Below are 72,089 nucleotides of genomic sequence, written 5' to 3' on the forward strand. Positions count from 1 at the left end.
TGTTGCTGGTTCCGGGATTTAGATGTTTCACTAAGAACAGAGAAGATGGTAAAAGAGGGAGGGATGTGGCATTGTTAATCAAGGAAAGTATTACAGCGGCAGAAAGGTCGTTTGAGGACTCGTCCACTGAGGTAGTCTGGTCCGAGGGTAGAAACAGGAGAGGAGAGGTCACCCTGTTGGGAGTTTTCTATAGACCTCCAAATAGTTCCAGAGATGTAGAGGAAAGGATAGCAAAGATGATTCTTGACAGGAGCGAGAGTAACAGGGTAGTGGTTAGGGGGCACTTTAACGTTCCAAATATTGACTGGAAATACTATAGTTCGAGTACTTTAGATGGGTCTGTTTTTGTCCAGTGTGTGCAGGAGGGTTTTCTGACACAGTATGTAGACAGGCCAACCAGGGGCGATGCCACATTGGATTTGGAACTGGATAATGAACCCGGCCAGGAGTTAGATTTAGAAGTTGGTGAGCACTTTGGTGGTAGTGATCACAATTCGGTTAGGTTTACCTTAGCGATGGGCAGGGACAGGCATATACCGCAGGGCAAGAATTATTGCTGGGGGAAAGGAAATTATGATGAGATTAGGCAAGATTTCGGATGCATAGTATGGGGACGGAAACTGCAGGGGATGGGCACAATCGAAATGTGGAGCTTATTCAAGGAGCAGCTACTGCGTGTCCTTGATAAGTATGTACCTGTCAGGCAGGGAGGAAGTTGTCGAGCGAGGAAGTCGTGGTTTACTAAAGAAGTTGAAGAGCTTGTCAAGAGGAAGAAGAAGGCTTATGTTAGGATGAGACGTGAAGGCTCAGTTAGGGCGCTTGAGAGTTACAAGCTAGCCAGGAAGGATCTAAAGGGAGAGATAAGAAGAGCAAGGAGAGGACACGAGAAGTCATTGGCGGATAGGATCAAAGAAAACCCTAAGGCTTTCTGTAGGTATATCAGGAATAAAAGAATGACGAGAGATAGGTTAGGGCCAATCAAGGATAGTAGTGGGAAGTTGTGTGTGGTATCGGAGGAGATAGGGGAAGTGTTAAATGAATATTTTTCGTCAGTATTTACAGTGGAGAAAGAAAATGTTGTCGCGGAGAATACTGAGATACAGACTACTAGGCTAGATGGGATTGAGGTTCACAAGGAGGAGGTGTTAGCAATTTTGGAAAGAGTGAAAATAGATAAGTCCCCTGGGCCAGATGGGATTTATCCTAGGATTCTCTGGGAAGCCAGGGAGCAGATTGCAGAGCCTTTGTCCTTGATTTTTATGTCGTCATTGTCGACAGGAATAGTGCCGGAAGACTGGAGGATAGCAAATGTTGTCGCCTTGTTCAAGAAGGGGAGTCGAGACAGCCCTGGTAATTATAGACCTGTGAGCCTTACTTCGGTTGTGGGTAAAATGTTGGAAAAGGTTAGACGAGATAGGATTTATAATCATCTTGAAAAGAATAAGTTCATTAGCGATAGTCAGCACGGTTTTGTGAAGGGTAGGTCGTGCCTCACAAACCTTATTGAGTTTTTTGACAAGGTGACCAAACAGGTGGATGAGGGTAAAGCCGTGGATGTGGTCTATATGGATTTCAGTAAGGCGTTTGATAAAGTTCCCCACGGTAGGCTATTGCAGAAAATACAGAAGTATGGGATTGAAGGTGAATTAGTGCTTTGGATCAGAAATTGGCTAGCTGAAAGAAGGCAGAGGGTGCTGGTTGATGGTAAATGTTCATCCTGGAGTATAGTTTCTAGTGGTGTACCGCAATGATCTGTTTTGGGGCCACTGCTGTTTGTCATTTTTATAAATGACCTGGATGAGGGTGTAGAAGGGTGGGTTAGTAAATTTGCGGATGACACGAAGGTCGGTGGAGTTGTGGATCGTGCCGAAGGATGTTGTAGGTTACAGAGGGACATAGGTGGGCTGCAGAGCTGGGCTGAGAGATGGCAAATGGAGTTTAATGCGGAAAAGTGTGAGGTGATTCACTTCAAAAGGAGTAACAGGATTGCAGAATACTGGGCTAATGGGAATATTCTTGGTAGTGTAGATGAGCAGAGAGATCTTGGTGTCCAGGTACATAAATCCCTGAAGGTTGCCACCCAGGTTAATAGAGCTGTTAAGAAGGCATATGGTGTGTTAGCTTTTATTAGTAGGGGGGTCGAGTTTAGGAGCCACGAGGTCATGCTGCAGCTGTGCAGAACTCTGGTGCGGCCGCACCTGGAGTATTGCGTGCAGTTCTGGTCACCGCATTATAGGAAGGATGTGGAAGCTTTGTAACAGGTGCAGAGGAGATTTACGAGGATGTTGCCTGGTATGAAGGGAAGGTCTTACGACGAAAGGCTGAGGGACTTGAGGTTGTTTTCGTTAGAGAGAAGGAGGAGGAGAGGTGACTTAATAGAGTCATATAAGATAATCAGAGGGTTGGACAGGGTGGATAGTGAGAGCCTTTTTCCTCGGATGGTGATGGCAAACACGAGGGGACATAGCTTTAAGTTGAGGGGTGATAGATATAGGACAGATGTCAGAGGTAGTTTATTTACTCAGAGAGTAGTAGGGGCGTGGAACGCCCTGCCTGCAACAGTAGTAGACTCGCCAACTTTAAGGGCATTTAGGTGGTCATTGGATAGACATATGGATGAAAATGGAATAGTGTAGGTCAGATGGTTTCACAGGTCGGCGCAACATCGAGGGCTGAAGGGCCTGTACTGCGCTGTAATGTTCTATGTTCTATATACCTATAATTTACAACAGGTTCCTGCGCAGGGGTCAGAATCACAAAACGGGGTTGGCTTTAATTCCCAGGCCAGAGTCACTGCCAAAGAGTGGAATTCCAGTGGAAATGGTGAGAGAATGACACAAAACCAATCAGGAAATTAGGTGGGAATCAGACTCATTTTGCTGGAACCTTTTCTCCTCCCGAAGTCGTGTTTTGTAGTGCAAGCTTGGAGAATCAAGGCAGAATCATTTCCCACAGGACCTGACACCAGGATTGCAGGTTCTGATTCTCCTGGGAGCTGGATAGGCCAAATGATACCTTCACACCCAGAGGCCAACTGAGGCCCTGGAGTGGCATATTAATGGGGCTACAGCTTCACAGGACGGGAACTAATATCCTCATAGGGAGATTGGACAGTGCTGCTGGGGAGGGTTTGAACAATCCTGTCAGTGGGATGGGAACCGGAGGTGTGGCTCAAATTGGAAGGATGTAGAGCTTAAAACAGGAGGTATAAAAGTAGACAGCAGAATTAGAAGGTTGGCGAAATAAAGGCAAGCCTCAACTCGGTTTAGAATGCAGAATAATATTAAGAAGACAAGGTTCAGAGCACTCTACCTGAATGCACACAACATTCGAAACAAGGTAGGTTATTTAAAGGCACAGATAGAGGTAAATGGGTATGATCTCATTGTCATTACGGAAACGTGACAGTAGGGTGACAAAGACCGGGAACTGAAGATTCAAAGAGATTCAACATTTAGAAAGGAAAGGAAGGCAGGAAAGGAAGGTGGTTTAGCGCTTATAATAAGGGATGGGATTAAAGCAAAAGTACGGGATGATCTCAGATTGTATGAAAAACATGTGTTGTTTGGGTGGAGCTACGAAACAGCAAGGGAAAGCAAACATTGGCAGGAGTTGCTTATCGGCAAACAAGCAGTAGTGACAGTTGGGGCAAGGTATTAATCAGGAGATTAGAAACATGTAGCATGTGTAATAGAGTGATTATGGGTGTTTTCAATCAGCAGATAGACAGGGTAAATCTAATGAACACTAATGCTGTGGAGGACGAGACGTTGGAGTGTTCGGAATGGTTTTCTCGAGCAATATGTTGAGGAACAGACTAGAGAACAGGTTATTATAGATCAGTATTAGGTAACGAGAAAGGGCTAATTAATCATCTTGTTGGTAAAGATGCTTTCGGGATGCGTGACCAAATGTGATAGAATTTTACGTTATGTTTGAAAGTGAGGTAGTTCAACCTGCAGCCAGGGTGTTAATTTTGAACAAAGGAAATTATGAAGGTATGAGGGGCAAATTGGCTGCGGTGGATTGGGAAAATGCATTAAAAGGTCTGACAGTACAGATGCAATGGATACTCTTCAAAGAAATATTGCATAGTTTACAGCAACTGTACATTCCCTCAAGGTACAAAAAACCCAACAGTAAAGGCAGTCAACCGTGGCTAACAAAAGAAGTTAAGGGTTGTATTAGCTAAAAATAAAATGCCAATAAAGTTACCAGAAACAGTCGTAACCAGTTGAATGGGAAGATTTGAAAATACATTAAAGCAAGACCAAAAACTGATAAAGAAACAGGGAACAGAAGATGAATGTAATAATCAAAAAACAAACAAAATAATGCACTGCAAAAGCTTCTATATGTCCATAAAAAGGAAACGTTTGGCTCAGTTAAATGTGGGTCCATTACAGGCAGTGTCAGCAAAATTTATAACTAGAACAAAGAAATTGCAGAGAAGCTAAATTATTTCTTTGTGCATTTCTTCACGAAGGAAGATACAAGAATTCTCCCAAACTTAGAAATCCAAGGGACTCGGGAGAAAGAGGAGATGACGGAAATTAGTGTGAGGATGAAGACTGTATTGGAGAAATGAATGGGGCTGAAGGTTCCTGCAGGTTTGATGGTAGCAAATGTCACACCACTATTTTCGAAGGGAGGGAGAGAGAAAACCGGGAACTACAGAAATGTTAGCCTTACATCAGCAGTAGGGAAAATATAAAAATCTATTGTACAGGATGTGATAAATGGACACTTGAATAATGATGATCTGATTGGGCATAGTAAACATGGCTTCATGAATGGGAATTCATGTTTGACGAACCTTTTGGAGCTTTTTGAGCATTATTACCAATAGAATTGAGAAAGGGGAGTTGGTGGACCTGCTAGACCTTGATTTTCCGAAGGTTTTTGAAATCGTCACCCACATCAGATTGATAGCAAAATTAAAGCACGTGGGATAGGAGGCAATATACTGGCATGGATTACGGATGGTTAACAGGCTGAAGACAGAGAGTAGGAGTAAACGCATCATGGCATTGGCAGGTTCCCATTGGCAGGCTGCAAATAGTGAGGTACCACAGGGATCAGTACAAGGGCCCCAGCTGTTCACAATAAATATTAATGTTTTGAATGTGGTGGCCATATGTAATATTTTCAAGTTGTCGGATGACACAAAACCAGGTGTGAATGTGTGTTGTGCGGAATATGCAAATTGGCTTCAAGGGGATTTGATCAGACCTACTGAGTGGGCAAGAAAGTGGCAGATAGAATATAATGTGGAAAATTGTGAGGTTATCCACTTTGGCAGGCGCAGAAGATATGCAGAGTATATCTGAAATGGCAAGAGATTAGAAAGTGTAGACGTACAAAGGGACCTCCATATCTTTGTCAATAAGTCACTGAAAGCTAACATGCAGGTGCAGCACGCAATTAAGAAGGCTAATGGCATGTTAGCCTTTGTCACAAGAGGATTTGAGTGCAGGAATAGTGATGTCTTGCTTCAATTGGCTGGACCGCACCAAGATTATTGTGTGCAGTTTGGTCCCCTTACCCTCGGAAGGATCTTATTGCCATCGAGGGAGTACAACGAAGGTTCACCAGACTTGCTCCCAGGATGGCGGGACAGTCCTATGAAGAGTAATTGCAGAAACTGGGCGAGTATTCTCTCGAGTTTCGAAGAATGAGAGGTGATCTCATTCAAACCTAAAAAATACATAAAGGGACAGACAGGGTAATTTCAAGTAATGGGTGGGGAGTTCAGAACCAGGAGACACAATTTCAAAATAAGAATGAAATCATTTAGGAGAGAGATGGGGAGAAATTCCTTTACTCAGAGGGTTGTGAATCTTTGGAATTTCCTGCCTTCGAGGGCTGTGGAAGCTTAGTCGTTGAGTATGTTCAAATCAGAAATTGTGAGATTTCAAAATACGACATAAGGAGATATCGGGATCGTGTGCAAAAAAGGCATTGAAGTGGATGATCAGCCATGATCGTACTGAATGGTGGAGAAGGCTCGAAGGGCTGAATGGCCTACTGCTGCTGTTCTGTTCCTAGTACCGGTAGTGGCCACCGCTCCCGGTGCTGCTGCCGTTACCGCTGTGCAGCCGGCCTTTGATTGTGCAACCCACGGCCCTATAAAGCCTTTAATGGGATGGGGATCCTGTCTCGTTAAACTTTACACGAAAAGAAAGGAGGGTCGGTCCTGGGGGCGGCGGCGGGGGAGGGGGAGGGGTGAGGGGTGACATTTCAGGCCGACTCTGGGAATCTTGCCTCCTGCACAGGACCCAGCCCATCACGTCTGTCAGGAATGATCCCATCCACTGAGTTTAAGGACAGCTCGCATTTACTCGGCTTTGGAGCAGCCAGGACAAACTAACATAGACAAACATGTAAATGGATTTCTGGAACACATCTGCTAACTCAGAAGATAGGAAGCCGCATGTCTTTTGGGACAGTCAGGGCAACATAAGCCAGGGAATGAGGCGTCAGAGCCTGAAGAAGGGGAAGAGAGGTCTCTGAGGGGAAGAAATAACTGTCCAATAATAGTGAATAAATTCCAATAAAATACATCTCACAACATTTAAGGTCGGAAGTGGTAAATATTTGAAAAAGTAACTAAGCGTGGGAAAAGTCTATGGTTCGGATTCATTGTGTCTGCACATACTAAAAAGATAGGAAAGAAGCACAAGAGGCATTATTATCGGTTCATTAATAATCATCAGGTAAGGAAACAGTCTCAGACGACTGACGGACAGTTCATGTGGTTGTTGTATTTTACACGTAAGGCAGAACATGTCCAAATAACTATATATCAGTTAGAGTCAGCGGCACAGAAGTTACTTGAATCCCTTTTCAGAGATGCAACGGATAAACACCTGAAAACACAGAATATAATTCAGAATATTCAGCACATATTCCAAAATGAAGCTCAAACTTGACCAATCTTATTGGATTTTTGAATAATGTCAGAAAGCTTAGATACATGTAATATAGTTGAAGTAATGGCCAATAATTTTCCAAAGGTATTCAGGAAGGGACCATGTATCAGACTAATCTCAGAGCAAGTGAATTTAGGGAACAAATAGCAGAATGGACAACAATCTGACTACAAAAACAGAAAACAGGGAATAAGGGTTAAAGGTATTTTGTCAGATTGGCAGACGTTGGGAAGTGGTTTTCCACAAAGGTCAGCGCTGCGAATACTGTCCTTCACCATTTAAATAAACCATCTGGAAGTGGAAAGCAGAAGTACAATTTCACAATTTTCAGCCAAGTCCAAATTCAGAGTACAGTTAATACCGAGTAAGAATGCAACTAAATACCTGAAAACATTATTAATACGAGTTGATAAAGTTGCACAAAGGGCATTTAAATGTCAAATTATTTTGAGAAGTGCTAAGTGTGAGCTGCTTAATTTTGTTCTGAAAAACAAGCATCTCAAATAATGCTTGGACGACAAGAGTCTGAATGGGGTCAAAGGGGAAAAGGGGTACAGGGGATAGATTCTCAAATCATTTAAAGTAGCAACACGTGTTAACAGGCCCGTAAAATACAAAACAATCACAGCAATTCAATTCCAGAGTATTGGAATAGAAAAACAAAAACAAAGAGCTGATCTTATACTGAAATAGAACTATGGTTTTACAAAACTTGGCGTAGTGTGTGTAGTTCCAGTCTCCATGTTACAAAAAGGATACTGATGCACTCGAGATGGTTCAAATATTTTTCAGAGGATGACACCAGAGCTGAGAGAAGTTTATTTCACCATTCATATTTTACTAAGTTATTATTTACATCATTTGGTCTGATCTCTGTATTATGAAAACCAGATACATATGTTCATTAGCTATAGGTATCTCCTCATAGGGACACAATTCACTGAGCCAAGGGCAGAGATTGGAACAGGTTACATCTGGTGAGATTCTGAACGTGAGACATGAACTGATCCGTCAAAGATGAATCTGTTACAGCAGTGCACGATTCAACAAACACAGCCCAATATTTATCCTGTGCCATTAATAGGTAATTGGTTTCAGCACACGTAACCCACAGCTTCGCAGGAATATGTTGGGTGAAGGGGTTAATCAGCAATAAAATAAATAGTGTTTATAGTAACTGTACTCATCTTAAGAATAAGTCATTATTACAGTATTAGAATATTGTATCAGTGCTGTCCTGCGGTTTAATTGTCGGTAAATAGTTAGCATCTGTTTCAGTCGGAACATTTCAAAAGGAAACAGAGAAATATCAATACATTTAAATTTATACATGGATTAGAAGATCTCAGTAAACATCTTCCACTTGGCAATGAATTCTTAAGACCCTAAGGTATCTCAATAGAGAGATCTATCATCTGAAACAAAGATTTCAAAATAGAAACTGATTGGACAATTGCAGTAATTACAGTAAAACATGCTCGCTGGGATCAGGTGTTCTACTCCAGTTCATGACCAACACTGCGCACAATTCCACAATGACAGATACTCCCAATAGTACATGACCACTGGAGTCAGATGTTTCGCTCCAGTTAGTGACCCACACTCAGTACAATTCTACAGTGACAGATAGTCCCAACAATACCTTCTTTTAAAGATTTGGCTGCAGTGGCATCTAAGTTAACATTTTCCACTGAATGCAATGACTTGATAATTCAGAGAGCCTATCAGTTACAATCAGAGGTTTATTATCAGTTCAGGCAATACAATAAAACCGCAGTGATAATGCAGGATATTTGACATAATAAAATGATATTAGTGATCGGTTGTCTGGATATCGCTGCCCACTAGATCCCCAAGTAGCATTCTTTATCAGAGAAGAAATAGAGAACAACTCACACACTGTTTTACACAACTTCAATGGTTATGTTCACTTCCCAGGAACACCAATGCTGGCAAGGATCAGGTAATATATTTTCCTGATACTGATCAGTGTTCCAAGCATTTTCTGCATGAAGTGAGCTGGCCCTTTGTACTGCAGGCAATCTATCTATATTAAACTCTGAGGTGATGCATTCCCACAGCCTATAATTTATACCCTGTGGTAGCTCCAAAGGGAATTTGAAATTGCAACATTTTAAAAATTTGAACAAATAGATTACGACATCGAGTTCAGTCCCTATTGTATTTAAATACATATGTTTCTGAAGTTGAACTGGAAAACTGCCAAGACTGGACTATTCTAATCACATCAATTATCTCATGGAAATTAGAAGCTTTATTCTCCTAGCAATGAGTTTGTACTTTCAAACATCATCCACCACATCTTCCGGCACTGTGGCGCAGTGGTTAGCACCACGGCCTCATAGCTCCAGCGACCCGGTTTCAATTCTGGGTACTGCCTGTGTGGAGTTTGCAAGTTCTCGCTGTGTCTGCGTGGGTTTCCTTCGGGTGCTCCGGTTTCCTCCCACAGCCAAAAGACTTGCAGGTTGATTGGTAAATTGGACATTATAAATTGTCACTAGTATAGGTTGGTGGCAGGGAAATATAGGGACAGATGAGGATGTGATAAGAATATGGGATTAGTGTAGGATTCGTATAAATGTGTGGTCAATGGTCGGCACAGACTCGGTGGGCCGAAGGGTCTGTTTCAGTGCTGTACATCTAAATCTAAATTTTTTCTCTAGTCTCATGCTGTTTCAGTGATGTCCTTCACTCGCCTGTGACCATTCAGCAATTTAACTCCAAATGTGTGGATGTTTCCTTCAGGGCTGCTCTACTTCACTTTGGATTCTGGATGTCCCCTTTACCTTTGATCATTCTGTAATTAAATACCAAGATTTGAATATCTCTCTCAAGGCAGCTCTTCTTCATTGTGGGACATGGCTGCTTCTTTAACTTTGGGCTTTCAATTAAGTGATTAAAACGAGTTATTTGTGACGATGCATTGCAGAATTAAACTGATGCAGCAACTAATTCTTCATTACCAATACTACCCCCCATCCTTTTCCTTTTTCCTATCCTTCTGAAATAGTGAATACCCTTGAAATTTCAGTTCCCGGCTTTGGTCAGCTGAGGCCACGGTTCCGTAAAAGATCGTCCTTGGTAACTAATGTTCCGTCAATTCATCGATTCTACCCTAATGCGAATGCTGCATGCAGTCGATAGAGTGCCTTAAATTTGGCCTTTGTAACTTGTTTCCCCGTATTTTGACCTGATTTGATAGTGGCCTTCGTTTCTGCTGCCTTCCGCTTTCACTTACTTCCTTTGTTACTACCATTACCAGTTTTGTATTTCTCCTGTCTGAAATCTGGGAAGGAAAGTTTCAGTTTCAAGTACGTACCTTTTGTTTCCGCAGCTTCTTTTACATCAGCGATAGTGCGAGCGAGGGGGCATCTGGGAAGGTAAGTTTCAGTTTCAAGTACTTACCTTTTATTTCGGCGGACACGGGGACTGCTGTGTAAGTAAACTTATGTATTCGGGCAGTGGCTAAACCCGAAACACTACAGGTGTCGTGTCTCCCACCCATCCTTCTCCTCTAACCAAAAAAATGGACTCGTGTGGAGGGTTTGGTAAGGTAAGTTTTTCATTTTTCTTTAATCTCTGTTGACAATTTAGTGCCGAGGGGATGGAAGCTAGGGCAGTTGCATGCTCCTCTTGCAGGATGTGGGAGATAAGGGTCTCCAGTTGTGTCCCTGCTGACTTCACCTGTGAGAAGTGCACCCAACTCCAGCTCTTCGCAGACTGCGTTAGGGAACTGGAGCTGGAGCTGGATGAACTTCGGATCATTCAGGATGCTGAGGGGGTGATAGAGAGCAGTTAGAGGGAAGTAGTGACACCAAAGTTACAGGATAAAGGTACCTGGGTGACCGTCAGGGGAGGGAAAGGGAATAGGCGCAGTGCTGGGATCCCCTGTGGCCTTTCCCCTCAATAATAAGTTTTGGATACAGTTGGGGGGAACGACCTACCAGGGGAAAGCCACAGTGGCCAGGTGGCTGGCACTGAGGCTGGTTCAGTGGCTCAGAAGGGAAGGGGGAGATTAGGAGAGCGATAGTGATAGGAGATTCAATGGTCGCGAATGAGACTCCCGGATGATATGTTGCCTCCCGGGTGCCAGGGTCAGGAATGTCTCGGATCGAGTCTACAGGATTCATAAGGGGGAGGGGGAGCAGCCAGAGGTCGTGGTACACACCGGTACCAATGACATCGCTAGGAAAAGGGATGAGGACCTGAAAAGCGAATATAGGGAGTTCGGTTGGAAGCTAAAAGGCAGAACGAGCAGAGTAGTAATCTCAGGATTGATACCAGTGCCAAGTGCTAGTGGGGATAGAATCAGTGAGCGAGTATAGTTGAACACGTGGCTACAGAGCTGGTGTAGGAGGGAGGGCTTCAGATATATGGATCATTGGGATAGCCTCTGGGGAAGGTGGGACCTGTACAAGAGGGACGGGTTGCATCTGAACTGGAGGGGCATCAATATTCTGGGCGAGAGGTTTGCGAGCGCTCTTCGGGAGGGTTTAAACTAGTTTGGCAGGGGGATGGGAACCAGAGCTACGGATCAGTGCATGGGGTAGCTGTTGAACAGGCAGATACCGAGTGCAGAGAGTCTGTGAGGATGGTTGCACAATTGATCCGACAAAGTTGCAGCCAGTATGATGGGTTGAAGTGTGTCTATTCTAACGCAAAAGTGTCAGGAATAAGGGTGAAGAACTTAGAGCATGGATCAGTACTTGGAACGACGATGTTGTGGCCATTACGGAGACGTGGATATCACAGGGGCAGGAATAGATGTTGGATGTTCCGGGGTTTAGATGTTTCAAAAGGAATAGGGAGGGAGGGAAAAGAGGTGGGAGAGTGGCATTGCTAATCAGGGATAGTATCACAGCGGCAGAACGGGAGGTCGTCGAGGACGGTTTGTCTACTGAGTCATTATGGGTGGAAGTCAGCAACAGGAGAGGAGCAGTCACTTTGTTGGTAGTTTTCTATAGACCCCCCAATAGCAACAGAGACACGGAGGAACAGAATGGGAGGCAGATTTTGGAAAGGTGCAGAAGTAACAGGGTTTTTATTATGAGTGACTTCAACTTCCCTAATATTGATTGGAACCTCCTTAGTGCAAATAGTTTGGATGGAGCAGTTTTTGTCAGGTGTGTCCAGGAAGGTTTCTTGACTCAATATGTCGATAGGCCGACTGGAGTGGAGGCTATGTTGGACTTGGTGCATGGCAACGAACCAGACAAATCTCTCGGTGGGAGAACATTTCGGTGATAGTGATCACAACTCCCTGACATTTACTTTCGTCATGGAAAGGGACAGGAGCAGATGGGATGGGAAAATATTTAATTGTGGGAGGGGGAATTACAATGCTATTAGGCAGGAACTGGGGAGGTTAAATTGGAAACAGATGTTCTCAGGGAAATGCACGACAGAAAAGTGGAGGTTGTTTCGGGAGCACTTGCTGAGACTGCTGGATAGATTTGTCCCGATGAGGCAAGGGAGGGATGGTCGGGTGAAGGAACCTTGGATGACAAGAGATGTGGAACAGTTTGTCAAGAGGAAGAAGGAAGCTTACTTAAGGTTGAGGAAGCATGGATCAGACAGGGCTTTAGAGGGTTACAAGGTAGCCAGGAAGGAACTGAAGAATGGACTTTGGAGAGCTAGAAGGGGACATGAAAAAATTCTTGGCGGGTAGGATTAAGGAAAATCGAAAGGCATTATACACTTCTGTGAGGAACAAGAGGATGGCCCGAGTGAGGGTAGGGCCGATCAGGGATAGAGGAGGGAACTTGTGCCTGGAGTAGGAGGAGGTAGGGTAGGTCCTAAATGAATACTTTGCTTCAATATTCACTAGTGAGAGGGACCTGGTCGTTCGTGAGGACAGCGTTGAACAGGCTGATCTGATCGAACAGGTTGAGGTTAAGAGGGAGGATGTGCTGGAAATTTTGAATGATATGAGGACAGATAAGTCCCCGGGGCCAGACGGGATATACCCAAGGATATTATGGGAAGCGAGGGAAGAGATTGCCGCGCATTTGGCGATGATCTTTGATTACGCACTGTCCACTGGAGTAGTACCAGATGATTGGAGGTTGGAAAATGTTATTCCCTTGTTCAAGAAAGGGAATAGGGACGACCCTGGGAATTATAGACCAGTCTGTCTTTCGTCGGTAGTGGGCTAATTGTTGGAGATGATTCTGAGAGACAGGATTTCTGATTATTTGTAAAAGCATAGTTTGATTAGAGACAGTCAGCATGGCTTTGTGAGGGGCAGGTCATGCCTCACAAGCCTTATTGAATTCTTTGACGCTGTGACAAAACACATTGATGAAGGAAGAGCAGTGGATGTGGTGTATATGGAATTTAGCAAGGTGTTTGATAAGGTTCCCCATGGTAGGCACATTCAGAAAGTACGGAGGCATGGGACACAGGGAAGGTTGGCTGTCTGGATACGGATTTGGCTGGCCAATAGAAGACAGAGGGTGGTAGTAGATGGAAAGTATTCAGCCTGGAGCTCGGTGAGCAGTGGTGTTCCACAGGGATCTGTTCTGGGACCTCTGCTCTTTGTGATTATTATAAATGACTTGGATGAGGAAGAGGAAGGCTGGGTTAGCCAGTTTGCTGATGACACGAAGATTGCTGGAGTTGTGGACAGTGTGGAAGGCTCTTGTAGGTTGCAACGGGACATTGACAGGATGCAGAGCTGGGCTGAGAAGTGGCAGATGGAGTTCAACCTGGAAAAGTGTGATTTGATTCATTTTTGAAGGTCGAATTTGAATGCAGAATACAGGCTTAAAAACAGGATTCTTGGTAGTGTGGAGAAACAGAGGGATCTTGGGGTCCATCTCCATAGATCGCTCAAATTTGCCACCCAAGTTGATAGAGTTGATAAGAACGCGTATGGTGTGTTTGCTTTCAGTAACGGGGGATTGAGTTTCAGAGCCGCGAGGTTATGCTGCAGCTCCATAAAGCCCTGGTTAGACCACGCGTGGAATATTATGTTCAGTTCTTGTCGCCTCATTATAGGAAGGATGTGGAAGCTTTAGAGAGCATGCAGAGGAGATTTGCCAGGATGCTGCCTGGACTGCTGGGCATGCCTTACGAAGAAAGATTGAGGGGGCTAGGGCTTTTCTGATTGGAGCGAAGAACGTTGAGAGGTGACTTGATAGAGGGGTACAAGATGATGAGAGGCATAGATACAGTGGATAGCCAGAGACGTTTTCCCAGGGCGGAAACGGCTATCACCAAGGGGCATAATTTTAATTTGATTGGAGGAAGGTTTCGGGGAGATGTCAGAGGTAGGTTCTTTACACAGAGAGTGCTGGTTGCGTGAAATGCGCTGCCAGCGGTGGTAGTAGAACCAGCTACATTAGGGACATTTAGCGACTCTTAGATACGTACATGGATGATAGTAGAATGAAGGGTAGGTCGGTAGTTTGATCTTAGAGTAGGTTAAAGGTTCGGCACAACGTCGTGGGCCGAAGGGCCTGTACTGTTCTATGTTCTCTGTTCAATCATTGTACATTATACATAACTGTGGGATGTGTCAGTACAGGAGGGGGAACTGTGTTTCCATTATTGCATATTATATATAACTGTGGGATGAGAGTGTACGGGTGGGATTGTGTGTCCATTATTACACAATATACATAACTGTGGGATGTGTCAGTACAGGATGTGCGGCCGTGTGTCCATCATTTACATATTATTTATAGCTGTGGGAGGTGTCTGTTCTGGGGATGGGACAGTGAGTCCATTATTTTCTGTTATATATATAATTGGGTTGCGTCGGTGCGGGAGGTGGGACTGTGTGTCCATTACTATACATTATATATACAAGTGGGATGTGGCGGTGCAGGAGGTGATTCTATGTCCTCTGAGTACTTCATAACATAGCCCATTTTTTACCTCGCTGTCCAGTGAGTTGATGCATGAGTTATCATTTCTCCCTGGCCTGGCTGCAGCTCACTCGTGCTCAGTGACTCACCACGTGCAGATTCCGACTATTTACCAGGCTCCAGGATACATGCAATGTAAGAATTTGTTCTGGTGGCTGCGAGTATCAGGCCAAGTGATGGGGCTTGACCATCAGTGCTGTGCCGCTGCTCTCTGTCTCTGTCTCCTGGAAACTGCTGTGACTGGGAAACTGGCCGTTTTGGGTGATCATTGGGAAGTATCAAATCAGAAGGGGAGGGAGGAGTGAAGGATTGGGGGTGGGATGTAAAGAAAGAGGTCACACTGGATCATGGAATCACAGAAGCGCTGCATTTCAGATGGAGTCCATTCGGCCTATCATTTATACACTGGCTCTCCGAATGAACAATTCATCGAGTGCCATTCCCCTGCCTTTTCCCCCTACTGTATCACTTCGCATTTCTGCGGAGTGAACCTCATCTTCCATTTGGTCTCCCATTCCAGCAAATTGTCTATGTCTTTTTGTAGTCCCTTACTATCCTCTTCACAGTTTGTAATTGTTCCAAGAACCATATCATTCACAAACTTTGAACTTGTGCCTTGTGCACCAAGGTCCAGATTATTAATATATATCAGAAAAAGCAAGAGTCCCAACATTGACCTCTGGGGCACTCCTTTGCAAACCTTCCTCCAGCAGAAAAAAAAAACATTCATTAACCACAATTCTCTGCCGTCTACCACTCAGCCAATTTCGTACCCATGTTTCTGCTGTCCCTTTCGTTCCCATGCACATTCTTCCTTTTCAGATGACAGTCTAATTCCAATTTAAATTTCTCAATTGAGCCTTCCTCCACCACGCACTCAGGCAGTGCATTCTAGATCCTAAGTACTCACTGCATGAATGCTTTTCCACATGTTTCTTTCAAATCTTTTACGAATTAATTTAAATCTGTGCCTTCTCGTTCTTGATTCTTTCACGAGTGGGAACAGTTTCTCGCTATCTACTCTTACAAAGACATCATGGTATTGAATGCATATATCAAATCACCTCTCAGCCTTCTCTACAGCAAAAAACAATCCCAACATCGACAATATATCATCATATCTGGAGTTTTACATCATCAGAACTATTTTTGGGAATCTTTCCTGTACTCTTTCCATTGCCCTTCTGTCTTTCCTGTAATGCGGTGCCCACAACTGGAAGCAATACTGCAGCTGATCCTAAATTTGAGTCTTATACAAGTTTAACATAGCTTCCTTGCTCTTGTGCTCCATACCCAAATTAGTTATGCCCAGAGCACTGTATGCTTTATTAACTACTCTTTCAACTTATCCTGCCACCGTCAATGACTTATGCTCATATGCACCCAGGTCCCTCAGCTCCTGCACCCTCTTTGGAGGTGTACCCTTTATTTTATATTGTCTCTCCATGTTCTTCCTACCAAAATGAATCACTTCACATTTCACCGCATTAAACTTCAACTGCAACTTGCCTGCTGATTTTATCAACTTGTCTCTGACCTTTTGACGTTCTAAACTATCCTCCTCACAGTTCACAATTGTTCCAAATGTCGTAACATCTACAAACAACAATGCCTAGATCATTGATATATGGGATCACCAATATGGAACGTAATTCACCAGGACTTACAACCCAGCGATTTGTTTATTCCGATGAGATTGCTACTTTAAAAAACACCATTCTAAAACTGGTTAGCCGTTGTTTCTTTGAATGGATGTGTGTGGGTGTGAGGCGTTAAACCGAATAAGAAGTCTTAACATATCTTAGATAGAGTTCTATCTCAATAATATTTAAGATCTAGTTTCTTCACAAATTGTTATGTTGCTTAACGATACCTGGTTCAGTGTGTTTAATTTTGTGGGGTTAGTACAGTGTTTAATTTGGCGAATTTCTGACAAGTATGAAAACTTTAAGCATATGCTGCGACTTGTGGAGTATTGGCACGGTATTGACAGTGCATTACTCCCGCCACGGTCGTAACATTATACATGGCACATGGAACCAGGTGAACAGTATAATTGAGGCGACTGTTCTGCTCCCTGTATGGTTTCATATACAAGGGACATGTTACCAGTGAGCAGTAGAGGTGAGGCAAGAGTGCTTCCATTATGGTTTAATAGACAGGGGTCCTGTCACCGGGCGAAAAGTATAAATGAGGTGAGTTTACTCTTGTGATGGTTAATACACACGGGACCTATTGCCAGGTGAACTGCATAAGTGAGGTGAGTGGGGTCCCATGATGGTTAATACACACGGGACATGTTCCAAGGTGAAAGCTATAGATGAGGGGAGTTTGCCCCCTTGATGGTTCAAAACACACAAGACGTGTTAGCAGGTGACAGTATACGTGAGGCGAGTGTGTTCTGCTGATGGTTTAATACACACGGGACAGATTCCCATGTGTGCATTAAAAGTGAGGTGAGTTTGTTCCTCTGATGGTTTATTGCACGCGGGAGAAGTAACCAGGTGAACAGTATAAGTGAGACGAGTCATTTCCGCTGATGGTTTAACCGACAGTACATGTTACCAGGTGAAAAATATATGTGAGGTGAGTCTGTTCCCCTGATGGTTTAATACACACGGGACGTGTTATCAGGTGAACACTATTAGTGAGGCGACTGTGTTGCCCTGATAGATTAATACACACGGGTCATGTTGCCAGGTGAACACTATAAGTGAGGCGATTGTGCGCTCCTAATGATCTCATATACACTGGTCAAGGGACCGGGGATACAATGTAACGGAGGTGAGTGTGCTCCTGGATGGTTAATACATATGGGACATGTAACCTGGTGAACGGTATATGTGAGGCGACTGTTCTCCCCTGATGTTTTAAAACACGTGGGGCATGTTGCCAGGTGGGCTGTATAAGTGAGGCTATTGTGCTCCACTGTTTATGTAGTCCAAAGTGGATATACTACGAGGTAGTCATCATTCGTGTGGAGACTTTGTCCCCTTGATGCTTAGATACACATGTAACATTTCACCAGGTGAACAGTAAAAGTGAGGAGAGTGCGTTCCTCTGATTTTTACTACACAGAGGACCTGTGACCAGGTGAAGACTATTCGATAGGCGGGTGTGCTCTGCTGATGGTTTAATGGACAAAGGATTTGTCACCAAGTTTCTAAACCCATACCCTCTCCATCACCCAGACCATCTACTTCCACCTCCATAACAACACAGGCTCTGTTCCTGATTCCAAACCTAGATCCTCCCCATCACCCAGACCACATATTTCTACCTCCATCACATCACTATCCCTGTCTCTGATTACAACCCCAGATCCTCTCCATCAGCCAGATTGTATACTTCGACCTCCATAACATCACCGTCTATAACCCTGATTCCAACCCCAGATCCTCAAATCATGCAGATCACCTACTTCCGCCTCCAATCCATCAGCATCGTTGTTCATGATTCCAACCCTAGATCCTCTCCATCACCCAGATCACCTGCTTCCACCTCCATAACGTCACCGTCTCTGTCTCTGCCTCAGCTCCTCTGCTGTTGATTCCCTCATCTGTGCCTTTCTCAGCTCCACATTCGACTATTGTTATGTTCTCTTCGCTTGCTTCCCACCTTGTCCCTTACATGAACGTCAGCTCATCTAATACTCTGCTGCCTGTATCCTCACTTGCACCAAGACCCGTTCACCCATTCACACTGTGCCCGCTGACCTACCTTGACTCTTGGTTTGGTAATGTCTCAGTTTTACTTCATATCGTCCTGTTCAGCCGTAGCTCATTGCAAATGACATGTGTCTTTGTAATGACAAATCACTCGAAAGTGAACTGTATCCCAAAATGTTAACCGTCATTGTGTTTGCGTTTTGTATTTTACCATGCGTACTTCTCAAGTCCAGGGTTGCAGTAGGATTCTTACAATTAGCATCAAGGGGACAGGAGACACAGGATGGGATATGAATTCTGCAAAGACTCTAACACAAATCGCCATCTCTTTCACATTCCCCTCCTCCAAGCCACACACCATATATGTTTGGACATATGTCAGCGTTGTTTCTTCGACACTGAGCCAAAGGCCTGAAATATTTTCAATAACCGTATTGTGGGAGCATCTTCACCACACAGACTGCAAGGGTTCAAGATGAAGGCCCACAATTTTCTCATGGTAACCGGGGATGGTTAATGCTGGCCCTGTCAGTGTCACCCATATCTTGAGAACAAATAGACATGAAATAATATAGGAATAAAATCAATGAGCATGCAATTGACTGATGGAAACCAGGTTAGGTCTGTGCTCACAGCGGGATGATATTACCCGATAAACAAGTTGTCACGACAACTTGTGATAGGTAAATTGGCCGTTGTAAATCTCCCCTCGTGAAGGGAGGTGATAGAGAATATGGGATTACTGTATGGTTAGTATAAATGGGTGGTTGTTGGTCGGCACAGACTTGGTGAGCCGAAGGGCCTGTTTCAGTGCTGTTTCTCTAAATAAAAAAATAAAATAAAACTTGCCTCACCAGCCCCTTCTGTTCTCCTTTCTTCTGTTGTCTTCATCAGAAAACAAGTTAATCTTAACCTCTGGCTTTAAACATTGCTGAACGTCCAGTGTACAAATGAGATACGTTCTCAATTGCTTCTCTTACCACAGTGTCATGGGCTCACCTCCTTGCTCACTGATGTGAATTGGCTCCCAGTCTGGTCGCACATTAATTTTAATGTTCTCATTCTGGTGTTTGAATTCCTCCATAGTGTCACCTCTCATATTCGACCCATTCCCCTGTCCATTTTCCATGTTCTTGCAAATCTTATGCCTTCAAGTCTTTTTCCAGTTCCCTTTTTAAAGTGAGTTGCTTTCTCTCTCTAATTCTCCCGGCTGCGATTTGCACTGTACGGCAGCACTGGTGCCAGCGTTACAGAAGCCTGCAACGATAAAATGGCATGCAACGCACAGCCGACCACTTCTAGTGTGCCCAGCACAGTGCCCCATGCTGGGCAGGGCTGCAGCCCGAGCACATGGTCTGAAGTGATTCCAATGGGCCATGATGGCAGCTTTGATGTACGTATTTGAAACTTGGTCTGTGCATGACCCCGGACCACCTGTGTTAGTCACTCTCAGCTGAAAATACATTCAGTAGCACGAAAAAACCCCTCGAGCATTATTTAAAGGACTAGGCATCCTCCTTACATGTGAGGGGCTTTTGACTTACTTCTGCGACTGTAAAGTTAGTGTAGCTTTTGTGGACGTTGTTGCCCGATGTTGTGTTGTGAGCTGCTGCAGACATTCAGGGAGGGCAGAGGATTTGGTGACCTAACTTTGGACGAGGTATGGGGACGGTAGTTACAGTGTATCTGGGTCTGCAGCAGGACCAACAAATGGAGCAGAGTCTGCAAACAGGGATGGAAGAGGATGGGCTCTGCCCTTCGTACCCCAGGTTTATTGAGAGCACTTTTCCTTCCTAAACCTAACCCTTGAGCACTTTGTGACGTGACTCTGATTAAATAAGGACGTGGTCACAGAGCTGTGTCACCTCCTGAAACACGACCTGGAACTTCACACCAGAGTGAGGACGGAGGCCGTTAAGGTCACAGTTTCATTCAACTTCAATGGATCCAGATTTCTCCAGGCATGAGGAGTCGACATATCCATTATCTCCCAGTCCATTGATGAATCCATTAGGCGACGAAGGCCTTCTATGCTGGGTAAGGTGAATACATCATTTTCTCCTTCAGCAGCAAGAAGCTGGATGAGACGTCCCGTGGCTTTGTCGGGATAGCGGGATTCCCGATGGTGCTCTGTGGGGTCCCCCATGTCAACAGGGAGAGGTGCAGGAACTGAAAGAACTCTCACCCCATTAAGGTACATTTGGAGAAGTTGGGCACAGGACACGTTACTATTGAACATTATAAGTCAGGTGAGTGGGCTCCCCTGATGGTTTATAAGCACGGGGCATGTTACCACGTGAACAGTATAAGTGAGGCGAGTGTGTTCCCCTGATGGTTAAATACACACGGGACATGTCACCAGATGAGCAGTATAAGGGATGTGAGTGTACACCCCTGATGGTTTCATACACACATGGCATGTTTCCAGTTGAACAGTATAAGTGAGGTAAGTGTGCCCCACCTGATGGATTATACACACGGGATATGTTACCAGTTGAACAGTTAAGTGAGGCGAATGTGCTCCCTTCTTGGTTCGAATGACCATGGTTTTGTTACCAAGTGAACCGTCCAGTAAGTTTCGCCACAGATATTAATTACCTTAATTTTCTATTTTCAGGCTCTAGGTTAACCTTTATTTCAGGTACGCAACTTGTGTCTTCTGTGTTCTCTAGCGTGGTGTAGACTGGCATAAAGCAATTGCTCAATGTCACTGCTATTTCCTCATGTTTGTTTTTTTTTGCCAATCACCTTACATCTGTGCCCTCGGTTTAGAGTCCCTTTGGACACTGTAAACAGATTTTGTTTTTTTTAATTTATCTAAACCTTCATAATGTTAAACACCTCAATTAGATCTCCTCATTAAGATCTCTGCTCTAAGCATAACAACACCAGCTACATAACTACAACTCCTCAAGTCTGGATAACTTCTATTAAAACAGTCTGACATTTAATCTCTCCCCTCTCTGTCCCATCATAGTCCAGCCTTCGTGTTCCCCTTCCCCTCTTTCACCTGCTCAAAGATTGTAACATTTCTAACTTTTGAGATTGCTGATGAAGGGTCACAGAGCAGAAACGTTTGCTTTGTTTCTCTCTACACAGATGCTGCCAGACCCGCTGAGTATTTTCAGCACTTCCTGTTCTCTTCCCGAAACTCTGGAATTCCCTCCCTAAACCCTAAATAGAGTAAGTTTCACACAGTCCCGTTTCTGGGAGTATTGCTTTTACAGAGTATTAAATGCATTAAAGTTAATGAGAGGCTGAACTTTACGAAATTTCAGAGTTTATCTGTTTCCAAAATTTAGTAAATTTTCACATGTATCATTTCACATAATTTTAAGCTGAAGTTGTAGTTTCTTTCTCAGTCTCTTTGTGACAGCTCGGCATTTAGTTGATGCTTATGAACAGGAGGGACAGAGTCAGCTTGGGTAGAGAAAAAAAAAACTGGCTGAATTACAGAGAACAGTGAGATGTGGTAAATAGATGTTTTTCAGACTGGCGGAAAGTACACAGTGGGGTTTCGAAAGTCTCAGTGTTAGGACCACAGTTTTTTTTTTTTTTCTGATATGTATAACGGATTTGGATATTGGAATACAGAGCAACTTTTCACAATTTGCTGATGATACCAAACTTGGAGGCGGGGCAGACAGTGAACTTGATAACAATCGATGCGACAGGACATAGATAGGCAAGCAGAATGGGTAGACAAGAGGCAGATAGAATTTAATACAGACAAGTGTGAGCTGATGCATTTTATCAGAAATTGCAGGGAGCGGCAATATACACGTAATGGTACAGTTCGAAAGAGTGATCAGGGGGAGGGGAACATGGGGTTCATGTACATAGATCCTTGAAGGTTGCAGGACATACTGAGCGAGCCGTTAGTAAAGCATATGGGATCTTGGGCTTCATAAATAGCGGTTCCGAAGAAGGAAATTTATGCTGAACCTTTATAAAGCTCTGGTTAGGCCCCAGCTGGAGTACTGCATCCAGTTCTAATTACCACACTTCAGGAAGGATGTGAGGATCCTTGACCTGGTGCAGAGGAGAATGACCAGAATGGTTCTAGGGATGGAGGGTTTTAGTTACAACGTTAGTCTGCAAAAGCTGGAATTATTTTCCTTGCAGTAAAGGAGATTGAGGGGAGATTTGATAGAGGTGCAAACGAAGACATGTTTGGATAAGGGAGACAGGGAAATATGTTCCCATTAGCTAATGGCACGAGGACTTGAGCTAAAGTCGTGGGCACGAAATACAGGACGATGTGAGGAACAAGGTTTTTACACAGCGAGTGGGAATGACCTGGAAATCACTGTCGTCGAGAGTGGTGAAAGCAGAGATGGTGAATTATTTCAAAAAGGATACTGAATGACCACTGGAGGGAAATAAACTGTCAGGAATATGGAGACAGAGCTGGGGAATAAGACTGAGGGGATTTATCTGCAAATAACTGGGATGGACTCGATGGGCCGAATGGCCTCATTCTGTGCTGAAATGACTATGTTTCTACGACTCTGTGACAGGAAATGCGATGACTTGTGCTTTCCTATACTGATAAGGTTTACCATGGACTGGGCAGTATCACCCTGTTGAACCCCGTGATGTAAGTGAAATGTTTGATGCCGCAGAGCGTGGTTAACAAACGTCCTTCACAAACAGTGTAAATCAGTACAGCCCCACTGACAATTCTGCAGTCATTCACAATGGGGAGTAGTTTCGCCTGCTTTTCCCTGCATAGGACAGCAGTCAGGCTTTTCTCTCTGTCCTTCGCCTTCGTGTGGAAAGCCTTGTCAATGTTAGGTGAGATAAAACACGTTGCCTGGGCAACAGTTTTCTTCAGTTGTGTTACTGCTTCCGTGCTGTCTTCAGTCCAACAGGATTAAGCCTGGTCATCATCACTATTAGGTAGTTCATAAAGAGGAGGCATAGTCTCTGCAAATCGAGGGATGAGGATCCGCTGATACCCCACCAACCTGCGGATAGGACAAAGGGCAGTCTTTGAGGTGGACAGTGGTAGCTACTGGAGGAGCATCCACTGATACACCACCAGCCTGAGGTAGGGACCGGGGCAGGCTTTGAGTTGGACATGGGTGGACACTGGAAGGTCGTGACATGATGCTGGTCTGGCCTGATGCTGTATGTTCCAATATGGACACCTAGAAAAGTGACGCCATCCTCCATGACACCATCTTCCACCAGCTGGGCCTTGCGTGGATGGTCTTGCGGTCAGCTCCAAAAGTAGCTGCAGCAGTTCCTGGAAAAGGGTGAAGTGTGTTGACACGGTCTGTGGTGATGAGGAGGAGTTCATCAACATGTTGCATCAAGCAGGAAAGCTGAGAAAACTCATTCTGGACCCAGTCATACATTGGTGGAAAATAATGGAATTACTGTGGACCTCCTGGTGGCAGACATATCTTGGGATATCTCTGGTCGTCATAAGTGAATGTGAATTTAAATTGTTTCTCTATTATTACTGGTATGCTCCAAAAAACATTAGAGATTTCTAGGGTGGAGAAGACAGTTGGGAATCCGGGAGTGTAGGGTGGTGTCTCTCGACAACCAGTGCACACAGGAGTGACCAAAGTGTGTTTCTTGTGGTCAATAGTCAGTCACCAGCTTCCATCTGGTTTTCTAACAGGGTGGCGAAGTGGTTAGCACCGCAGTCTCACAGCTCCAGCGACCCGGGTTCAATTCTGGGTACTGCCTGTGTGGTGTTTGCAAGTTCTCCCTGTGTCTACATGGGTTTCCTCCGGGTGCTCCGGTATCCTCCCACAGCCAAAATACTTGCAGGTTGATAGGTAAATTGGCCATTATAAATTGCCCCTATTTTAGGTAGGTGGTAGAAGAATATAGGGGCAGGTGAGGATGTGGTACGAATATGGGATTTGTGTAGGATTAGTATAAATGGGTGGTTAATGGTTGGCACAGACTCGGTGGGCCGAAGGTCCTGTTTCAGTGCTGTATCTCTAAAACTAAAAAAATCTAAATCAGGGAGTTAGTAGTGAACGTGTCTTTGTCACTGAAGATCTCGAGCTATTTGTCCGGGTACCTGATGCACTGCGGGAACTGATGAAGCTCCGTTACTAATCTGCATAGGCTCTATTGCTGCCTCCATCCTCTCCAGCCGCTGCTGAACAAGGTCAGGACCCCTCAGTCTCAATGGATAGCGGGAATCACTGTTACTGTCAGCATCTGTCGGCACAGTGTTGCAGTGGTTAGCATCGCAGCCTCACAGCTCCAGCGACCCGGGTACTGCCTGTGCGGAGTTTGCAAGTTCTCCCTGTGACCACGTGGGTTTCAGCCGGGTGCTCCGGTTTCCTCCCACAGCCAAAGACTTGTAGGTTGATAGGTAAATTGGCCATTATAAATTGCCCCTAGTATAGGTAGATGGGAGGGGAATTGATGAAAGGTGGGGATGGGGTAGGAATATGGGATTAATGTAGGATTAGTGTAAATGGGTGGCTGATGGCTGGCACAGACTCGGTGGGCCGAATGGCCTGTTTCAGTGCTGTATCTCTTAATAAATACATAAATAAATCACCATGGTGCCTGTTGCAGCTGTCACAGGCACAGTGGCCCAGCCTGGAGGATAGCAGGAATCACAGTTACTGTCAGCCTTACTAATCCACCTATTGCTTCAGTCAATAGCATCGAGAAGCAGGCAGTAACAATTAAAATAGTGCACTGAGGCATTCTTTCACTGGCACAGGGGTTCCAGACCTGATCTTTGACAGTATCATAAACATCGTGTCAAAACCAATGGAGGCGGACTTGAAAGTAATGTTTCACTTTGATGCAAAGTTCGAAATTTACAGAAGCTTCACTTTCACAAAACACATGCAATCATGGTGTCTAGAAACATGAAGAGATTGGCATGGCTGAGCATAGTTGAAAATAGCAATGCAGCTGCCCTAAGTGGCCCAAATTGTTTTGAAACGCTGCAAGAGATCGACATAAACTGACATCGATTGATGACGTCAGGGTTAACTTTTCTTTGGAACGCAAAGAAACGAGAATTTCTCTAAGCAACATGTGGAAGATGTCAGGAATTTAAGCGACTTGGATAGTTTAATTGTCCTGCAGTTTAAATTTGTTTCTGTGACCAGGAAAGGAAGCCGCTATTGTATGTGCTGATACCGATCCTGAGACATGTGTAACATCCACAAGGGGAGTTGAAATTACTGAAAGAAATGTAAACACATGCTCAATGTCAAAGCAGTCTCTCATATCATAGACTAAACAAAGAATTGGACATCTCATTCGAACATTGTCGCTTTAGGTGCATTTTCGTCGGACAGTGTGATCTTGTCAATGAAACATCCAGAAAAATCATTGCAAATAGTTATTCAGTGTTTCTGTCGGGTAATTGGTCAGCTACTGAACAGAATGATCAGCGGGGAGGCGTCTGCTCACAGCGTGATCATGCATGTATGGCTCCTGGTAACGTATTTGTCACTAATGGGTTTATTGATAATAGATGTACTGTAAATGGCTGTTTTTATATTCCTGTTAACTAGTAGTATTCCTACCGAATCTAGTAAAGTCACTATTGTTTAATTTCAGCTTTGAGTGTTGTCTTTTTATTTCTTGTTATTCTTATCTACAAATCAGCGATTTAATCAGTCGAGTGCAAATGTTTACTGCATCCACCTAACAGTTGTTAGATATGTGGACATGAAGTTCCACATTATCAGGTCCAGGAAAGTCGACACAAGGACCTGTGCCCAGAGTTATGTCCATGACTAAATAACAACCCTTGTGAACAACTTAATCTACATCAAAGCACTGTTCTTTGTCTGTGTTAAGTCTTGAAGGTTGCTGAAGAATTATACATAAAGTGAGATAGAGTCCATTGTTATCAAACAACCACTTTTTATGCAGGTTGTTGGAATTCTATAGCACTATTACAATGATCATTTCTTACAACATTCCCTAAAATGTAGAAGAATGAGTGATGATCGAATTCAAACAAATGCAATTCTTCAGAGGTTAGTCAAGATAGATATTGGGTGAACAAAGAACAAAGAACAGTACAGTACAGGAACAGGCCATTCGACCCTCCAAACCTGCGCCGATCTTGATGCCTGCCGAAACTAAAACCTTCTGCACTTCCGGGGACCGTATCCCTCTATTCCCATCCTGTTCATGTATTTGTCAAAGATGCCTCCTAAACGTCGCTCTCGTACCTGCTTGCACCACCTCCCCCGGCAGTAAGTTCCAGGCACTCACCACCCTCTGCGTAGACAACTTGCATCGCACATCCCCTCTGAACTTTGCCCCTCTCACCTTAAACCTATGCCCCCTAGTAACTGACTCTTCCACCCTGGGAAAAAGCTTCTGACTATCCACTCTGTCCATGCCGCTCATAACTTTGTAAACCTCTATCATGTCGCCCATTCACCTCCATAGTTCCAGTGAAAACAATCTGAGTTTATCCAACCTCTCCTGATAGCTAATGCCCTCCAGACCCGTCAACAACCTAGTAAACCTCTTCTGTACCCTCTCCAAAGCCTCCACGACCAGAATTGCACGCAATATTATAAGTGTGGCCCAACTAAAGTTCTGTGCTGCTGCAGCATGACTTGCCAATTTTTATACTCTATGCCCCGACCGATGAAGGCACGCATGCCGTATGCCTTCTTGACTATCTTATCTACCTGCGTTGCTACTTTCAGTGACCTGTGAACCTGTACGCCCAGATCTCTCTGCCTGTCAATACTCCCGAGGGTTCTGCCATTTACTGCATACTTCCCACCTGCATTATGTCTTCCAAAATGCATTGCCTCACATTTGTCCGGATTAAACTCCATCTGCCATTTCTCCGCCCAAGTCTCCAACAGATCTATATCCTGCTGTATCCTGTGACAATCCTCAACATTATCCGTGACTCCACCAACTTTTGTGCCGTCTGCAAAGGTGGTGGGAAGGGGTGTGCCATTTCCCTTGGCTATTGAGTATAGACAGTGGTCACAGTCTCAGGAAAAGGGGATAGTCATTTAGGACTGAGATGAGGGGAAATGTGAGATCTGTGGATGCTCAGTCGCTGAATATATTCAAAACAGGATTGATATATTTGTGGGTACTGAGGGAATTAAGAAATATGGCAGAGTGTGGGAAGGTTGAGTAGAGGTGCAGGATCTGCCTCGAGTTTATTGAATGGCAGATCAGGTTCGAAGGGCTGAATGGCCTAGTCTTGCTCCCGTTTCTTATCGCCATATCTTCTTAGAGATCAGGAAAGAGGGAGAGAAGGTAGAAAGTGAGAGGGAAAGAGAGCGACTGGGTAGCAGCGAGTGTGAGAGAAAGAAAGGGAGAAGTTTAGAGAGAGGGAGAGAGCGCGAGAGACGACAGGTGAAGAAAAAACCTCATTCATGCCTTCATCACCTCTCGATGTGACTATTCCAACTCACTCCTGGCTGATCTCCCACATGCTACTGTCCGTAAACTTGAGGTCATCCAATGCTCTTCTCCCCATGACTTAGCTCACAAAATGTCCAGTTCATCTATCGCTGACTGACATTGGCTCCCAGTCAAGCAATTGTCTTATTTTAAAATTCTTATCCTTGTTTACTGATCCCTCCATGGCCTCGCCCCTCTCTACTTCTGTAATCTTCTCCAACTCCACTACCCACTGAGATATCTGTGCTCCTCTAATTCTGGCCTCCTGTGCACCCCTGATTTTAATCACTGCAGCACTGGCGGTCGTGCTTTCAACTGGCGGGTCCAAAGCTCTGTAATATCCTCCCTTCACCTCTTCGCCTCTCCACCTCGCTTTCCTCCTTTAAGACACTCCTTAACACCTTCCTCTTTTGACCAAGCTGCTGGTCCTCTGACTTAACATCGCCTGTTGTGTCTCAGTGTCATACTTTGCTTCATAAGACTACTGTGAAACACCTTGGGAAGTTTTATAACGTTAAAGGCACTATATAAATATAAGTTGTTGTTGCTGCTGAAATTTGACAGGCATCATTTGTCATTAGCATATCCTGGTTTCTATCCAGTTACTATCCATTGTTTTTCCAAGCAACAAATATTTTTCTCCTAGGTGGTCACCTCTAGAAATTTCCTCAGTTGTGACGCTAGTCTGACTGCTCAGGAGGAGCAGGCTATATCACATTTCTCCTTTTTATATAAGGTGTAACATCTACAACCCTCCAGTCCTTCGTCATCGCTCCCATATCCAAGGAGTATTGGAAGATTCTGGCTAGTGCCTCTGTTATTCCACCATTCCTCCCCTCAGCAGCCCTCATACATCCATCTAGACTGGGTAAATGTTCTACTTTATTGTGGTACAAAAAGTAATGGATTGAAAGGAATTAACAGAACCTGTTTGTTCAGTGACTGTAATTAATGTCAGTCTCCATGGACCCTTATTGTGTCACTGGAGGGTTTTCATCTTCTATTAATACAGGACTCCATTCAATGTGTATCCCATAGTGTCAGCAGGAGCATGAAACCCGGCACTAACAGGGATCAGCGGCTCCAGAGATAGGGAAAGGATAAATCAGAATCTGAGAGCAATGGATTTGAATGCTTCAACAATGGGCAAGAGCTTATCCTCGGATCTTTACTTTTTTTCTACATATTATGATTGGCTCTCATGAGACAATCGGATCGATCATGCACTTCAGATTATTCAATACATTTACTATCCCATGCTCGCTGTTGTTGGTGTCCCTGGTAAGTCACTCTACAGAGCTATTAATTCAATAAACCATGTTTAACTGCATTAATGCTCCAGTAATTTAATCTGCCCATCTTGCTGCTGTTGTTATTCCTGGTGAATCTTTATCTCCAGCTATTCACTCTATAACCCATTGCTGACTGTATTCTAGCTTGTGTAATTCAATCTCATCTTTGCTGCTGTTGCTGCTGTCTCTATTTCCAGCTAGAAGATCTGCAAACCCTGGTTCACTGAAATATTTTTATGCGATGCTATTTTTGGGAAGAGTGAAGCCAGTGCCATTGGTCTCCATTGCAATTTCCAGCCCCTATCCATGAACCACGTACCCCTCACTGCCCAATGTCTGAGGCTGAACTAGACTGTTTACAACCCCGTGTTCTATTTATACCTGAGATGAGCTCATCTCCATATTCTCTCCATCATCAATCCTGTCTACTACCAAAACTGTAATATCACCCGTCTCCACCTCTGCCTCAGCCCATCTGCTGCATAAACCCTCATCTGTGCCTTTATTGAACCACACTTGACTATTCCAATGCTATCCTCGTCACCCCTCACTTATAAACCTCTATAAACCACCAGAATTCTGCTGCCTGTATCCTAACTCACACTAAATCCCAATCACCCGTCATCTCTTTGCTCACTGATCCACATTAGCTGGAAGCACCTTAATTTTAATATTATCATTCTTGTGTTTGAATCCCTCCATGGCCTCACCCCTCCAATTAGTCCCATTCCTCTGTCCATTTCCATGTTCCTGCAAATCTTTTGCCTTCAATCTTTTTTTTTCAATTTTCCTTCCAAAGTGAATTTCTTTCTCGCTGTATCTGTCCTTAGCCACCATTTGTGACTTGGGCTGACGGCAGAGAAGCTGGGATCCATAAAATGATTTGGCTCACACAGCTGTCCACTTCTACTGTGGCCAGCATAGTGTCCCATGTTGGGCAGGGCTCTAGTGTAGCCAGCAGAGTGCCCCATGCTGAGCAGGGCTCTGGCCCAGACGTACCATGCATGTGCTGCTCATGTGATCTGTACATCCGGCCAATCCTAGTGTGACCTGTGTAGTGCCCCATGCTGGGCAGGGCTCTAGCCTGGGTGTATCACGTATGAGCTGTTAGTGTGATCTGCACAGCTAGCACTTCTAGTCTGGCCAGAAGAGTGTCCGATGCTGGGAAGAGCTCCAGCTCAGTCATACCAGCTATGTGCTGCTCATATGAGGAGGGGTTTGAATGTGATGTCAATGTACCATTCCATCAGCTTTGATGTACGTCTTTGAAACTTGGTCTGTGCATGTTCCCTGCCTGCCTGTGTTAGTCATTCTCAGCAGAACATACATGAAGCAGCACGAGGAACTTCCTCTATGGTTGTTTAAAAGAACAAGCTTACAGGTGGGAATATTTTGACTTACTTCTGCTATTGTAAAGTTAGTGGAGGTATTGTGGATGTTTTTTTGGATGTTGTGTTGTGAGCCGCTGCAGACATTCAGGAAGGACAGAGGATTTGGTGACCGAACTCTGGCCAAGGTATGGGTACTGTAGTTGCAGCGTCTGTGGGTCTGTAACATGACCAACAAATGGAACAGAGGCTGCAAAGAGGGGGAACTCTGTAAAGAGGGAGGAGGAGGAGGCTCTGCCCTACCCACCCCATGTTTTCCAATAGCACTTATCCTCCCTGCAACAAACCAAGGAGTAATATGTGAGGCAACTCTGATTCAATAAGGAAATGGTCACAGAGCTGTGTTGCCTCCTGCAACATGTGTTGCCTCCTGTAGCAATAGCTGCAGTCTCACACCAGGGTGAGGAGGGAGCTGCCAGTGTCTGTTAAGATCACAGCTTCATTGAACTTTTATCTATCTGGATCTTTCCAGGCAGGAGCAGCTGGCTTTTCCAATACAGAGCAGTAGAGATTCATGGAGTCATAGAGTCATTTACGACACAGAAGGAGACCATTCGGTCCATCAAAACCATTCAGGCTCTCTGTGGAACAATCCAATCAGTCCCACTCACGCACTCAATTCCCGTAGCCCTGCAATTTAATTTCCTTCTGGTGCCCATGCAATATCCTTTTGAAATCACTGATTGTCTCGGATTCCAGCACCCTTATGGGCAGTGAGTTTTTGGTCATTACCATCCACTGTGTACAATAAAAGCTTCCTCATTTTCCCCCTGCATCTATTGCCCAATATCTTCCATCTGTGTCCCCTCATCCATGTTTAATCAGTTAATGGGAATAGATTTTGCTTGTCTATCTATCTAAGCCTATCATAATCTTGCAGACCCCTATCAAATCTCTTTCAATCTTCTTTGCTCCAGTGAGAATAATTCCAGTTTGTCCAAACTAACCTTGTAACTAAAACGCCCATCCCTGGAACCATTCTGATAAATCTCCTCTGCACCCTCTCAAACACCCTCACATCCCTCCTAACGTGCGATGACCAGTTCTGGACAAAGTTCTCTAGTTGGGGTGCAAACCAAAGCTTCATTAAGTTTCAGCATAACTGCCCTGCTTTTGTATCTTTGCCTCTGATGATGAAGCCCAAGATATGATACGCTTTGTTAAGCACGTTCCTAATATGTCCTGCCACCTTCAAAGATCAATCCAGATGGAACCATGGGCCCCTCTTTTGCTGAAAACTCTTTAGAATTGTGCCATTAAGTCTATATTGCCTTCCTATTCCTTCTGTCAAAATGCATCACCTCTGAATCCTAAATCATAAATTTCATCTGCCACTTCTCTGTCAGTTCTGCTCACCAATCTATATCCCGTTGCAGGCTGTTTGTAGCATCCTCACTGTGTACCACTCCCCAATATTGGTATCATCAGACAATTTGGTATTTCACTCTCTATTCCAATATCCAGATCATTCATTTTTAGCAAACAAAAAGCACTGACCCTTGGGGAACATCACTGTCCTGCCGTCCTCCACTCGAAAAAACAGCCATTTACAACGACTCGCTCTTTTCTGTCCTTTAGACAATATTTGATCCAATTGGATGCTATTCCATGAGCTTCGATTTTGAGAACCAACCTTTGTGTGCTACTTCATAAATCGTTTTCTTAAAATCCACGTCGACAACATCCACCACATTCCCTTCGTCAACCTTCTGTTACTTCATCAAGGAAAATCAATTAGCTTAGTCAAACATGACTGCGTCTTAAAAATCCCTGCTGACAATCCTCAATTAACTCAGACTTCTCCAAGTGCGTAAATTGCATGTTGATTTTTCTCATGATTATTGTTTTTAAAAACTTACTCAGAACTGATGTTAAACCAAGTGGGCAGTAGTTACTCGGCCTGTGTGTTGTCTATTGATACTTCTGGGAGGTGGGGGTGGCCATCTATGTCATCATTTCCTCCCTCAGCTGGGAGAAGCAGGATGAGAGGTATTTTGGCTTTGTCTGGAGAGCGGGATTCCTGACGGTGTCGGTGGCTCTGCGGGGCCCCAGTGTCAACAGGGAACGGTACAGGAACTGAAAGAACTCTCAATCCATTAATGTACAATTTGTGTGTGAGTATGCCCAGCACATCATGTTGGTGAATGTCCACTATCCTGGCAGCAGCCACGATACATTCATTCGGAAGCAGTCAGCCAGTCCCAACACTTGGGGCTGCCATGTAGAATCAGAATGTGGCTCCAAGGAGACAAAGGAAACCCCTATACATGCAGCTCATGTTCCCACAGACAAACCAGTCTCCCACTGTCAACGAACCTTATGCAATTAACATGTGTTTACCGTGAGCAATGGAGTTACCAGGACCATCATGGAACAGACCATTGGTCTGATGAAGCAATGCATCCGATGTCTGAATCTCCCGGGGGGAGATCTCCAGTACACACGGGAGCAGGTGTCCAAGTTCATGGTGTTCTGCTGCACCCTTCATATCATCACCATCATGCGGACACAGGCATTGACACCAGGAATCCAGAGGGCACCTGAGGAGGAGGTGGAGGAGGCTTCAGACCTTCACTAAAACATCCTAAGTGCACCAAGAAAATCATAGGATGTTTACACCACAGCAAGAGGCCACTTGGCCCAATGTGTCTCTGCCCACCAAAAAAACGAGCCTCCAGCCGAATCCCACCTTCCAGCATTTGGTCCGTAGCCTTGCAGATTACAGCACTTGAGGCGCATCAAGCCACCTTTTGAAGGAGATGAAGGTTTCGGTCTCGACAATCCTTTCAGTCAGTGAGTTCCAGACCCCCACCACACTCTGGGTGTTTTTTTCCCCTCATATGTCTTCCAATCTTTCTCCCAATCACATTAAATCTATGTTCCCTCATGGCTGACTACTCTGCTGAGGGGAATAGACTCTTCACCTCTATTCCATCCAGTTCCCTCTACAGTTTTTACATTACAATCCGATCTCCCCTCAGCTTTCTTTGTTCCAAGAAGAACAATCACAGCCTATTCCAAACTTTCCTCATAGCTGCATTTTTCCAGACCTGGCAACATCCTCTGAAATCTCCTCTGTACTGTCTCCAGTGTAATGACATCATTTTTGTGATGAGTTGACCAGAAATGCACACAGGACTCAAGTTGTGGCCTAACTAATGATTGATATAGCTCTAGCATAGCCTCCCTGCTCTTATGTTCTATATCTCGGCTAGCAAAGGAAATTATTCCATATGCCTTCTTAACCACTGTATCGACGTCTCCTGCAACCTTCAGGGATCTGTGAACATCTGTGAACCTCCCCAAATGCATGACCTCACACTTCTCCAAGTTGATTTCCATTTGGCACTGTTCTGCCAATCTGATCAGACCATCAATATCTTCCTGCAGCCTACAGCTATCGTCCTAGATATCTTTGCATCATCTGCAAACGTATTGATCATGCTTATACATTTAGGTCCAAATCGTTAATACGCACGTGAAAAAGCAGGAGACCCAGTACTGAGCCCTGCGGAACGCCACTGGAAACAGCTGACCAGCCACAAAGTAAAAGGCTCAATTACCTTTGTTTCCTGCTACTGACCCAATTTTGCACCCACCTTGCTAGATTGCCCTGGATCCAATGGTATTTTATTTTGTTAACCAGTCTTCAATGTGGGACCTTGTCAAAAACTTGCTAAAATTCATGTAGGCCACATCAACTGCACGACTCTCATCTACCTTCCTTGCTACTTCTTCAAAGCATGCATGCAAGTTAGTCAGACACGATCTTCCCTTAGCAAATCCATGCTGCCGATTCTTGGTTAACCTGTGCCTTTTGAAGTTACATTTTTCAGACTGTCTTTCAGAATTGATTCCAATATTTTGCCTACTAATGAGGTTAGACTGACTGGCCTGTAATTATTCGGTCTATCCTTCATTCCCTTTTTAAACAGAGATAAAATGTTAGCAATTCTCCAATCCTCCGGCACTACATGTGTATCCATTGAAGACTGGTAATTGATGGTCGGACCCTCTGCTATTTCCTCTCTGGCTTCTTTTAATAGTATGGGGTACATTTCATCCGGATCTGGTGATTTATCAACTTTCAAGGATGCTAATCCTACTAACACTTCCTCGTTCCCTATGTTTATCACATCCGATACTTCACACTCTTCCTCCTTAACTACAATATCTGCATCGTCCCCCTCCTTTGTGAAGGTCGACACGAAGTATTCATTAAGAACAATACCAGTATCTTCCTCGCGTACACATAGGTAATCTTTTTGGTCTATTATGGGCCCTACTTTCCCCTTCGTTATCCTCTTGCTCTCATTGTAATGTAAAAAAATATCCTTGGGTTCACTTCGATTTTGCTTCCCAATATTCTTTCATGATCTCACTTTGCTTTCCTAATTTCCTTTTTGATCTGAGCCATCCCCTTCCTATACTCTCGGTTTTATCCAGTATCGCGTTCTCAGTGTCAGACATAAGCATTCCTTTCCGGCCATATCTTTCCCTGCAGGCTCCTTGACATCCATGGGGCTGTAGATTTGGCCATCTCGCCATTTTTTCTTTGTGGGAACATTTTTACTCTGAACACCTTGAATCTTCCCAAAGATCTGACACTGATTCACCTTCAAGTAGCTGTTTCCAGTCCACTTTCGCTAAATCACTCCGCAGTTTAGTAAAACTGGCCTTGCCCCAATTGAAAACTCTAACTCCTGTCCTATCTCTGTCATTTTCCCTAATTATGGTAAAAATAACTAAATAGTGATCACGACCACCAAAATGCTCTCCCACTGCCAGTCCTTCCACCTGCCCATCTTAATTTCCTAAAACTAAGTCTAAAACTGAGCCCTCTCTTGTTGGATTTGCTGCAGGTTCTCCTGAATACGGGCCAAAAAAGTTCTTCATAACATCTCTGAACTTCACTTCTGTCTCGCAACTCTGTTCACAATCCTCATTCATGTATTCATTTCCTTTAGACTTGACCATTCCAATGCCCTCCTGCTGATCTCCCACATCCCACTGTCTGTAAACTTCAAGTCATCCAAGACTCTGCTACTGATGTGTTAAATCACAGTAACTCCCGTTCACCTATCACTCCTGTGTTTGTTGACACAGATTGGCTGTCGATTAAAACAATGACTTGATTTTAAAATTCTCATCCTTGTTTTCAAATTCATCCATGGTCTCACCACATCCTGGGCTGGATTTTATGGGCCCCCGTAAAATGAGTTCGGAGGCGGGTGGCCCAGGGAATCGCGATGGCTGTGGTGGAAGAAGGCCTGTGGTTATCCCATCGCCAAGTGATCTTCGCGGGGTGCGGATAGGCCGACAATGACTTTCCCACCAGAGGCCAAATGAGGCCCTTAAGTGACCACTTAACGATCTCTCCCACGATTGCTGAGATCTAACGAGCGGCAGGGGTACTTATGTGTCATGGAGAGGGCACCTTGTAAAACGGGGTTCCCTCCCTGCAGGCTTGGGGAGTCTCCCTCCTGCATTGGCTATCTGTGGCTCACGGAGGGGCCCATGCAGTAAACAATGAGCCTGCCAGGACACGCCATTCGCTGGGCTTTCAGACTGCCCATCCAATGCCCCTCACCAAGGCATTCCAGACTGGCCCCAGTGATCCGACACGCACACACACAAGTCAGACCCCAGATACTGAGTCAGCCAGATACACAAGTGCGCACGCGCAATCAGACGTCACACACAAACAAACACACAGCCAAAGATGTAAAAAAAAATAATTAAGGAACGTACACATATACACACACACCGATCAGACCCCTGGCAGTGCGCCAGACTGATATGCAAACACACACACACACACACACACACACACATACACACACACACACTGATCACACCCCAGGCTAACAGACATAGACACGCACACGTAAACACACGCACATATAGGCAGCAACACTTGCGTGCTCACACAGAGATACACACAAACACACACACCAATCCAAACACAGGCACTGTGCCAAAAAGGGATAAAAACACGCGCGCACACACACAGATGCAAACCGATCGGACTCCAGGCACTGAGACAGATTGATCTACAAACAAATACATGCACACAAGTAGAGAGAAACAAACACAAATACAGACACAAAGACACTGACACAGATCAGACCTCAGGAACTGAGCCAGACGGATCCACACAAACACACACACACGTGCAAACACACACGTGCAAACACACACACACGCACACACACCGACACAGGTCATAACCCAATCCCTGAGGCAGACACACAAATGCACAGCACAACATAAACACGGCAGAAACAGACACACACACGTGCACACAGACTAATGCACACAAACACACAGACGAAGGCATATAGCAGAACCCAGGCCCTGAGACAAACACGCACACACTTGGCATCACAGGCACTGAGTCAGGCATACACACATGCACACATGCATAGTCACACAGACAAACATACATGACAACCCAGGAATTGAGCCAGACAAGCACAGATGCACAACACACACACACACACAGACATACACACTCACACACAGAGACATGCACATGTACACACACACACATAGACACACACACATTGGCACACATATTCAGATAGAAACACTGCACAACCCAGGCGCTGAGACACAAAAGACACACACACACACACACACACACACACGCACACACACACACACACACACACACAGCCAACGCAGGCCCTGAGCCACAAAACACACACAGACACACAGCACAATCGAGGTCCTGATACGCAAACACACAGCACCGCAGAATGCACGCCCTTAATGCGAGATGCACACACAGACAAACATATGCACACACGCAGGCACACACACTCACACAAAAACACATAAACATAGCACAACGCAGACCCTGGTACACACAAGCATACAGAAACACACAGACATACAAACACAGACACACACAGAGCACAACTCAATCCCAGAGGCAAAAACACGCACACATCCACACACGACAGACATACACACGCACTACCACGGGCAAATACACAATAATCATCGAAACACACGCATAGATACACACAGACACAAAGCAACGTAACACAGCCCAGGTGCTGAGACACAAAACACAGACAGACACAAACACACTACAGCACAATGCAGGTCTGAAATACAGGAATGCACACACACACACACACACACATACACGCACACACACACACACACACACACTCACACACACACAGCACAACTCAGGCTCTGAGACACACCAGCGTACATAAACTCACAGTCATACAAGCACACGCACAGACAGACAGCACAACCCAATGCCAGAGGCAAACGCATGCACACAAAAACACACACACACAACCCAGTCCCTGAGACACAAAACACACACACACAAAAACACTACAGCACAACCCAGTCCCTGAGACACATAAATGCATATTACACACATACACAAACACATAGACACACACACAGAGCACAACCCAGGCCCTGAGACACTGAACACTTACACACACACAAAGATACGCAGCACAATCTAGGTCCTGATACACAAACACACCACACAGCAGAACTCCCACCTTTAATACGACACGCGCACACACACAAACACACACAATCACACACACAGAAACACAGACACACACGCACGGATGCATATAGAAACACAGACACACAAACATACAGATACACAGCAAACGCACGCCCTGTCACACAAACACACACACGCACACTTTAACAAAGGAACTGATACGAACATACACACACACATACTCTCGCACATAGACGACACATACACGCACGCACACACACATCACGTCACATCGCAGATACGGAGCAAGATACCCAGACAAAGAGACATACATGCAGTCACTCAAAGTCACGCAGAGATAACACACCAGCAATGAGCCAGACCCACACACGCAATCACACGCTCACATACGCACACACAAACATTGGTCACAGCCCAGGCACAGTTCCAGACACGCATGTATATGTACATACACCCACACACATCACACTCCAGGAACTGAATCAGATACACACACACACACACACACACACACACACACACACACACACACACACAAAGACACAAAGCACAACATATGCTTTGAGACACACATACACACAAACACATGCAAATACATACCCACACAGAAACACTGTGACTGACACACGCACACACACACACAGAGCACAGCCTAGGCCCTGAGATGTACACACGCAAGCAAAGCATAACAGAGGGCCTGAGGCACACACACAAACATACACACAGGCTGCACAGCCCAGTTCCTGAGACACACAAACAAACAACACAGGCTTTGAAACAGATTCACCACACACATTAACTTTTTACACAACAGACGCTGAGCCAGATGCAAAAAGGACACACACACTCACACGCACACACGTGCACACACACACACACACACACACGTACACACTCACACACACATACGAAGACACAAAGCACAACATATGCTTTGAGACACACATACACACAAACAGATGCAAATACACAGCCACACAGAAACACCGTGACTGACACACGCAGAAACACACACAGAGAGCACAGCCTATGCCGTGGGATACACACACGCAAGTAAAGCATAACAGAGGGCCTGAGGCATACGCACACACACGCACACATAGACATTCACACACTCACACATGGATCGCATCACACCCAGGCACTGAACCAGATACACGCACGCACACACACACGCACACGAAGATTATACCACAGGCACTGAGCAAAACTTGCAGACACACACACACACATGCACACAGGCAGCACAGCCCAGTTCCTGAGACACACAAACAAACAACACAGGCATTGAAACAGATACACCACCCACATTAACTTTTTACACAACAGACACTGAGCCAGATGCAAAAAGGACACACACACACACTCACACACACACACACACTCACACACACACACTCACACACATACACACACACACACACACACACACACACACACACACACACACACACACACACACACACACACACACACACACACACACACACACACATATCACACCTCAGGCAATGAACCAGAAACACACACAAACAGAAACAGAGTTCACACCCCAGGAACTGACAAACACACTCACACACAAACATACAGATCGTGCCACGGGCACTGAGCCTGACACCCACACCCACACACACACACACACAGCCACAGAAACATGGAAAGAAAGAAAATAGGAGCAGGAGTAGGCCATTCGGCCGTTCGAGCCTGCTCCAACAATCATAATGATCATGGCTGATCATCCAACTCAGTAACCTGTTCCTGCTTTTCCCCCATATCCTTCGATCCTTTTCACCCCAAGAGCTACATCTAACTCCTTCTTGAAAACATGCAATGTTTTGGCCTCAACTGCTTTCTGTGATAGCGAATTCCTCAGGCTCACCACTCTCTGGGTGAAGAAATTTCTCCTCATCTCAGTCCCGGAAGGTTTACTTCGTATCCTTAGACTATGACCCCTGGTTCTGGACTCCCCCACCATCGGTAACATCCTTCCTGCATCGACCCTGTCAATTCATGTTAGAATTTTATAGGTTTCTATGAGATCCCCCCCTCACACTTCTGAACTCCAGCAAATATAATCTTATCCGGCTCAATCTCTCCTTATCCGTCAGTCCCGCCATTCCAGTAATCAGTCTGGTAAAGTTCGTTGCACTACCTCTGTAGCAAGAACATCCTTCCTCAGATAAGGAGACCAGAACTGCGCACAATATTCCAGGTGCGGCCTCAGCAAGGCCCTTTACAGTTGCAGCAAGACATCCCTGCTCCTGTACTCGAATCCTCTCGCTATGAAGGCCAATATACCATTTGCCTTTTTACCACCTGTTGTACCTGCAATTTTACAGGCTAATCTGTTATGTGGGACTTTGTCGAAAGCCTTCTGAAAGTCCAAACAAACCATATCCAGTGGCTGCCCTTTATCAACTCTACTCGTTACATCATCGAAGAATTCTAGCAGATTTGTCAAGCATGCTCTCCTTTCCGTAAATCCTTGCCGACTCGGCCAGATTCTTCCACTGCTCTCTAAGTGCTCTGCTATAAAATCTTTGTTAATGGACTCGAGCATTTTGTCCACTACCGACGTCAGGCTGATTGGTCGAAAATTCCCTGCTTTCTCTCGACCTCCCTTTTTAAATAGTGAGATGACATTAGCTACCCTCCAATCTGTAGAAACTGTTCCAGAGTCTATCGAATCATGGAAGATGAACACCAATGCATCCACTATTTCTAGGGCCACTTCCTTTCGGACTATGGGATGCATGCCATCAGGCCCTGTGCATTTATCGGCCTTCAATCCTATCAATTTCCTCAACACCATTTCTCTACTAAAACTGATTCAGTTCCTCCCTTTCACTAAACCGTGCGTTCCCCAACATTTCTGGTATGATATTTGTGCCCTCCTTTGTGAAGACAGAACCGAAGTATGCAATTAGTTGATCAGCCATTTCTTTTTTCCCCATAATAAATTCCCCAGTTTCTGACTGTAAGGGATTTGCATTTACCTGCACAAATCTTTTTCTCTTCACATACCTACAGAAACTTTTACAGTTTTTTAATGTTCCCCGCAAGCTTACTCTTATACTCTATTTTACACTTCTTAATCAATTGCTTGATCCTGTTTTGCTGAATTCGAAACTGCTCCCAATCCTCAGGTCTGTTGTTTATTCTGGAGAATTTGCATGCCTTTTCTCTGGGTCTTATGTTATCTCTAATTTCCCTTGTAAGCATGGTTTGGCTACCTTTCCCGTTTTACTTCTGCGCCACACAGTTGTTGAAGTTCATCCAGGCCCTCTTTGAATGTTTGCCATTGCCTATCCACCCTCATCCCTTGAAGTAACGTTTACCAATCCATCATTGCTAACTCGCCCTTCATACCTTCGGAGTTTCCTTTATTAAGATTCAGGACCCTCGTCTCAGAATTAACTATGTCACTCTCCGTCTTGATTAAGAATTCTATCATATTCTGGGCGTTCGTCCCCAAGGGGTCTCAGACAACTAGATTGTCAATTATTTCTCTATCATTACACAATACCGAGTCTAGGATGGCCTGTTCTCTAGTTGGTTCCACAATGTATTGGTCCAGAACACCATCCTGTATGTACTCCATGAATTCCTCCTGTACGGTATTGTGACTAATTTGATTTGCTCAATCTGTATGCAGGTTAAAGTCACCCATAATTACAGATGTTACTTTATTGCATGCATCTCTAATTATTTCCTGTTTAATGCAATTCCTCGCATCACCATTACAGGTTGGAGCTCTATATACAACCCCCACTAACGTTTTTGCCCTTTCGTGTTTCTCAGCTCTACCCATACAGAGTTCACATATTCAGAGCTCACATCCTTGCACACTACTGTGTTAGATTTAAACGGCATTTCAACTCCACCGCCTTTTACTTTCTGTCTGCCTTTCCTAAATACTGAATATCCCTGGATCTTCATTACCCATCCCTGTTCACCCTGAAGACATGTCTCCGTAATCCCTCTATTTCATACCCATTTATATCTATTTGCACGATTAATTCTTCCACTTTATGGTGAAAGTTCTGTGCTTTAAGGCAAACAGTCGTCAGGCTTCAATTTTTAAAATTACTTGTCACCTTCCCACTATTTTTCACGGTGGCCCTGTTTGATTTAGGCCCTTTATTTCTCTGCTTATCACTTTTCTTATGCTCATGACTGTCTATTGTTCTTGTCTTTTATCCACCTCCTTTGACACCTTGCACAGGTTCCCATCCCCCTGCCATTTTAGTTTAAGCTGTCGCCAAACACTTGAGCAAATACTCCCCCTTGGACATGAGTCCTGGTCCTGCCCAGATGTAACTGTTGTACTGGTCCCACCTCCCCAGAACAGGTCCCAATGCCCCAGAAATCTAAAACCCTTCCCCTCATCGCATCTCTTCAACCACGCATTCAACCTATGTATCCTGTTATTTCCACTCTGACTAGCACATAGCATTGGTAATAATCCTGAGATCACTACTATCGGTCTTACTTTTCAACTTACTTCCTTACTGCCTATATTCTGCATTAAGGACGTCATCCTTTTTTGTATCTATGGCATCTGTACCAATCTGTACCATGGCCAGTAGATGTACAGCCGCCGCCACCCCCGCCCCCTCCCCGCCCCTTCAGATTGTCCTGTAACCGCTCTGAGACATCCTTGACCATAGCACCAGGAAGGCAACATACCTTCTTGGAGTCCCAACTGCGGCCACAGGAAAGCCTAACTATCCCACTTCAAATTGAAAACCCTATATCTAATACATTCCCACATTTCGTTTTATTCATTCATGGGATGTGGGCGTCACTGGCTATGCCAGCATTTATTGACCATCCCTAATTGTCCTTGAGAAAGTGGTGGTGAGCTGCCTACTTGAACCGCTCCAGTCCATTTTGGGTAGGTAGACCCACAGGTCTGTTTGGAAGGGAGTTCCAGGATATTGACCCAGCGACAGTGAAGGAACGGCGATATAGTTCCAAGTCAGGATGGTGTGTGACTTGGAGAGGAACTTGCAGGTGGTGGTGTTCCCATGTATTTGCTGCCCTTGTCCTTCTAGTTTGTAGAGGTCGCGGGTTTGGAAGGTGCTGTTTAAGGAGCCTTGGTGCATTGCTGCAGTGCATCTTGTAGATGGTACACACTGCTGCTACTGTGCGTCGGTGGTGGAGGGAGTGATTGTTTATAGATGTGGTGCCAATTAAGCGGGCTGCTTTGTCCTGGATGGAGTCGAGCTTCTTGAGTCTTGTTGGAGATGCACACAAGGAGGCAAGTGGAGAGTATTCCATCACACTCCTGACTTGTGCTTTGTAGATGGTGGCAGGCTTTGGGGAGTCAGGAGGTGAGTTACTCACCTCAGGATTCCTAGCCTCTGACCTGCTCTTGCAGCCACGATATTTATATGGCTACTCCTGTTCAGTTTCTGGTCGATGGTAGCCCCTAGGATGTTGATAGTGGGGGATTCAGCGATGGTAATGTTGTTGAATGTCAAGGGGAGATGGTTATATTCTCTCTTGTCGGAGATGGTCATTGCCTGGCACTTGTGTGGCGCGAATGTTACTTGCCACTTGTCAACCCAAGCCTGGATATTGTCCAAGACTTGCTGCATTTCTACCCCGACTGCTTCAGTATCAGAGGAGTCACGAATGGTGCTGAACATTGTGCATTCATCTGCGAACATCCCCACTTCTGACCTTATGATTGAAGGAAGGTCATTGATGAAGTAGCTGAAGATGGTTGGGCCCGGGACACTACCCTGAGGAACTCTTGCAGTGATGTCCTGGAGCTCAGATGATTGACCTCCAACAACCACAACCATCTTCTTTTGTGCTAGGTATGACTTCAGCCAGCGGATGGCTTTCCCCCTGATTCTCATTGACCTCAGTTTGGCTAGGTCTCCTTGATGCCATTCTCGGTCACGGCCTTGATGTCAAGGGCAGTCACTCTCACCTCACCTCTTTAGTTCAGCTCTTTTTTCCAATTTTGAACCAAGGCTGTGATGAGATCAGGATCAGAGTGGCACTGGCGGAACCCAAACTGAGCGTCAGGGAACAGGTTATTGCGAAGAAAGTGCCGCTTGATGGCACTGTTGATGACACCTTCCATCACTTTCCTGATGATTCAGATTCGGCTGATGGGGCGGTAATTGGCCGGGTTGGACTTGTCCTGTTTTTTGTGTACATGACATACCTGGGCAATTTTCCACATTGCCGGGTAGATGCCAGTGTTTAGCTGTACTGGAACAGCTTGGCTCGCAGCGCGGCAAGTTCTGGAGCACAGGTCTTCATTACTAATGTGGAATATTGTCAGGGCCCACAGCTTTTGCAATGTCCAGTGCCTTCAGTCGTTTCTTGATATCACGCGGAGTGAATTGAATTGGCTGACATCTGGCATCTATGATGCTGGGGACTTCAGGAGGAGGCCGAGATGGATCATCAACTCGGCACTAATGGCTGAAGATTGTTGCAAATACTTCAGCCTTATCTTTCGCACTGATGTGCTGGGCTCCCCCATCATTGAGGATGGGGATATTTGTGGAGCCACCTCCGCCAGTTACTTGTTTAGTTGTCCACCACCATTCACGGCTGGATTGTGGCAGGACTGCAGAGCTCAGATCTGATCCGAAGCACTTGAGGAAGTAGGAAGGAACTTACGCAAGCAGTTAGGAGGGCCAAAAGGGGTCAAGAAAAGTCATTGGCAAACAGCATTAAGGAAAATCCCAAGGCTTTTTATACGTATATAATGAGCAAGTGGGAAACCTGGGAAAGGGTTGACCCACTCAAGGACAGAGATGGGAATCTATGTGTGGAGCCAAAGGAAATGGGCGAGGTGCTAAATGAGTACTTTGCATCAGTATTCACCAAAGAGAAGGACTTGCTGGATGATGAGCCTAGAGAAGGGAGTGCAGCGAGTCTCAGTCATCTCATTATCCAAAAGGAGATGGTGTTGGGTGTCTGGCAAAGCATTAAGGTAGTTAATTCCCCAGGGCCTGATGGGATCTACCCCAGAATACTGAGGGAGGCAATGGAGGAAATTGCTGGGGACTTGACAGAAATCTTTGCATCCTCATTGGCTGCAGGTGAGGTCCCAGAGGACTGGAGAATAGCAAATGTTGTTCCTTTGTTGAAGAAAGGTGGCAAGGATAATCCAGGAAATTATAGGCCGGTGAGCCGGATGTCAGTGGTAGGGAAACTATTAGAGAGGATTCTTCGGGACAGGATTTACACCCATTTGGAAACAAACGAACTTATTAGGGAGAAACAGCATGGTTTTGTTAAGGGGAGGTCGTGTCTTTCTAATTTGATTGAGTTTTTTGAGGAAGTGACGAAGCTCATTTATGAAGGAAGGGCATTGGATGTTATTATATGGACTTTAGTAAAACCTTTGACAAAGTCCCGCATGGCAGACTGGTGCAAAAGGTGAAGTCACACGTGATAAGAGGTGAGCTGGCAAGAGGGATACAGAACTGGCTCGGTCATAGAAGACAGAGGGTATCAGTGGATGGGTGTTTTTCTGAATGGAGGTATGTGACTAGTGGTGTTCCGCAGGGATCAGTGCTGGGACCTTTGCTTTTTGTCGTATCGATAAATGATTTGGAGGAAGATGTAGCTGGTCTGATTAGTAAGTTTGCAGAGGACACATAGCTTGGTGGAGTTGCGGATAAATGATGAAGATTGTCAGAGGATACAGCCGGATATAGATCGTTGGTTACTTGGGCGGAGAAATGGCAGATGGAGTTTAATCCGGACAAGTATGAGGTAATGCATTTTGGAAGGTCTAATGCAGGTGGGAGGTATACATTAAACGGCAGAACCCTGAGCAGTATTGACAGGCAGAGATATCTGGGCGTACAGGTCCACAGGTCACTGAAAGTGGCAACGCAGGTGGATAAGCTAGTCAAGAAGGCATATGGCATGCTTGCCTTCATCGGTCGGGGCACAGAGTACAAAAATTGGCAAATTATGTTGCAGCTGTCCAGAACCTTAGTTCGGCCACACTTGGAATATTGCGTGCAATTCTGGTCGCCACACGACCACAAGGACGTGGAGGCTTTGGAGAGGGTACAGAGGAGGTTTACCAGTATGTTTCCTGGTCTAGATGGCATTAGCTATGAGGAGAGCATGGAAATACTCGGATTGTTTTCACTGGAACGACGTAGGTGGAAGGTCGACACGATCGAGGTTTGCAAATTTATGAGCAGCATGTGCAGAGTGGAAAGTCAAAAGCTTTTTGCCAGGGTGGAAGAGTCAGTTACTCGGGGACATAGGTTTAAGGTGCGAGGGGCAAAGTTTAGAGGGGATGCGCGAGGCAAGTTTTTTACACAGAGAGTGGTGAGCGCCTCGAACTTGCTGCCAGGGGAGGTGGTGGAAGCAGATACGATAGCGACGTGTAAGAGACATCTTGACAAATACATGAATAGGAAGGGAATAGAGGGATATGGGCCCTGGAAGTGCAGAAGGTGTTAGTTTAGGCAGGCATCAAGATCGTCGGAGGCTTGGAGGGCCGAATGGCCTGTTCCTGTGCTGGAATGTTCGTTCTTCTTTGTTCTTTGATCCGTTGGTTATGGGATCGCTTAGCTCTGTCTATCGCATGCTGCTGACGCAGTTTGGCATGCAAGTAGTCCTGGGATGTAGCTTGACCAGGTTGACACCTCATTTTGAGGTATGCCTGGCGCTGCTCCTGGCATGCCCTCCTGCACTCTTCATTGAACCAAGGTTGGTCTCCTTGCTTTATGGTAATGGTAGAGTGGGGGATATGCCGTGCCATGAGGTAATAGATTGTGGTTGAGTACAATTCTGCTGCTGCTGATGGCCCAGAGAGCCTCATGGATGCCCAGTTTTTCATTGCTATATGTGTTCGAAATCTATCCCATTTAGCACGGTGATAGTGCCACACAACACGATGGATGTTATCCTCAATGTCAAGGCGGGACTTCGTCTCCACAATTACTGTGTGCTGGTCACTCCTACCAATACTGTCACAGACAGAAGCATCTGCGGCAGGCAGATTGGTGAGGACGAGGTCAAGTATGTTTTTCCCTCGTGTTGGTTTCCCCACAACCTGCCGCAGACCCAGTCTAGCAGCTATGTCCTTTAGGACTCGGCCAGCTCGATCAGTAGTGGTGCTACCGAGCCATTCTTGGTGATGGACATTGAAGTCCCCCACCCAGAGTACATTTTGTGCCCTTGCCACCCTCAGTGTTTCCTCCAAGTGGTGTTCAACATGGAGGAGTACTGAGTCATCAGCTGAGGGAGGGCGGTTGGTGGTAATCAGTATGAGGTTACCATGCCCATGTTTGACCTGATGCCATGAGATTTCATGGTTTCCGGAGTCGATGTTGAGGCCTCCCAGGGCCACGCCCCCCCTACTGTATGACACTGTGCCACCACATCTGGTGGCTCTGTCGTGCCGCTGAGACAGGACATACCCAGGGATGGTGATGGCAGTGTCTGGGACTTTGTCTGTAAGGTATGATTCCGTTAGTATGTCAATGTCAGGCTGTTGCTTGACTAGTCTGTGGGATAGCTCTCCCAACTTTGCCACAAGCCCCCAGATGTTAGTAAGGAGAACTTTGCAGGGTCGACAGGGCTGGGTTTGCCGTTGTCGTTTCCGGTGCTTACGTCGATGCCGAGTGATATTTCACTCCTCCCGCGGGCAGCAAAGCCAACCATGGTGCAACGGATTGGGCTATTGTTCTTTTTCCCTGAGGGGCCACCCTGCAGTATCCAAAGCAGTATATCTGTTTTGCAGGGGATTCCTGCCGAGTCATCTTGCTCTGCCTTGTGGTATCCCATTTCCTTCCTGCCTGTGGAGTCTGAGCCTGCGGTGTGGCTCCCTCTCTATACGATATCCACAATATTATCCACCTCGTGAATTCTCCATGCATACACACAATTTATACGCCAGCGACAGAGTAAGATACAAACAAACAGAGAGAGACGCACACACACACAAACACACCCTTCAGACACCAGGCGATGAGTCATGCACAGACACACACACAAACACACATGCACAATCTTTGCACGCCAGGCACAGAGCCAGATACAAAAATGCACGCACACGCACACACATCCTTGCATGCACGTGCATTGATGCAAACACACATATAAACACACACATACTCACCATTCCCCAGGCACTGAGACACCGATACAGAGACAACACAAACACTGAGGAACACCCACACAGACACAAACACAGGTACGCAAACATACACACACACACACACAAATACACGCACGCAGCCCAGGCCTGGAGACAAAGGCACACGTACACACACACAACGAAACACACATGCACACACACACACACACGCATATCTTACCGCAGCCACTCAGCCAGACGCACGCAGATACACACACACATGCACACACACACACAAAACACATGTCCACACACACACACGCACACAAACACATGCATGACATCATACCCCAGGCAGAGAACCAGATATGCACACAAACACATACTTGTTCATCCGCACACGCACACTCACACGCTCAGAGACACACATTATAGCTGAGGTACTGAGCCACACAGACTCACGTCAGGCACTGAGTCAGATACACACACACACACACATCCACACATGCAGACCACATTACAGGCACACAGTCAGAAAGACAGACTGTGTCACACACATACACACACACACACACACTGGCACACACGCAGACCAATCACACCCCAGGCATGGAACCAGACACACACACACACGCGCACGCACAGCAAATCACAGCAGATCACAGGCACTAAACCAGATACACACATACACACACAATAACTCTGACACACGCACACACATCACAGCCCAAACACAGAGCCAGCTACTCACACACACAAGCAGACATAATGATTGGCATGGGTGTCCTTGCCGCATCTATCCATGGTCCGGGTCTCCAGTCAGGTTCGTGGTCCCTGCCCTAGTTCATTAGCAGCTGTGGCTCCGGCAACTTACTAGCCCTGGTGTCCTCGACACACTGACCTGGGAACTAAGGCGCCAGCGATGTCTCTGATCCCAGGCCTGGTGCAGTCGTGGCAGTTCCATGGCTCCCGGTGGAGTTACTGACACTACTTCTGATTGTTCAGCAGCTTTGGCAGGCGGAATCCCCATCCTTAAAGGCATGTGGGCCACGGCACTGGGCAGTTAATTGCCTGAGCGCCACTGATGTGCACACGGCGGTGGCTCCGAATTGCTGAGGTTTTGATCTCCTCACCTTTTAGTCCATCGTCGGGACCCCGCTGGCTCCGCTAAATTCAGCTCCCTGTTTCCAGCAGAAATCACTGTCACTAGCACAATAATTAGCACATAATGAATGTGGCAACACATGTACAAATGTCGCCCCGAAATCCTTCAAACTGCTGTTTTTGCTCCCAATCTGATGCATTAATTCTCGCTAATTCCCGCTGTTTACAGTTAACTTAGTGACGATTGAGATTATTTGTTTCATTGATTTCTGATTAGACTCATTTCCAATTATTGCTTTGGAAAAATTGAATTCCGTGCTGCCTGTCACAGGTGAGACAATCAGTCAGTCCAACATTTAATTTTTTCTATACAAGAACAAAGATGCTGGAAATCTGAAATAAAAACAGAAAATGCTGGAAATATTCAACAGGTCTGGCAGCATCTTTGGAGAGAGAAACAGAGTTAAAGTTTCAGGTCAGTGACACTTCATCAGAACTGGGAGAGATTAGAGATGGAACAGTTTTTAAACCAGACAGGGGAGGGAGGGAGTGGGAAGATTATGATCTACATTGAGTTTAACAATGATCATATCATCCTTTTATTATTTAATCTCTCCTGCCTTCCAACGTATCACAGACCTTCCCATTTGTTCTTTCAGTTCCAATCATTTCAATCCATCACTGGATGCAGGAACACATTTATAAATCTCAAATAATACTCAGTCAAACTGGTAACTTTGCTCCTAGCCTGATGTATAATTTATCTACTTATTTCTCTTCCTCATAGTTAACTTGCTGACGATTGGGATCCTGTCTCGGGGAAAGTGCGGTCTCTCCAAATGTGTCATTCGCTACCTGGTGGCCATGTCAGCGGCGGATCTACTGGTCATTATCCTCGACCTGATATTGAGGCACATTCCCATTGTTTATTGGGAACAGGTTCGGTTCCTATGGTCCATCCCCGTGTGTAATATCCACGCCGTTCTGCTTTATGCAGCCACAGACTGTTCTGTCTGGTTCACCGTCACTTTCACCTTTGATCGATTTGTGGCCATTTGTTGCCAGAATGTGAAAAGCAAATATTGCAGCGAGAAAATGGCCGCTGTGGTTCTGGGAACAGTGACTGTGCTGAGCTGTTTAAAGAATAGCTTCTGGTATTTTATGTTCACAAGCCGGTACTGGAGGATGAACGTCCCCTGGTTTTGTTTTGTAACACTGGCTATTGTGGAATCTCATGTCTGGGCAGCAATCGTGTTCCTCCACAACATTCTCACCCCGGGGCTCCCATTTGTGGTCATTCTGCTGCTCAACGCTCTCACCATCAGACACATTTTAGTGAGAAGCAGAGGACGCAGAAGACTCCAGGCTCTCAGAAGTGGGGAGACTCGCAGAGACCCACAGATGGAGAGCCGAAGGAAATCCATCATTTTGCTGTTAGTTATCTCGGCTAATTTCATCCTGTTGTGGGCCGTGTTAATGGGGTATACGATATCGAGACGGATGCGTGATTTAGGGTATCAGTCTGTGCATCTACCCCTGTTTCTGCTGGAATTGGGCTTCATGCTACAACTCCTGAGTTGCTGCACAAACACTGTGATTTACGCTGTGACCCAGACTCAGTTCAGAGAGCAGTTGAAGAATGTGCTGAAATATCCCTTTACTCCAATTGTTAAATTCATTCAAGATGAGAGGAACTGAATCACGGACTATTTCCAACAGTCGGAAGGCGGGGCCTGTCACTGTGGAGACAGAGCGTGGCGGGCCTTTCTCTGTGGAGACGAGGAGGGAGCGGCGCCTGCGTCTTTGGACACAGAATGGGGGCATGGCGTGTCGCTGTGGCGACACAGCGGAGCAGGGCCTGTCGTTCGAGAGAGACGCGGGGCGGGGCCTGTCACGATGCCACAGAGCGGGGAGGGGAGCCTGTCGCTATAGAACCAGGGCGTGCGGAACCTGTCGTTACGGTGACAGAGCGGGTCCGTGGTCTGCCGCTATGGAGACAGAGCGGAGCCCTGCCTGCCGTTGAGGAGGCAAAGGGTGGCAGGGCAGGTCACTACGGTGACAGAGAGGGGGCGGGACCTGTATCCAGTGTGGCGGGTAGTCGGGGCGGGGAATGTATCCAGGTTCATGCGGTGTGGCGGGCAGGGAACGTTTTACATGGTGACCGGGATAATGTGCCGGGCCTGTTTCCCAGCGTGACTGGGAGCGGGGATTGCGCCTGTTTCAAAGGTGATGGGGAGTGGAGGCGGGTCCTGATTCCCAGGGTAACAGAACGCTGCAGCCAGAGTCCTTCATAATCAGATAATCTTGATAATCACATTATAATGCAAATAAGCCTCTATAACCGTTTATCATCATTTATAAACTTTTTCAGCCCTTTATAACCTTTATAAACTGTCGATAATTATTCATAATACTTTATAAATCTTTATAATCGTTTATGAGTTATTATCCATTATGAGCCTTTATGGTCTTTTCTAACCCGTTGCAGCTCATACATTCGCTGCCGTGGACAGAAAACATTGAAAATCATCACAGTGGATTGATCTAATTCCACCAGGCCACAGTGCACATCATTTAAAATAACCACAGGGCATATCATTTCAAATGTCTGCAGTGCAGGTCATTTCCAATAGCCACACGTTATATCACTTAAAATGGTAATATTGCATAAGACTTCACATGTTCGAAGTACATATCACTTAAAATGGTCTCAGTGCATGTCAATTAAAATGGCCACACGGCATGTCACTTGGAAAAGTTGCAGGACAGGTCACTTAAAATAGCCATACTGTAAATCATTTAAAATGGTCATACAGCTTATCACGTAAAGTGGCCGCAGTACATGTCACTTAAAATGGCGGCAGCGCATATCACTTAAAATGTCCATAGAGCATGTCACGTAAGATAGTCGCTCTGCAGATCATTTAAAATAGGCGCAGGGAAGGTCATTTAAAATGGCTGCACTGCATAACACTTGAAATGGCCGTAGAGTATAACATCAAAAATTGCCAAAGTGCAAATCACTTAAAATGGCTGCTGTCCAGAGGGCCACACGGCATGTCACTTAAAATGGAAAGACTGCATATCACTTAAAGTGGGTACAGTGCATGTTCCTTAAAATGGTCGCAGGGCCCATCACAAAAATTGGAGACACTGCCTGTCACTTAAAATGCTCTATGCTTATCACATAAAAAGGCAAGAGTGCACATCATTTCAAATGGCAATGCCAAATATCATGCAAAATGATCGCACTACAGATTACAAACAAACCAGGAAAGTGCCAGTTCAAATCAGTCCTCTGTTAATCCAATCTGGAAAGGCACCGAGTTCCGCACAAACACCAGGAAAGTGCAAATTCAAAGCAGGGCAATGTTAAGCCCATGTGGTGTGGCACTGAGTCCCACTTTCACATCAGCAAAGGGCGATTTCAAACCAAGCCTGTATTAATCCCAGCTGGACTGGTACAGAGCCCCACGCACAAACAAGGAAACCACAATTCAAACCTAATTTGTGTTATTTCAAGCTGGAGTGATACTGAGTCCAACTCATTCACCAGGAAATGGGCAATTCAAACCAGGCCTGTGTTAATCCCAGCGGATTATTACTAAGACCCACTCACATACCAGGAAAGGGCCAATTCAACCAGGCCTCTGTAAATCACATCTGGAGTAGTGCTGAGTCCCACTCACACACAAGGAAAGAGCCAATTGAAACCTGTGTTAAGTCAATCTGGAGTGGAACTGATACCCACTCAACAACAGGAAAGGGCCAGTCAAGAGAGGCCTTTATTAATCCTGGTTGGATTGGTACTGATTCCTACTCACAGACCAGGAAAGGTCAAATTCAAAGCAAGCCAGTTTTATTCCCAGTTCGAGTAGTATTGAGCCCACTTACACACTAGGAAAGGGCTTTTTCAGACAAGGCCTGTGCTAGTACCAGCTGGAATGGCACTGAGTCCCTAGTGCACTCCAGGAATGGACAAATTCAAAGATGCCTATGTTAAATCCAGCTGGAGTGCGACTGAGTGCCACTCACACAGGAGGAAATTGCCAATTCAAACCAAGCCTCTGTTACTGCCAGCTGGAGTAGTACTGGGTCACAGTTAACACCAACAAATGGCTAATACAAACCAGGTCTATGTTAATCGTAGCTAGAGTGGCACTGAAACCCACTCACACACCAAGAAAGGGCGAATTCAAACCAGGCCGATGTTAATCCGAGCTGGAGTGCTGCTGGGTCACAATCAAACACCAGAAAATGGCCAATACAAACCAGGCCTATGTGAAACCCAGATGTAGTGGTACTGAGTCCCACTCACTAACCAAAAAAGTGCCAACTCAAAGCAGGTCTGCTCCAATCCCAGTTTGGGTGGTACTGAGCCCCACTCAAACACCAGGAAAGGGCGAATTCAAAACAAGCATGCGTTAATCCCAGTTGGGGTATTACTGAGACCCAATCAAACATCAGTAAGAGCGAACTGAAACCAGGCCTGTGTTAATCCCAGAAGGAGTGGCACTGAGTCCCTTTCAAATCACATGAAATGGCCAGTACAAACCAGGATTTCGTTAATCGCATCTGGAGTGGTACTGGGTACCACTCGCAACCCAGGAGAGAGCCGTTTAAAACGAGGCCATTGGTAATTTCAGTTGGAGCTGTCCTGAATCCCACGCATACACCAGGTAAGTGATGATTCGAAGCAGGCCAGCGATAATCCTAGTTGCATGGGTGCTGACTCCCAGTCACACGCAAGAAGTGTCAGGAATAATGGTGGTGAACTTAAAGCATGGATCAGTACTTGGAGCTACGATGTTGTGGCCATTACGGAGACGTGGAATTCACAGGGGCAGGAATGGTTGTTGGATGTTCCGAGGTTTAGATGTTTCAAAAGGAATAGGGAGGGAGGGAAAAGAGGTGGGGGAGTGGCATTGTTAATCAGGGATAGTGTCACAGTTGTAGAAAGGGAAGTCGTCTAGGAGGGTTTGTCTACTGAGTCAGTCTGGGTGGAAGTCAGAAACAGGAAAGAAGCAGTCACTTTGTTAGGAGTTTTCTATAGACCCCCCAATAGCAACAGAGACATGGAGGAACAGATTGGGAAGCATATTTTGGAAAGGTGCAGAGGTAACAGGGTTGTTGTCATGGGTGACTTCAACTTCCCTCATATTGATTGGATACTCCTTAATGCAAATAGTTTGGATGGAGCAGTTTTTGTCAGGTGTGTCCAGGAAGGTTTCCTGACTCAATATGTAGATAGGCCGACTAGAGGGGAGACTATGTTGGACTTGGTGCATTGCAACGAACCAGGACAGGTGGCAGATCTCTCGGTGGGAGAGCATTTCGGTGATATTGATCACAACTCCCTGAGCTTTACTAGAGTCATGGAGAGGGACAGGAGCAGACGGGGTGGGAAAATATTTTATTGAGGGAGGGGGAATTATAATGCTATTAGGCAGGAACTGGGGAGCATAAATTGGGAACAGATCTTCTCAGGAAAATGCACGACAGAAATGTGGAGGTTGTTTAGGGAGCACTTGCTGCGACTGCTGGATCGGTTTGTCCCGATGAGGCAGGGAAGGGATGGCAGGGGGAAGGAACCTTGGATGACAAGAGATGTGGAACAGCGAGTCAAGAGGAAGAAGGAAGCTTACTTAAGGTTGAGGAAGCAAGGATCAGACAGGGGTTTAGAGGGTTACAAGGTAGCCAGGAAGGAACTGAAGAATGGACATAGGAGAGCTAGAAGGGGACATGAAAAAGTCTTGGCGGGTAGGATTAAGGAAAATCCCAAGGCGTTCTACACTTATGTGAGGAACAAGAGGACGGCCAGACTGAGGGTAGGGCCGGTCAGGGATAGTGGAGGGAACTTGTGCCTGGAGTCGGAAGAGGTAGGGGTGGTCCTAAATGAATACTTTGCTTCAGTATTCACTCGTGAGAGGGACATGGTCGTTTGTGAGGACAGCGTGGAATAGGCCGATATGCTCGAACTGGTTGAGGTTAAGAAGGAGGATGTGCTGGAACTTTTGAATGATATGAGGACAGATAAGTCCCCGGGGTCAGACGGGATATATCCAAGGATATTACGGGAAGCGAGGGAAGAGATTGCTGCGCCTTTGGAGATGATCTTTGCGTCTTCGATGTCCACTGGAGTAGTACCGGATGATTGGAGGGTGGCAAATGTTGTTCCCTTGTTCAAGAAAGGGAATAGGGATAACGCTGGGAATTATAGACCAGTCAGTCTTACGTCGGTAGTGGGCAAATTTTTGGAGAGGATTCTGAGAGAAAGGATTTATGATTATTTGGAAAAACATGGTTTGATTAGAGACAGTCAGCATGGCTTTGTGAGGGGCAGGTCATGCCTACGAAGAAAGATTGAGGGAGCTGGGGCTTTTCTCATTGGAGCGAAGAAGGATGAGATGTGACTTGATTGAGGGGTACAAGATGATGAGAGGCATAGATAGAGTGGATAGTGAGAGACGTTTTCCCAGGGTGGAAAGGGCTATCACCAGGGGGCATAATTTTAAGGTGATTGGAGGAAGGTTTCGGGGAGATGTCAGAGGTAGGTTCTTTACACAGAGTGTGTTGGGTGCGTGGAATGCGCTGCCAGCGGTGGTCGTAGAAGCAGATACGTTAGCGGCATTTAAGAGACTCTTGGATAGCTACATGGATGCTGGTTGAACAAAGGGTAGGTAGTTAGTTTGATCTTAGAGTAGGTTAAAGGTTCGGCAAAACATCGTGGGCCGAAGGGCCTGTACTGTGCTGTGCTGTTCTATGTTCTATGTTAAATGGCCCAATTCAATCCAGGCCTGGGTGAATCCCATCTGGAGTGGTACTGTGTGCCAATCACACATCAGGAAAGGGCCAATTCAAACCAAGCCTGTATTCATCGCATCTGGCGGGATACTGAGTCCCAATCACAATCCAGGAAATTGCCAGCACAAACTAGGCCTTTGTTAATCCTAGTTGGAGTTGTACACACTCCCACTCACAGAACAGGAAAGGCCAAATTTTATCCAGGCCTGTGTTCAGCCAAGCTGGACTGCTACTGAGTCCCGCTCACACACCAGGAGAGGGCCAATTCAAACCAGGCTTGTGTTAATCCTATTTGGAGTGGTGCTGTGTCCCACTCACACACCAGGACTGAGATAATTGAAATCATGCCTCTGTTAATCCTATCTGAATTGGTGCTGCGACCCACTAATTCAGCAGGAATTCAGCAGGGTGAATTCATACTGTTAATCCAATCTTGAGTGGTACAGAGCCCCCCTCTCAATCCAGGAAAGAGCTAGTTCAAACCAGGAGTCTGTTAATCACGTGTGGAGTGATACTGAGATCTACTCACACAACCGGAAAGGGCCAATTCATGCCAGCTCTCTGTTAATCCAGCTGGATTGTTACAGAGTCGCACTCACACACCAGCAAAGGGCTAATTCAAACCAGGCCTGTGTTAATCGCAGCTGGTGTGGTATTAAATCCCACGCACAGACCAGGAATGGGACAGAGAAAAAACAAACAACACTTTGTGCATCCCATTTGGAGTGGTTTTGAGTCCCACACACACAAAGGAAGGGGACAATTCAAAGCAGGCTTGTGTTAATCGCAGCTTGAGTGGTACAGAGTCCCACCCATGCCAAGGAAATGGCCTCAACAAACCAGCCACGCAGAATGGTGTTGAGTCCCGCACACATACTGTGATAGAGCCAATTCAAATCAGGCCTGTGTTTATCTCAGTTGGAGTGGTACTGACTCCAACTCATACACCAGGAGAGAGCCTATTCAATCCAGTGTTGTGCTAATCGCAGCTGGAGTGGTACTAAGAACCTCACACACATCTGGAATGGGCTAATTCAAACGAGGCCCCTGGTAATGCCATCGGGAATGGTCCTGAGTCCATCCTGCACTCCAGGAAAGGGAAGGTCGTCCCAGGCCTGTGTTAATCCCAGATGGGGTGGTACTGAGTCCGACTCATTCACCAGGGAATGTCCAGTACATACCAGGCCTATGATAATCACATCTGGAGTGATACTGAGCCCCTCTCACCCACCAGGAAAGGGCCAGACAAATCAAGCCTTTGTTAATACCAGCTGGAGTGGTATTGAGTCCCACACACCACAACAGTAGCGGGCGAATAATATCTAGGCCTGCGTGAGTCCAAGCTGGAGCAGTAATGAACCCTATTCACACACCGGAATGGCAAAATTCAATCCAGGCCTGTGTTAATCCCATCTGGAGTGGTACTCTGTATCACTCCCACACCAGGAAAGGGCCAATTAAAACTAGACCTTGTTTATCCCAGTTGGAGTTGTACTGAGTCCCACTCACACATCAGGAAAGAGCGAATTCAAATCAGGACGGTGTTAATCCCAGCTGGAGCTGTGCTGGGTCCGATTCACACATCAGGAAAGAGAAAATTAAAACAAGGCCTGATTTAATCCCAGTTTAAGTGGTACTGAGTCCCACACATGTACCTGGAAGGGGTGACTTAATTTGGTGCTCCGGCCCACTCATACGGCAGGAACTGGCGAATTTCATACCCGGCCTGTGATAACCCCATCTGGAGTGGTACAGAACCCCACTCTCAAACCAGGAAAGGACAAGATCAAACCAGGAGTCTGCTAATCCCTGTTGTTGTGATACTGAGACCAACTCACACAGCAGGAAAGGGCCAGCTCATACCAGCCCTCTGTTCATCCACCCAGCGCGGTACAGAGTCACACTCAGACACCAGCAAAGCTCTAATTCAAACCAGGCCTGTGTTCATCGCAGCTGGAGTGGTGTTAACTCCCACGCATACACCAGGAAAGGACCAGAAGATCCAATCCTTTGTGAATCCCAGCTGGAGAGGTACTGAGTCCAACTCCCATACCAGGAAAGAGACAATTCAAACCAGGTCTGTGGAAATCACAGCTGAAGTGTTACTGAGTCCCATTCAAACATCAGAAAGGGCCAGTTCAAACCAGTCCTGTGTTAACTCCAATCTGTAACGCTATTGAGTCGCACTCACATACCAGGTAAGGGCCAATTCAAAGAAGGCTTGTGTTAATTGCATCTGGAGTGGTACTGTGGCCCACTCATTTGCCAGGAAGTGGCCAACACAAACCAGCCATGTGTAAACCCCAGCCAGAATGGTGCTGAGTCACGCACACACACCAGTGTAGAGGCAATTCAAATCAGGCCTGCATTTATCTCTTTTGAAGTGCTACTGACTCCAAATCACACACCAGGATAGAGTCAATTCAAACCAGTGCTATGTTATTCCCAGCTGGAGCGGTACTGAGACCAAATCACACAAAAGGAATGGGCCAATTCATAACAAGCCTGTATTAATCCTGCTGGAGTGGGACTTAGTCGCACTCACACATCAGGATAGGGTAATTCAAAGCAGACCTGTGCTAATCGCATCGAGATTGGTACTAAATCCGCCTTACACACCAGAAAAGGACCAACCAAACGAACCCTTGTTAAACCCAGCTGGAGTAGTATTGAGTCACACACACCTAAGAGGAAAGGGTCAATTCAAACCAGGCCTGTGTCAATCCAAGCTGGAGTAGTACTAAGTCCACTGACACTGCAGAAAGGGGCCAGTTCAACCAGAAATGTGTTATTTCCGGCTGGAGTGGTGCTGAGGCCCACTCACACACGATGAATGGGCCAATTAAATCCAGGCATTTGTGAAACCGAGCTGGAATGGGACTGAGCCCCACTAACAAGCCAGGAAAGAGCCAATTCAAACCAGGCCTCTGTTAATCCCAGCTGGCATAGTTCTGAGTCCCACAGACCATCCAGGAAAGAGCCAATTCAAGACCGGCTGCGTTAATCCCAGCGGATTGGTACTGAGCCCCACTCACAAAGTAGGAAAGGACGACTTCAAACCAGGCCTGTGTTAAATCAATCTGCAGTGGAATTGATCCCCCACTCAACAACAGGAAAGGGCCAGTCAAGAGAGGCCTATATTAATCCCTCTTGGATTGGTACTGATTCCCAATCACAGACCAGGAAAGGTCAAATTCAAAGCAAGCCTGTTTTAATCCCAGCGCGATTCATACTGAGTCCCACTAACACACCAGGAAAGGGCTATTTCCGACCAGGCCTGTGTTAATCCCAGCTGGAACGTTACAGAATCCCACTTACACACCAGGAAAGGGCCATTTCAGACCAGGCCTGTGTTAAACCCAGCTGGAGCGTTACAGAATCCCACTTACACACCAGGAAAAGGCCATTTCAGACCAGGCCTGTGTTAACCCAGCTGGTACGTTACAGAATCCCACTTACACACCAGGAAAGGGCCATTTCAGAATAGGCATGTGTTAAACCCAGCTGCATTTTGTACAGGGTCCCACTTACACACCAGGAAAGGGCGAATTCAAACCAGGTCTGTGTTAATCCCAGCTGGAATGGTATAGAGCTCCAGTTACACACCAGGAAAGGGCCATTTCAGACCAGGCCTGTGCTAATCCCAGCTGCATTTTGTGCAGAGTCCCACTTACACACCAGGAAAGGGCCATTTCAGACCAGGCCTGTGTTAAACCCAGCTGCATTTTGTACAGAGTCCCGCTTACACACCAGGAAAGGGCCATTTCAGACCAGGCCTGTGTTAAACCCAGCTGCATTTTGTACAGAGTCCCACTTACACGCCAGGAAAGGGCGAATTCAAACCAGGCCTGTGTTAATCCCAGCATGAGTGGAACTGAGTTCCTTTCACAGACCAAGAAATGGCCAGAACAAACCAGTATTTTGGTAATCGCATCTGGAGTAGTACTAAGTACCACTCGTAAACCAGAAAAGAGTTATTTCAAACCAGGCCTGCTGTAATTCCAGTTAGAGTTGTACTGATTCCTACTCACACACCAACTAAGTGACGTTTCGAACCTGGCCTGCGATAATCCTAAATAAAAGCAAGCAATGCTGGAAATATTCAGCAGGTCCGGCAGTATTGTGGCGAGAGAGGCAGAGTTAAAGTTTCAGGTCAGTGACCCTTCTTCAGAACGATACGCCTGGTTGGAATGGCGCTGAGACACACTCACACACCAGGAAAGGGACACTTCAATCCAGGACTGTGTTGATCCCAGCTGGAGTGGTAATGAGTACCACTAACACGTAAGGAAATGACCAAAACAAACCAGGCCTGCCTTAATTCAAACTGGAGTTGTACTGACCCCCTCTCACACACCAGAAAAGGCCTAATTCAATCCAGGCCTGAGGTAATCCCAGTTCGAGTGGTACTGAATACCACTCAGACATCAGAAAAGTGGTTAATTCAAACCAGACCTGCATTAAAGCCATCTGATGGGGTACTGAATCCCACTCACAATCCAGGAAATGTCCAGCACAAACCAAGCCTGTGTTAATCCCAGTGGGAGTTCTACTGACTCCCACTCACACAACAGGAAAGGCCAAATTCGATCCAGCCCTGTGTTCATCCAAGCTGGACTGGTACTGAGTCCCGCTCACACACCAGGAAAGAGCGAATTCAAACCAGGCCTGTGTTAATCCCAGCTGGTGAGGTACTGAATCCGATTGACACACCATGAAAGGGAAAATTCATACCAGGTGTCTGTTAATCGCACCTGAATTGGTGCTGCGACCAATTCACACACCAGCAAACAGTTAATTCAAACCAGGCCTGTTAATTGCAACTGGTGTGGTACTATGTCCAACGCATACACCAGGAACCGGCCAGACAAACCAAGCCTTTGTTAATCCCAGTTGGAGTGGTGTTGTCCCAGAAACACAACCGGAAGCGGCCAATTCAAACCAGGCCTGTGTTAATCCCATCAGGAGTGGTAATGTGTCCCACTCCCATACCAGGAAAGGGTCAAGTCAAAACAGGCTGGTGCTAATCCAGCTGGAGTGGTACTGAGTCCCACGCATGCCACGGAAATGGCCAAAACAAACCAGCCATGTGTTCATCCAATGCAGAATGGTACTGATACCCACTTACACACCGTGATGGAGCCAATTCAAATCAGTCCTGTGTTTATCTCAGTTGGAGTGGTACTGACTCCAACTCTTACACCAGCATAGAGCCAATCCAAACCAGTGCTGTGTTAATCCCAACTGGAGTGGTACTAAGTCCACCTCACACATCTGTAAATGGCCAAATCAAACCAGGCACGTGTGAATCTCATCGGGGATGGAACTGAGTCCATCTTACACTCCAGGAAATGGGAAAGTCGTCCCAGGCCTGTGTTAATCCCAACTGGAGTAGTTCTGAGTCCCACTCACAAACCAAAAAAATGGCCAATTCAAACTAGGCCTGCGCTTATCCAAACTGGAGGGGTCAATTCAATCCTGCTGCTAAGCCATCTGAAGTGGGACTGAGTCCCACTCACAAATCAGGAAACCGCCACTACAAAACAAGCCTATGCTAATGCTGACTGGAGTGGTTCTGAGTCCCACACACACTCTAGGAAAGGGCCAATTCAAACCAGGCTGCGTTAATCCCACCTGGAGTGGTACTGAGTCCTATTCACACACCAGAAAATATCCTACACAAAGCAGGCCTGTGCTAATCCCAGTTGGAGTGGAACTGAGTCCCACTTAAACAGCAGGAAAGGGCCAATTCAAACCAGTACTGTGTTAATTGCAGCTGGAGTGGGACTCAGCCCCTCTCACACACCTGGAATGGGCCAATTCAAACGTGTCCTGGGTTAATCACAGCTGGAGTAGTTCTGAGTTCCACTCACAAACAAGAAAATGGCCAATTCAAAATAGGCCTGCTTTTATCCAAGTTACTGTGGCTCTGAGTGACACTGACACAAAAGGAAAAGGCCAGATCAAACCAGCACTGTGCTAATTCCAGCTGGAGTGGTGCATAGTCCTATTCTGAATCCATGAAAATGGCGATTTCGAACCAAGCCTTCGTTAATCACATCTGGTTTGGTGTTGAGTCCCACACACATGACAGAAAGGGGCCAATTCAAACCAGGCCATTGTTAATCCCAGCTGGAGTGATACTGAGTCCCACTCTGAAACCGGCAAAGGGCCAGTTCAAGCCATGAGTCTGTTATTCCTAGTTGGAGAGGTACTGAGACCCTTGGACATAACAAGAAAGGGATAATTCAAACAAGGCCTGTGTTAATTGCATCTGGAATGGTACGGAATCCCTCTAACACAACAGGAATGGGCAAGCCAAACCAAGTCTTTGTTAATCCCAGTTAGAGTGGTATTGAATCCCACACACAACAACGAGAAGTGGGGAATTCAAACCAGGCCTCTGTTAATCCCAGTTGGAGTGGTACTGAGCACAACTCGCACACCAGGAAATGGCCAATTCAAGCCAGGCCTGCGTTAAATCCGGCTTGAGTGCTTCTAAACCCCACATAATCACCACGAAAGGGCCAATTCAAACCAGGCTGTGTTAGTCCCATCTGGTGTGGCACTGAGTCCCACTCATACACCAGGAAATGGCCAACATAAACCAGCCATGTGTTAATCTCAGGCAGAATGGTACTGAGTCACACACACACACACACACACACACACACACACACACACACACACACACACACACACACACACACACACACACACACACACACACACACACACACACACACACACACACACACACAAACCAGTATGGAGCCAATTCAAATCAGGGAAGTGTTAATACCACCAGGAGTGGTATTAAGTCCATCTCACACATCTGTGAAGGGCCAATTCAGACCAAGCTCGTGTTAATCCCAATGAAGATGGCACTGTGTCCACCTTACTCTCCAGGAAAGGGGGAGTCAAACGTGGCTTGTGTTAATCACAGCTGGAGTAATTCTGAATCCCACTCACATACAAGAAAATGGCCAATTCAAACTAGGCCTGCGTTTATCCAAGTTATTGTGGTTCTGAGCCACACTGACACAAAAGGAAAGGGTCAGTTCAAACCAGGACTGTACTAATTCTAGCTGCAGTGATACAGAGTCCCATTCTGAAACTATGAAAGGGGCCAATTCAAACCAGGCCGTTGTTAATCCCAGCTGGAGTGATACTGAGTCCCACTGCCATAAAAGGAAAGGGTCAGGTCAAACCACGCCTGTGTTAATCACAGCTGGAGTGGTACTGTGTCCCACTCACAAAGCAGGAAATGGACAATGCAAACCTGACATGAGTTAATCCCAGGAAGAATGGTACTAAGTCCCTTTCCCACACCTGGAAAGGGCCATTTGAAAACTGGCCCGTGATAATCCCATCGGGAACGATACTGAGTCCCACTTACATTCCAGGAAAGGTTAAGTCAAACGAGGCCTGTGTTAATCCCAGCTAGAGTAGGTCTGTGTCCCTATCACAATCCAAAAAATGGCCAATTCAAGCTGGGCCTGCGTTTATGCAGGTTGGAGGGGTACTTAGAAACATAGAAAATAGGAGCAGGTGTAGGCCATTCGGCCCTTCGTGCCTGCTCCGCCATTCGTAATAATCATGGCTGATCATCCAACTCAGTAGCCGGCTCCTGCTTTTGCCACATACCCTTTGATTGCTTTAGACCCAAGAGCTATATCAAACTTCTTCTTGAAAACATACAATGTTTTGGCCTCAACCGCCTTCTGTGGTAGCGAATTCCTCAGGTTCACCACATGCTGGGTGAAGAAATTTCTCCTCATCTCAGTCCTGAAAGGTATACCCCATATCCTTAGACTATGACACCTGGTTCTAGACTCCCCCACCATCGGGAACATCTTCCCAGCACCTACCCTGTCAAGCCCTGTTAGAATTTTATAGGTTTCTATGAGATCCCGCCTTACTCTTCCAAACTCCAGCGAATATAATCCTAACCGACTCACTCTCTCCTCATACGTCAGTCCCACCATCCCAGGAATCAGTCTGCTAAACCGTCGCTGCACTCCCTCTATAGCAAGAACATCCTTCGTCAGATAAGGAGACCAAAACGGCACACAATATTCCAGGTGTGGCCTCACCAAGGCCCTGTATAATTGCAGCAAGACATCCCTGCCTCTGTACTCGTATCCTCTCGCTATGAAAGCCAACATACCATTTGCCTTTTTTACCGCCTGTTGCACCTGCATGCTTACCTTCAGCGACTTGTGTACGAGAAGACCCAGGTCTCGTTGCCTATTCCCCTCTCTCAGTTTATAGACGTTCATATAATAATATGCCTTCCTGTTTTTGCTACCAAAGTGGATAACCTCACATTTATCCACACGATACTGCTTGTGCCATGCATTATCCCAGTCACTCAACTTGTCCAAATTACCCTGAATCCTCTCTGCATCCTCCTCACAACCCCCACTCCCACCCATTGCTGCGTCATCTGCAAGTTTGGAGATATTGCATTTAGTTCCCTCATCTAAAATCATTAATGTATATTGTGAATAGCTGGGGTCCTAGAACCAATCCCTGCGGTACCACACTGGTCACTGCCTGTCATTGGAAAAAAAGACCCATTTGTCCCTACTCTTTGTTTTCTGTCCGTGAACCAATTTTCTATCCATCGCAATATATTACCCCCAAGCCCACTTTAATTTTACATGATAATCTCTTATGTGGGACTTTATTGAAAGTCTTCCTAAATCCCAAATAAACCTTATCCACTGGCTCGCCCTCATCAATACTACCAGTTACATCCTCGAAGAATTCTGATAGATTTGTCAAGCATGATTTCACTTTGGTAAATCCAGGCTGAATCTGCCCGATTCTACCACTGTTTTCCAAGTATTGTGCTATAAAATCTTTTCTAATGGACTCAAGAATTTTCCCCACTACCGACGTCAGGCTGACTGGTCTTACTTTCCGTGCTTTCTCTCTACCTCCCTTTTTAAATTGTGAGGTTACATTAGCTACCCTCCAATCTGAAGGAACTGTTCCAGAGTCTATAGCATCTTGGAAGATGACCACCAATGCATCCACTATTTCTAGGACCACTTCCTTAAGTACTCTGGGATGCATACCATCAGGCCCTGGGCATTGATCGGCCTTCAATCCCATCAATTCCCCCAACACCATTTCTCAACTAATACTGATTTCTTTCATTTCCTCTCTCTCATAAAGCCCTGTGTTCCCCAACATTTCTGGTATGACTAAGTCCAACTCACAAACCAGGAAAGGAGCAATTAAAACCAGGCCTGTGTTAATAACTTCTGACGTGGTTCTGAGTCCCACACACACTTCAGGAACGGGCCCATTCAAAACAGGCTGCATTAATCCCATCTAGAGTGGCACTGATTCCAACTCACACATCAGGAACTCGTGAATTCAAACCAGGTCAAAGTTAATCTCATCTAAAGTGGTACAGAGTCCGAGTCGCACTCCAGGAATGACCAATGCACACCAAGCCCGTGTTAATCCCAGCTCTAGTGGCACTGAGTCCCATTCAGCCACCAGGAAGGTGCAAATGCAAACTAGGGCTGTCTTAACGCCTGTTGGTGCGTACTGAGTCGCACTCACACACCAGGAAGGGGCAAGTTCGAACCAGCTGTTCGTTAATCACAGCTGGAATGTACTATGTCCCACTCACAAACCATAAAATTGCCAATTCCAAACAAGCCTGTGTGATTACCATCTGGAGTGTTACTCAGTCCTGCTCACACAAGAAGAAAGGTTTAATACAAACCAAGACTGTGTTCATCTCAGGTCGAGTGGTACTGAACTCGACTCACACATTAGAAAATGGCCAATCAAAAGCAAACCTGTGTTCATCCCAGTTGGAGTGACGCTGAGACCCACTCACACATTGGGAAAGCGCCAATGCAAGACAGGCCTGTGTTGATCCCATCTGGAGCTGTACTGAGTTCCAATCACACACCGGGAAAGGGCAAATTCAAACCAGGCCTGTGTTATTCCCGTCTGGTTAGGTACTGAGTCCCATTCACACATGAGAGAAGAGCAAATTCAGACCAAGCCTGCTTTACTCCCAGTTCGAGGGGTCCTGAGTCCCACACACGCACACACAAACCTGGAAAGGGCCAATTTACACCAGGCATGCGTTAGTTTAATCGGGACAGTACTGAGTGCAATTTACCCTTCAGGAAAGGGAAAGTTACACCAGGCCTGTGTAATCCCAGCTGTAGTAGTACTGAGTACCCCTCACAAACCAGAAAATGGCCAATTCAAACTAGGCCTGAGATTATCCGAATTGGATGGGTCCTTGGACCAATTCACTCCGCTGGAAAGGCCCAATTCAAAACAGGTCTGTGTTACTCCCAGCTGTAGTGGTACTGAGTCCCACTCACACATCAGGAAAGGCCCAATTTAATCCAGGCCTGTATTAACCCCAGATGGAGTCGTACAGGATCCGGCTCCCACACCAGTAAACGGCCAATTCAAAGCAAGCCTTTGTTAATTCCAATTGGAGTTGTCCTGACTCCCACTCGCACACCAGGAAAGGCTCAATTTAATCCAGACCCGTATTAATCCAAGATGGAGTGGTACTGAGGCCCACTCACACACCAGGAGACGGCCAATTCAAACCTGTCTTGTGTTAATCCCATTTGGAGTGGTGCTGAGTCCCACTCAGACACCAGGAAGGAGTCAATTCAAATCAGACGTGATAAATCCATCTGGAGTGGTTCTGAACTCTACTCACTCTCCACGAATGGGCCAATTCCAACCAGGCCTGTCTTCATCACAGCTGGAGTGGGACTGACTCCAACTCACACACCAGGAAAGGTCCAATTCAATCCAGGCCCATGTTAATCTAAGCTGTACTGGTACTGAGTCACACACACACCAGGAGAGGGCCAATTCGAATCAGGCTTGTGCTAATCCCGTTTGGAGTGGTATTGTGTCCCATTCACACACCAGGAAAGGCCCAATTCAATCCTAGCAAGTGTTAATCCAAGCTGGGGTGGTACTGAGTCCCACACACACGCCAGGAGTGGGCCAATTCCAACCAGGCTCGTATTAATCCTATTTGGAGTGGTGCTGAGACCCACTCACAAACCAGACAATGGCCATTTCAAAACAGGCATGCGTTAAACCCAACTGGAGTGGTACTGAATCTCACTCACACAACTGAAAGAGCCAATGCAAACCAGGCCTATGTTAACCGCATCGGGAATGGTACTGAGTCCAATTTGCACTCCAGGAAAGGGCAAGTCAAACCAGGCCTGTGTTACTCCCAGCTGCTGTAGTACTGATTTCCATCCACATACCAGGAATGTGCCATGGCAAGCCAGGCCCATGCTAATTTTAGCTGCAGTGGTACTGAGTCCCATGCAGACACCAGGAAGGGGCAAGTTCGAACCAGCTGTTCGTTAATCACAGCTGGAATGTACTATGTCCCACTCACAAACCATAAAATTGCCAATTCCAAACAAGCCTGTGTGATTACCATCTGGAGTGTTACTCAGTCCTTCTCACACAAGAAGAAAGGTTTAATACAAACCAAGACTGTGTTGATCTCAGGTAGAGTGGTACTGAACTCGACTCACAAATCAGAAAATGGCCAATCAAAAGCAAACCTGTGTTTATCCCAGTTGGAGTGACGCTGAGACCCACTCACACATTGGGAAAGCGCCAATGCAAGACAGGCCTGTGTTGATCCCATCTGGAGCTGTACTGAGTTCCAATCACACACCAGGAGTGAGCAACTTCAAACCAGGCTCGTATTAATCCCATTTGGAGTGGTGCTGAGACCCACTCACAAACCAGACAATGGCCAATTCAAAACAGGCATGCGTTAAACACAACTGGAGTGGTACTGAGTCTCACTCACACAACTGAAAGAGCCAATGCAAACCAGGCCTATGTCAACCGCATCGGGAATGGTACTGAGTCCAATTTGCACTCCAGGAAAGGGCAAGTCAAACAAGGCCTGTGTTACTCCCAGCTGCTGTAGTATTGATTTCCATCCACATACCAGGAATGTGCCATGGCAAGCCAGGCCCATGCTAATTTCAGCTGCAGTGGTACTGAGTCCCATGCACACACCAGAAAAGGGCCAATTGAAAGCAGGACTATGTTAATCCTCGTTGGATTGGCACTGAGTCGAACTCACACAGCAGGAAAACGCCAATTCAAACCATGTATTTGTCGATCACAGTTGGAGTAGCACTGAACCCCACAAAACACCAGGAAACTACTAATTCAAAACAGGCCTGTGCTACTCCGATCTGGAGTGGTACTGAGTCAAACTTACATATAAGCAAAGGGCCTTTTCAAAGCATGCTTGTCTTAATCCCAGCTGGAGTGCTACTGAGTCCCTTTCACTCACCAAGAAAGGGACAAGAAAAAACAGAACTGTGTTAATCCCAGGCAGAATGGCAGTGAGAACCACTCACACACCAGGATAGAGCCAATTCAAACCAGGCCTGTGCTAATCCCAGTTGGAGTGATACTGAGTCCCACATAAATTCCATGAAATAGCAAGTGTGTTAATCACAGCGGAGTGGTTCTGACACGAACTCACACACCAAGAAAGAGCCAAATCATCCAAGCCTGTTTTAATCAAATCTGCAGTTTTACTGAGATTCACTCACACACCAGGAAAGCGCCAATGCAAGCCAGGCCAGTGTTACTTCCAGTTGGACTGGTGCTGTGTCCCACTCACACACCTTGAAAGGGCCACTTCAAGCCAGACCTGTGGTCATCCCATCGGGAATCGTACTGAGTTCCACTTACACTGCATAAAAGGGCAAGTCAAACCAGGCTTGTATTAAAACCAGCTGGACAGGTACTTAGACCCACTTATAAACCAGAAAATGGTCAATTCAAAACAGGCCTGCGCTATCGCCGCTGGAGTGCTACACTGCCCCACTCACAAGCCAGGAAAGTGCCAATTCAAACAAGGCCTGTGTTAATACCACTTGGAGTGGTACTGAGACTCAATCTCATACCAGGAAAGGCCAATTCAATCGAGGTCAGCGTTAATACCATCTGGAGTAGTACTGAGTCCCATTCACACAGCAGGATAGAGCCAATTCAAGAAAGGCCTGTGTTTGTCTCAGTTGGATTGGCACTGACTCCAACTCAAACACTAGGATAGAGCCAATTTCAACCAGGCCGCTGTTAATTCCAGCTGTAGTGGTACTGAGACCCACTCACACAACTGAAAAGGGTCAATACAAACAATGTTGTTGTTAATCCCATTGGGAATGGTACTGAGTCCCACTTACGCTCCAGGAACGGGCAAGACATACCAGGCCTGTGTTAATACCAGCTGGGGTAGATCTGAATCTCACTCACAAACCAAAATACCCAATTTAAACTAAGCCTGCGTTTATCAAAGTTGGACTGATACTGAGTCCAACTCTCAAAGCTGGAAAAGGCAAATTCAACAGGCTGTGTTAATCCCAGCTGGAGTGTTACAGAGTCTGAGTGACACACCAGGAAAGGGCTAGTTCAAACCAGGCCCGGGTCAATCTGATCTAGAGTGGTACTGAGTCCCCCTCACTCACCAATAAATGGCCGATTCAACCGAGGCCTGCGTTAATACCAGTTGGAGTGGTACTGATACAGATTCTTACACCAGAATATGGCCAAATCCAAACAGGCCTGCGTTTATCCAAGTTGGAGGCGCACTGAGTCATACTTACACACCTGGAAAGGGCAAATTCAAACGAGGGCTTTGTTAAACATTTTGGAACCGTACCGAGTCCCAATTACACTCCAGGAAAAAGCCAATTGAAACCAGGTCAGTGCTATTCCCAGCTGGAATGGTCCTGTGCTCCACTTACACACCAGGAATGTGCTAGTCAAACCAGGTCGGTGTCAACCCCACTTTGAGTGGTACTGAACCCCACTCAGAAAAGGAAATGGCCAATTCAATCGTGGCCTATGCTAATCCCATCAGAAGGAGTACTGAAATAAAAACAAGAAATGCTGAAACCACTCAGCCGGTCTGGCAGCATCTGTGGAAAGAGAAGCAGAGTTAACGTTTCGGGTCTGTGACCCTTCTTCGGAACTGACAAATGTTAGAAATATCACAGGTTATAAGCAAGTGAGGTGGGGGTGGGGCAAGAGCTAACAAAGGAGAAGATGTAGATTGGACCAGGCCACAAAGCTTTCCAAAATGATGATGGAGCAAAGGCAAACAATATGTTAATGGTGTGTTGAAAGACAAAGTCCCCATCCACCACCACCCTCCTCCGCCTGGCTGAACTTGTTCTCACATTGAATAACTTCTCCTTCAACTCCACGCACTTCCTTCAAGTAAATGGTGTCGCTATGGGTACCCGCATGGGTCCGAGTTATGCCTGTCTTTTTGTGGGATATGTCGAGCATTCTTTGTCCCAGTCCTACTCAGGCTCCTTCCCCCAACTCTCTTTCCGGTACATTGATGACTGTTTCGGTGCCGTTTCCTGCTCCCGCCCAGAACTGGAAAACTTTATCAACTTTGTTTCTAATTTCCACTCTTCTCTCACCTTTACATGGTCCATCTCTGACACTTCCCTTCCCTTCCTCGACTTCTCTGTCTCCATCTCTGGGGATAGGTTGTCCACTAATATCCATTATAAGCTCACCGATTCCCGCAGCTACATCGACTGCACTTCTTCACACCCTACCTCCTGTAAGGACTCCATTCCATTCTCCCAGTTTCGCCTTCTCCGACGCATCTGCTCTGATGATGCTACCTTCCATGACGGTGCTGCTGATATGACCTCCTTTTTCCTCAACCAAGGGTTCCCCCCACTGTTATTGACAGGGCCCTCAACCGTGTCCGGCCCATTTCCCGCACCTCTGCCCTCAACCCTTCCCTTCCCTCCCAGAACCGTGACAAGGTTCCCCTTGTCCTCACTTTCCACCCCTTCAGCCTCCATATCCAAAGGATCATCCTCCACCATTTCTGCCACCTCCAGCGTGATGCCACTACCAAACACATCTTTCCCTCCCTTCCCCAGTCAGCATTCCAAAGGGATCGTTCCCTCCGCGACACCCTAGTCTACTCCTCCATTACCCCCACCACCTCTTCCCCCTCCCATGGCACCATCCCCTGCAATCGCAGGAGGTGTAATACCTGCCCATTTTCCTCCTCTCTCCTCACGATCGCAGGCCCGAAACACCCCTTTCAGGTGAAGCAGCGATTTACTTGTACTTCTTTCAATGTAGTATACTGTATTCGCTGCTCATAATGTGGTCTACTTTACATTGGGCAGACCAAGCGCAGACTGGGTGAGCGCTTTGCGGAACACCTCCGCTCAGTCCGCAAGCAGGACTCTGAGCTTCCGGTTGCTCGCCATTTCAACACTCCCCCCTGCTCTCATGCTCACATCTCTGTCCTGGGATTGCTGCAGTGTCCCAGTGAACATCAACACAAGCTGGAGGAACAGCATCTCATCTACCGATTAGGCACACTACAACCTGCCGGACTGAACATTGAGTTCAATAATTTCAGAGCATGACGGGCCCCACAGTTTAGTTTCATTTTTCGATATTTTTTATATTTTATTTTTTTATATTTTACATTTTTTACAATCTTTCTTTTTTTTGCATTTATTTCATTTTATCTTAGTTTGTTCAGTTTGCTTACCCACTGTTTTTTCATGTTTGTACTTGCTGCTGTTCAATCTTCAGTTCGTTAACACCTTATCTGTACTAATACTTTGTCTTTCAACACTCCATTAACATATTGGTTGCCTTTGCTCCATGACCTTTTAGTCAGCTATGTGGCCTTATCCAATCTACACCTTCTCCTTTGTTATCTCTTGCCCCACCCCACCTCATATTTGTTAGTTCCGAAGAAGGGTCACTGACCCAAAACATTAACTCTGCTTCTCTTTCCACAGATGCTGCCAGACCTGCTGACTGGTTCCATCATTTCTTGTTTTTATTTCAGATTTCCAGCATCCGCAGTATTTTGCTTTTATTGAAGGAGTGCTGATCCCACTTTCACATCAAGAAAGGGCTAATTCAAACCAGGCCGATGTTACGTCCAGTGGAAGTGGTGCTGC

The sequence above is a fragment of the Heterodontus francisci genome, unplaced genomic scaffold (genome assembly GCF_036365525.1).
Source record: "Heterodontus francisci isolate sHetFra1 unplaced genomic scaffold, sHetFra1.hap1 HAP1_SCAFFOLD_341, whole genome shotgun sequence".
NCBI classification, from domain to species: Eukaryota; Metazoa; Chordata; class Chondrichthyes; order Heterodontiformes; family Heterodontidae; genus Heterodontus; species Heterodontus francisci.